Raw genomic sequence first — 71,565 nt, 5'->3', positions numbered from 1 at the left:
AAGAAAACAGCATGTGCTTTTACTAGCGTTTTTGAAAATCCATCGTGCATTTGGGAAATCAAACACCGATATATGAGGTACCGTTAGCGACCGCTTAGTGAGCAAATGTCCAACGGTGGGATGATAGATTTTAATCTGCGATCATCTGTACACTGCAGACGCCACTTTCTCGACAGAAATGATCATCAAGTAGAAAATTATCACCAAGGTCGGGTGATGAAATACCTAAATATCATTGATTCCTTCAGTCTATCACCTCGCCCTCCGTTGTGAATGTAAAGGAAAGACTCACTGCTCAACGGAAATGGCCATCTTACATCAGGGCCAACAAACACAAAGTTCTGGAGGATACTAATCCTACATTCAAGTGCTTAGTGTAACCTCTTTTCTTTCTTTCCAACAATTCAGTGATCAAGCGCAAACGACGAGTTCTCTTGTTGCTATAGTTCGACATTCAGGACATTTATTTTATACCAATTCAATCGGAAACTACCAACTGAATTAAAAACTAGGAAAGACTCGCTAGTGGTGGAACGGAACCATGAGAGATCAGAACATCTTTGCGACAACCGCAATATTCAGCGAAGTTGCCGTAAGAATACTGCATATTGCCGTGGGGAAAAAAGGGAGAGTGATTACCTCTTAAGAGAGATGAGTCACCCACTCCTTGGACCACGCTGCGATCGTAGGAATGAAATCATCAGAAGAAATCAGTTCTAAAAATATACGGAGACACGCGGTCCAGAAGGGGATTAATTCGCGAAGTAGTATAAAATGTGGTCGAAAAAAGTCTGTTAGTTGAGTTCCTGTTTCTCTAGAGGTCTTCAGAGCATTTTCCGTGTTTGGTACCACACAACACACTGACGTCTTTTAAAGGATATTTATTCATCCTAACGGCACTATCAAGATTTATTTATTCTGTCCTAAAATCCTACAATGACGACTTAAAGAAGATTTTAGCAGGTGTTGATGACCAGCAAAAACTGCTCTAATACACGGATTTTTATGGTCACCAAAGCTCTCATTTTGGCGTTCACTAGGACGACTTTTTGCTTTATAAAAAAATTATAAAAATGTTATTCTGCCATTGGACTCGAAAACGGGTCTCCGAAAACGGGTCTCCCACATGACAGTAGAGTAGTTTACGATATACGCAACATTTATTCTTACAAAATAATTTTTTTGACTTTATACAGGGAAATAATTTTGGCTTCCATAATTAAGAAATGAATTTTTGAATAAAATTTAGCATGTAATAAATCGACACTTTGCGCTCTTTGACCAAAATACCACAAGAGTAAAATAATTGTTTCCATCCTTTGACTCCGGCATCAAAGACTGAGCTTCTTCTTCTTAGTCAATTACTAAGTATTGAAAAAAGCAATTATAGATTACTATTTGATGTGGTGTATGTAATTCTTACATAGTTGAAACCCAACACTACACTGTTAATTGTGGCAACGTGGCTTTTAAAGAAATAGATCAAAATAAGACGTCTTCTGAGGGACGTGATTTATTTTAAAAAAGGACCGTGGCTTAAGCTCGTTCTTATAACCTCCTTTGGCTGTCCAGTACTGCACGTCCTAGTAAAACAGATTTAGGATAAGTTATTGCATTAAATTGTTATGTGGGGTAAACTTTATCCTCTTTTGTCTTAATTTTGGACATTATTTTGTTAAGCCACCAATCGTTGTATTATTTCTCTGTTTGCTCATTAAAATACAACATCTGTGTGTCAATATTAAACAATTTGCTGTTTCAGGATGCCACTGGGCGCTATGAATCAATTAGATGTAGGTCTCATAGCAAGTGTTACAAATTTTATTTATTTATTTTTTTTGGTTTTTTGTCTGTTTGTTTTGTGAATTTCGCAGCAGTTAAGCAGAACGTTAAAAAGGCGAACGTTTACAGATCCGGATGCCGGATCCTTTGACTCCGGCATCAAAGACTGAGCTTCTTCTTCTTAGTCAATTACTAAGTATTGAAAAAAGCAATTATAGATTACTATTTGATGTGGTGTATGTAATTCTTACAAAGTTGAAACCCAACACTACACTGTTAATTGTGGCAACGTGGCTTTTAAAGAAATAGATCAAAATAAGACGTCTTCTGAGGGACGTGATTTATTTTAAAAAAGGACCGTGGCTTAAGCTCGTCCTTATAACCTCCTTTGGCTGTCCAGTACTGCAAGTCCTAGTAAGACAGATTTAGGATAAGTTATTGCATTAAATTGTTATGTGGGGTAGACTTTATCCTCTTTTGTCTTAATTTTGGACATTATTTTGTTAAGCCACCAATCGTTGTATTATTTCTCTGTTTGCTCATTAAAATACAACATCTGTGTGTCAATATTAAACAATTTGCTGTTTCAGGATGCCACTGGGCGCTATGAATCAATTAGATGTAGGTCTCATAGCAAGTGTTACAAATTTTATTTATTTATTTTTTTGGTTTTTTGTCTGTTTGTTTTGTGATTTTCGCAGCAGTTAAGCAGAACGTTAAAAGGCGAACGTTTACAGATCTTTCAGCTGTATAGTAAACTTTAGTTTTATTGTTATGTTTGTCTTCTGTAATCCTTCTGCTATCCACCGTTTAAGCACCAACCCTTGGTGTGGTGGCTTTTTTTTCCTGTATAAACCGAAAAAACTTTTATGCAATTTTTATAGAATAGAATTTTTATTTACTTCAACTTAAAAATCTTGTTAAGTTTAAAAGTTATACAGAATTAAATTGCCATCCAACTATTTCCAATTCATGTAAACAAAAAAGATGGCAAAGGCTTTTTAGTTAAATGCCTCATAGGTCACAAGACAAAGCCAAAATTTAATAAAAAAGGCGAAATTGAACTTCTGACTATTTCCAACAATTCTGGCTACAATGCCAAGAGGCACATAAGAGTAAGTTGTTTTCTATCGTACTCATCCATTCTGAAAAAATTATAATTTTTGTTCGTTCTAGACAGTACACCCTACACACCTAACAGAATTTAACTCTGCTTGGCAAATAAGAAACCAAGAACCAAGCGAAGAAAGACAGTCATATAATCCTGTTCAGGCTAGACTCTCTACTACGAGAAAAGTAAAAAAGGCTAATAAGCATTCTATAAAGAATCATTGGGATAGTTCTTGGAAGTATAAGCAGATTAGAACACAGGAAGATTTTGGAAAGCTATCCTGGTGAGTTTTTCTTTACATTAGTCCTAGTCTTATCTCATCTCATCTCATCCCCAACTAAGTAAAATTATTCTTAGTTAGTCTTTACTCTTTCTATTTAACTTTTAAACTTAACAAGATTTTTAAGTTAAAGTAAATAAAAATTCTATTCTTTAAAAAAGTTTTAACTAAAATTCAAAAATGTGAAGTACTACATGTATTCAATTATAATACACGTTTTAAATGGAATATGAATATAAGAAACAGAAATTTTTAGTGAACGTCCAGTAACAAAATTATGAAGAGCGGAAAAAGAGCTTTTGCGAGCGGCTCGCGCTCTTTTTTTCAAATGATGAGCTGAGAGCGCGAGCCGCTCGTTTTACTGGTGTGAGCGGATAGCTCTGAGCGCGCTCCAAAATCGGTGAGCTTCTTTCAAATCTGGTGACCGGGCAGGTGGTATTTTTGTGAATGATCTTATTCAGTGAAAAAGTTAATTTTTTCAAGTAAATTCTAACTTTTAAAATGTAATGAGAATAGAAATGGCCCGTCAGGCACAACGTATCAAATTTTCGTATCAGCACAGTTGTTTCGTTTACTAAGGACAATTTTTTTTCTGTTTCCATTTGTTAGATAAATTGTTATTAAATTTTAAAAAAGTAACATTTCAAAGTTTAGTAATGAAAAACTCAGTAATGACAAAAAGTCAAAAAAGCACTTCGCACCGATAGTGTATCATCAGATTACTCTGTTCGGTTATTAAGTGATCGTTAAAATGATTTGATCGGAAATCAAATGTTTTTTTTACCGTCTGCTCAAATCATTTTGAAATCATTTGATTTCCAATCAAAATTTTTATCGTGATTTTAATTTAAATCAAAATTTAATTTCGATCACGGAAACTTTGCAATTAATAATAAATAAATTTACGCTCAAGCAAACAAATATTTTTTTGCTTGCTCGAGTTTTTTTTAATCAAAAGTCCAAGATTTTCCGATTATTTTTCATTGTTTATTGGGTTTTGTTCAAACAATTTTTAAGAATAAAACAAATTTGAATTCACAAAATGGAAAACTGCTTTCCATGAGGTCAAGAATAGCGCAACATATTTTTAAGTTACAGTCACCAGTCTAACTACCAACCAGGATTCAGGCAATAGTGTGTTTCTGCTTATCCTTGATTCCTCGGGTAAGCCTATATGTAAAAAGTTCGAGCAAACGCTCCTGAGGTAACGATTGCTGATGGTGAAGTTAATAATGGGACCTCCAATGCTGAGAATTTCGTACTTGATTCTAATGGCTAAATGGTAATGGTTCATTCCAACCATCAACAGCCAGTACAACCAGCAACGGCTAAGAACGCGGCAAGTCAACAAAAATCGTGGGTATGGGACGTTTTTAAGATGGAAATAGATCGAAAAGACAAGAATGAGAAAGCTAGATGTCTCCTCTGCAAAATCATCAAAAATTTCAGACACCAAAGTCACTCACTCACGTTCACCAAAAAACGTATCCCGAAGTTCAGTCCACTTCTTCTTTGCCAAATGTAGTGTAAAGCACCATGGCCAATTTCACGAAAGCTGTCTCCAAAGAAAACATTGCCTTCATAACACGAGCAATTGCTTATTTCATAGCTTGGGATTTGTATCCCGTGAATTTTGTCCTCGGTCTAGGATGAAGCTTCTTGAGCCTCACTACATCATTTCCCACTGCACAACGTTTATAAGGACGCAAGTTCCAGTCGCCTATAAAGAAATGCGAGCAAAAATTGGGGCTTAATTGAAAATTGGATTCAGGGTCTGTCTTACAACAGATACGTGGACGGACGATTACAAACACTGCTCCTATATGGCAGTAACGGCCCATTTTGTTAGCAATGAGTGGATATTTGAATCTCTTCGTCTTTTGTCTCCACTAAACTGTTTACCGAAAAGCAAACGGCTGCTAACCTTGCTGAATCTTTGTCAAACGTCGCTGCAGAGTCCCTCATAACAATTTAATGCAATAACTCATCCTAAATCTGTCTTACTAGGACGTGCTGTACTGGTCGAGAGAGAACCGCAAAAACGGCGTTTTTGCATAAGGTTCTCTCATGCTTCCAAAGAGTTCTGGTAGGTAATGTATGTATATATTTTTTTTTTATGTCGATTATCGCTTACTACTTGGGAATTAATTAAATATGAGTAAAAGATTGGAGGGGAAAACATTGTATGAATGATCAAGGGAAGAATAAGGGTGTTTGTACAGTATCCTGCACAAAAAGGTGAACACCGACTTATTTTGAAAAAGCCATCTGTGGGTAGAAAATATTAATAGTTTACCTTTTTAAGGAGAGGTAGGGCGGTTTTGGCGCAAAATCCTCGTCCAGACACTTTTTTTTTGCCCTTGGTATTAAATGTCTGGAAAAAGTGTAGACTGTATTATCGGTAGACTCCCCTACCCCCCGGCTAAGTAGAACCATTTTTGCAATACAAAACAGAGTCTTTCCATTACTCGTTATTGTCATTATCGGGTCGGGTAATCGGGTAGCATATGGAAAAACCAAATTATTTTTATCAGTATGCTAGCTATCTGTTAGTAAATTATTAGTGGCTTATTGGATGCGTTTCCGTCGGCGACTCGGGAGATCCGCGTTCTAGACTTGGTTGACATAAATGTTTATATAATTTTTCAGGTCATGAAAATATTGAATTGTTAATAGATTAAATAATTGAAAAATTGTTCGAGTAAGCGCGAAGCGCAAACGAAGAACAATTAGAAAATTGCTCGAGATCGCGTAGCGATCGATGAGCAGTTGAAATTGTACTGAAGAGGGGTCCAGTTTGCGCAAAGAGAAGTATTTGATACCTTTCGGCTTGCGTTGGTTTTTTCAGAAATTCAATAAGGCGAACTTCACGACTGGACCCGAGAAAACCAAGGACTCCGAGTCAATTGCCGCAATTTCAGAAATTCTGAATAAGGAAGTCAGGGCTAACAGAATGACGAGTTTCTGCGACAGGGAGGTGAGGCTTAGATCAATATCTGATCCCAATGACTCTATATGGCGCAAAACTATCCCCACGTCCCAAAACCCGGTATATTTTGGCTTTGGCGGAGTAGAATTAAATATACCCTGCATTAATTTGAGAACTAACGGATGTTTGCCTACATCGTAGCCTTCCATCTTCTCCAGGGTTCCCGATAGCATCGAACGATACACGTTGATCGATCTATAAGCCAGTCCTTTTCCGTGGAGGTCAGACAAAAATTCTAAGACTGTACCTAGAGCAGGAGACACGGGATCTTGAACCCGTTCTGTACACCAACTGATCCAACCGTTCCAGCAGCTTTGGTAGGCAGTTGATGTGGTTTCACGATTTCCTGCCAGGAGTAGGTGGACCACTTTGCTCGAAAGGCCTTTCTTTTCCAATCTTTGCCTGATAAGGCCCAGGCGGCCATCAGCATCGACCCACGAGCCAACAACGGATGAGGGTTCCCTTCCGAATCCATAAGTAGGTTCGCCGCTGGTTTCAGGATACGGGGCGGTTGGTATGTCAACTCCATTATCGTTGAACACCACGGTTGTGCTGGCCAGACCGGCGTCAGCAGAAGCGCATCCGCTCGATCCTTCCAGATCTTTAACAAGCATCTGTGGATGAAATTGAAAGGCGGGAACGCATAGCCCCTCAATGTTCCCCAATCCAGCGTGAATGCATCCACTGCCATCGCGTCAGGTTGAGGTTGCCAACTGACAAACCTGTCTAGCTGTCGGTTCCAAGCTGCCGCAAATAAATATATTTGCGGGTTCCACTGAGATTATATGCGTTGGAAATAATCTGGCCGCAGCTTCCAATCGCCGGCCACCAGATTCAGCCTGGACTGGTGATCTGCAACCACATTCAAAATACCTGGTACGTGTACCGCCTGGATAGAAAACTGTCTACTTTCGCACCAAAATACAATAGCCGACATGATTGCGTTCAGATTGGCCGACCTTGTTCCACCTGACTTGTTTACGTAATGAACCGCCGTGAAATTATCCATCATAAGACGGACGGAAATTCCGCGTAAATTTACCGTAAAGGCTTTCAATGAAAAAAGAGCCGCCAATAATTCGAGTTCATTGATATGTCGATCCCTATTGTCCTCCGTCCAAGGGCCTCTTGTTGTAACTCCATTTTGGACTCCCCTCCATCCTGTTTTTGACGCGTCCGAGTATATAGTAATATCGGGTTCTACTGCTGTCATTGCTCGGCCGTTCAGAGACTCAATGTTATCCACCCACCAGGTTAAATTGTCACGCGATCCTTTGTCTAGCGTCACGGTAGTGTTGAGGAATCCGTTGGATCTGGAGTTTTCCGTTATATGAAAACTTTGTAGCGCTCTATAATGCGCCTGGGCGAAAGGAATGCATTTGATCGCCCAAGCTAGGTTACCTAGTACCCTCGCTATCTCCCGGAGCGAAGCTGTCTTACGCTTCAATAGTTCACCACACAATTCTAAAATTTCGACAACTTTCTCTTGGCGAAGAGAAAGAGAAAGAAGGAGGGAATTAACGACTAATCCCAGGTACTCGATGATCTGCGTTGGCTTGTCGACGGATTTCTTTACGTTTATAAAAAAACCGCAGTTTTCCAAAACCTCTCTTGCTAATAAAAAATCTTTCCTCGCCCCTTCCTTGCAGCTGTTAAGCAGAAGCATGTCGTCAAGGTAAATTATAAGTCGGACCCCTTTTTTCCTCAGGCAAGTTATGGCTGGCTTCAAGATTTTTGTAAAAAGCCAGGCTGCGGACGACAAACCAAACGCCAGGGTTCTAAACTGGTAGAAAACCTCCCCCCATTTGATCTGTACAAATTTCCGATCCTCCTTGCGTAAGGGAAGGGTGAGGTATGCATCCTCAAGGTCAATTTTAGTTAAAAAATCACCTGGGTGGATCAGCTCCTGAAGGAGGGGAATACCTTACATTTTAAAGTGAACGGGTTTCACAAAACTATTAAGGGCTTTTAAATTTACTATGAGCCTGAATCCTCCCCTACGTTTCGGGATCACAAACAGGCCACTGACAAAACCCCTTCCCGGCTCGATTGGCTCAATGGCCCTCTTTTCCAGGAGAGATTTAATTTCCTGCTCACATATTTCTAACTGATCCTTGCCCATCAGCATGTTACTCTGATAATGTGATTGAAACGGGGGCGATACAAAATCGATTTTAACGCCTTCACTTAAACTCTGAATGATCCATGGATCGTTTGAGATCGAGTGCCAGAAGTGTACAAAAAAACGTAACCTACCCCCAATAGGGGAAGAACATGCGGCTTGTTTAGGTGCCGAAAAAACTGGCACATACCTTTGGCTCGATTTCTGCTTGTTGTTCCTAAAAACTTCGGTCGAATTGCGGCCTCCACTGAAGTTTCCGCCTCGGTTGCCGCCATTGTAGCCACTACGATGATAGCCGCTTGCCGATGTTGGGTTATAGCTGGGACCTGGGTAGCGACTTTTGAAGCTCGATGGTTGGCCCACTGGGCGCCCGATGCTCCTCAATTTCTGATCGTTAGTCGCCTCTTTGACCATTTCTTTAATGAAGTGACTGCCGAATAGGGCTCCGCACTGTTTGGTCTTAAAGCGTTCTGGCTCCTTCAGCAAGGAGACGAACTTTGGGTCCGACACCTTCAATAAATTTTCGCGGTGGCTGGCCGTGATTCCATAGAAAGTATGGCCCCACAAACGCAGAGCGACGTCAACAGCCTCAGCCGTGGGTGAGTTCTGAAGTTCTCCTTCGGCCATCTGCTCTTTTAGATAGAGGAGCGGACGGGCGACGTCTAGGACTTTGTATTGTTCAGCTTTCAACGACTTTTCGGTAGCCTCTGCCTTTGACATTTCGGGACACTTGAGATCCTTAAAACGCCGGGCCAGAGAGAAATTCACCTGAGGGCATTTCAAATCAAAATCTGTGTCAGTAAAGCTTGGCAAAAACCTCTCTCGAAGCTGCTTGGCTTCCGAAGGACTCAGTGTGGAAGTCATCCAGTCTCTGACGACCCGCATGCGCCTTTTTGGTACCGCAAATTTGCGCTGTGGCGGGATCTCTCCAGTGGGCTCATCAGAGTCGTCGTTACGGTCTCCCTCTTGTCGACGATCTCCTCGCCTCTGTCGGTCTCTCTCTTGCTGCTACCGCTCTCGATGGGCCTCTAGCCTGCGCTCTTGTAGCTCTTGTTCACGCGCCTGGTCTAAGATTAATCTTTCTCGGCTGAGATTTGCCCGATCCCGATTGCGGTTGCTTCGATGAGATTACCCTGACGAGACTGAACTGGAACTAGAACTAGAACTTGGATTAGAATCCGCCATGACTGCGTTGCGTCAAAGCCGAAAAGCGTCTGCGGTAGAAAGGGGCGTTATCACCTGAAGAAGGAAACCCGTTTTTCTTTTGTTTTTTGTGTTGCGTCAAATGGCTAAATACATCGTATCCACACCCAGTTAAGGTGGAGCTAATTGAGTACAATTGTAATTGTTTAAGAAATAAAGGAGTGAAGACTTGAACTAATGTGTCGACCAAATGTATTAGCTCTTTATAGCTCCGGGGAAAAAAGGGGAGTTGAAGAGGTTCGGTCACTTCTCAATATCCTTCAGACCTTTTCGGGAAAGGAAAAAGAAAGAATTTCTGTTTTTTCCTTTTTTTTTTTTTTTGTTTGTTTTTTTGGTTTTTTTTAAATTGGGCGGTCGACCATATATCTTAAAGAGCGCCTCTAAACGTGCTTCCCCCATCTCGTTGATGACTGAATCTACAAAAAGGAAATAGGAAAAAACATAAGACCACAAACAATCAATAGAAATGCACATAAGATAGGAGGGGGGAGGAGGTAAAGACTGTTCAAGTCTTCACTCCTTTATTTCTTAAACAATTACAATTGTTCTTCGTATGCGCTTCGCGCTCACTCGAACAATTTTTCAATTGTCTTCGAAAAATTCGTTCGACTTGAACTTAATGTGATTTTAAAGCTAGAAAATTTACCGATAACTAAAATTCACGTTTCCCCAGACAAACAAAACACGGTTTCCGCTACCGTAGGGAGGGTTTCCACTTCGCGACAATAATACTTAGTAAAAATTGATTGTGATGCCCAGTGTGCTGCATTCAAAATCGACTGGATAGGATGGCCCGCCGCTGCCGCTTTCGAGGTCGCTGCTCCTCGAGTGGAGTGAGCGGAGAATTTGGACACGTTTATTCCCGCTTCCGACAGTTGTTTTATAATCCATCCGGATATGGTGGAGCCTCCAACGGGTTTGTGAGGCTTAACGGAACCCACAAACAACTTACTACTATTTGAATTATTACGCATAGGAGCCGTCACGCTTATATAGTGGTTCAGGCATGCCACTGGGTCGATGGAGATATCTGGAAGCCTTTTAACGGAGATCACGTTCAAAGCGCCGTCATGTTGTGCTTTCCTGGGCTTAGATAAGAAAAAAGAAACGGAAGCGTCGGTAAACTTGATCGAGTCCTTTGCGATGGATGCCAGCTCTGAAACTCTTAATAGCGTTGCTAGCGCTAGCAATGTTGCCAATCTGCGAGAGAGGGGTCCCAGTTTAAGTCCGATATTCTGGGAAGATTTAAGGTGGTTAAGGACAACCTCCACCTCCCACGTTTCGGAGTTCTTCGGTGTAGGTGGTTTCACGTTATAGATACCCCTCATCAGAGCAATTACGTAGGGGTGTTTCCCAACTGCATGCCCTTCTATAGGCTGAAGAGTGACGGACAACATGGATCGATAAATGTTTATAGTACTAAATGCTTTACCTGCTTCCAATGCTTCGGTAAAAAATAGCAAGATATTGCATATATTGTTAAGCTCGGGATTATGACCGAATTTAACACACCAATTTTTCCAATGGATCCAGGCTGACTGATAGGCTGCAAGAGTGGTTGGTCGAGATCCAGATAAGACCAGTGGAATAACCCGTTCTGGAATCACCTGCTTTCTGAGGCGTCCCCTGATAATTTCCAGGCGGTCAGCCGGAATGACTTCGTCTGGCATAGCGGATGAGGCTCTCCCTGATGGGAAACTAATAGGAGTGGTTGGGGATTGAACACCAGCGAAATGTCGCACGCCATCTCTAGTAACGACGGATACCACACCTGGCTCGGCCAATAGGGGCCAACTAGAACCAGTTCCGCTTTCTCCTGCCTGACTTTCGATAGGCAGTCTTTGATCAGGGAGAAGGGGGGAAAGCATAGCCCTTGAGCCCTTTCCAAGTCAGGTTGAAGGCGTTCGTCGCCCAAGCTCCCGGCTGTGGAAGCCAGCTCACGAAGGCAGGCAGCTGGGCGTTCCATGAGGCTGCGAATAGGTCTACTTGCAGGATCCATCTCTGAGCTATCTTTAAGAACATTTCCGGTGATAATTTCCAATCGCCTCACTCTGGTTTCCTTCTCGACTCGCGATCTGCAACTACATTAAGAATGCCCGGCAAGTGAGACGTGACTAACGTGATGCTACGCTCCTCACACCATTTTACTATTGATAAAACTATACTATTCAAGGACTTCGATCTTGAACCCCCCAGTCTGTTGACGTAACACACTGCTGTTGAGTTGTCCAACTTTAGCGCTATCGTGCAGTCGCGATTGAATTCCGTGAAGCAGCGCAAAGCAAAAAAGGCGGCCTTTAACTCTAAGTCATTGATGTGTTTCCCCTGGTTGATTGGAGTCCATGGCCCTCCTGTACTAATCCCATTGCATTCTGCTCCCCATCCAGAAAGGGAAGCGTCGGAATAAATAACGAGAATAGGGGATGGGTCGTAAATCGCCCTACATTTGGCCGCCAAGAGATTAGACACCCACCACTGTAGATCGTTTCTGGTTTCTTCATTCAGTTCTAGCTTGGATTTCATAATCCCTTTTAAGAACTTGAACTTTGAAATATAAAGGGATTGCACGCCGCGGTAATGGGACTGAGCATATGGTACTGATGACGAGGACCAGCTAAAGTTGCCTAATAGGGGAGCTAGATCTCTGAGCAAAACCAGTTTACTAGACAATAATTTCTCACACAAGGCTATTAAAAAATGACGCTTCAATATTGGGAGGGAAAAGGTCATCTCTTTTGTGTCTACCAGGAGTCCCAGAAATTCTATTAATTGTGTTGGTGCCGTCCGAGATTTTTCCTCATTAATTACAAACCCTAAAAGTTCAAAAAGGTTTTTAACCCTATCGCTATGTTCTACTAATTTTTCCCTGTCTGAATTTAGAATAATAATGTCGTCTAGATAGACGATTAGCCTAATTCCTTGTTGACGTAGGAGGGTTACTACTGGTTTGAGAATTTTCGTGAATGCCCAAGGGGCGGAAGATAAACCGAACGCTAGACAATTAAATTGATAAATAAGCCCCTCCCAAATAAATTGGAGAAAACGACGACAATGTTTGTGAACGGGCACCGTAAGATATTCATCTTTTAGGTTCAGCTTCCCCCTCCAATCATTTTGTGAGACTAAGTGTTTCAGATTACTAAACCCCTCCATTTTAAAGTGCCTCTACACCACAAAGGTATTTCATTGCTTTAAATTGATGATTGGTCTGAACCCTCCCGTTTTCTTAGGGATAACAAACAGACTGCTGATAAACCCCTTAATGGTCGAGAAATTGCGCCTTTTTTAATTAAATCTGATACTTTGTTGTTGCAAATGTCAAACTGTGGACCATTTAGCTGCATATTGGGGGGCTCAAATGCTTGTGTTGGTTCAGATACAAAATCTATTCTAAAACCCAAGCCGACCACATTTAAAACCCATGGGTCCTTTGAAATCCCTTCACATTCCTTCATAAACAAACTCAACCTTCCCCCAATTTTGAAAAGAACAGGCTTAATAGAAGAAAAGGATTCAGATGAGACATACCCGTTGCGGTTATTAGCGCCTCCAAATCCGTTAGCTGGGAGAAATTCCGGATGCCGGCCATGTCGACTGCTGTTTGCTCCTCCTCGGCCACCATATCCTGAACTGTGGCCTCCATGGCCATGAAGATTATGGTCTCCTTGACCATTTCCACTGCCACTAACTTGGTTGCTAAAGTAACTCTCTTTTGAGCGAAAATTGCCGCCATTGCGGAAAGAATGCCCCTCACGGCTGAAGTGCCCTCCTCGGCTAAGATTTCCCAGTTTGGCTTGGGTGTCCGCCGACCGGACCATAGAACGGACGAAAGTGCACCCGAGAAGAGACTCACTCTCTTTGACATCAAAATTTGATTGATCTCTTAATAGATATAAGAAGAATGGGCTGGTTTGACGCAAAATATTGTTCCGGCGTTGTTAGGTAATCTCGTGGAAGGACTGCAATTAAATCCAATGTGTCCCTAATGGCCTCGTGATGCTCTTCCTGTTGCATGTCTTCACCGAGTAAAAAGGTGAGTGGGCGAGTGGAATCTAGTACTTTTTGTTGCAAGTTGTAAAGTGAGGTCTCGACCCTATCTATGGAACTTTTTGAAGCGGTTGAGCCTTTAATCTGCATTAGGCGTTGGTAAAGCGAATCATCAAGTGAAGGGACTTGAAGTTTAAACGAACGATGACAATTAGGGACGTAGCGTGCTTTGACATTCTTCGCCTCGCTATTACCTATACCCCTCCCTAGAAGTTTTACCAGTTTCTTACCCCTCCCTTCCGATAGATCAAATTTAAATACACCCTCTTTTCTCACTCACTTACTTGGGGGCTCTTCCTCTAAATCTCCGTGTGTGCGATGCTTACTCTTCCTTAGGTCTATCATCGGGTCGTCTGGCAAAGTGATATCCGTCTCTACTACTTCTCTTTCAGTTTCTCCATCCACTTCATTTCCTGTCTTATCTGCGACTGGCATCCCATCACGTTGTTGCTGGGTACCCACACGTTCGTTACGGTTTTTCCTATGACGAGATCTAGATGAAGAAACACTCGATTCTGAACTCTCGCTGTCGTAGCTTGTGACTGGCATGACTGAACTATACAAGAGCTAGAAAAGGTCTGTAGGATATTGAGAAGCGACCCTACCTCTTCAACTCCTCTTTTCTCCCCGGAGCTATAAAGAGCTAATACATTTGGTCGACACATTCAGTTAAAGTCGAACGAATTTTTCGAAAACAATCATTTATGATATACAAATACATTTTTAAAAATTTTAAATATAATATATCTCATCAAAGATTTATTTAATTATATTCATTAGCTAGATTTGCTTTGAAAACTATTAACGCAAACAAGCTTTGAACGCGGATCTCCCGCGTCGACGACAGAAACGTATCCAATAATCCACTTACAATTTATAAACAGATTGATAGCATACTGAAAAAAATAATTTGGTATATGCTACTCGATTACCCGACCCGATAATGACAAAAACGAGTAATGGAAAGACTCTGTTTTGTATTGCAAAAATGGTTCTACTTAGCCGGGGGGTAGGGGAGTCTACCGATAATACAGTCTACACTTTTTCCAGACATTTAATACCTAGGGCAAAAAAAAGTGTTTGGACTGACATTACCCAACCCCCCTTATGAGGATTTTGCGCCAAAACCGCCCTACCTCTCCTTAAAAAGGTAAACTATTAATATTTTCTACCCACAGATGGCTTTTTAAAAATAAATTGGTGTTCACCTTTTTGTGCAGGATACTGTACATAAAGTGGAGTTTGTGTAAAATCTTGGTAGTTAAAATAACCGCTAGATGGGATATGCGTGTTGTTTTGGGAGAAAATCGGGACAAATTTAGTTCCATTTTATTTCTTTATTTTAATTGTAATTTATGGTTTTTCTTGAGGATGAAATTTTTTTGAAAATATGTTTATTTTCTTTGAGAATGGTTTGATGTATTTTGTCGGTAAAAATTATTAATTAAGAGAGAGAATGGAGGAAATAAAACATTAGTTTGGCAACGTTGGAGCTGTAAACGTCTGTTTTTGCTTGGCTTCTATTTGGCATGAAGATTTCTACGTTTTATGTTGATAGTAAAAAGAATGTCGTGAGTGTGAGGGAATTGTTCTAGTTATAGTTTGTGAAAGTGTTCTCTTTTGATTTTTCTTTTATTTATTATTTTACTTTTATTTATTGAGAGTGTGAGTGTCTAAGATGTATTGGAATGTTCATGTGAAAAACGGTGGTGTCCGTTTGGTTTACGTTTGTTAAATTTTACTGTTATATAGATATTTTTTAGTTTATTTTAATTGTTTATTTCTTTTCTTCAATTTTAGTGTTTGTATTTAACGGTTGAATTATTGGTTGAAAAGACACCTGTGCCACCCGAAGACATATTATACATCAGCCGACTAACACGGGAGCACCCTCGTCTAGACGAAAACCTCCAGAACATCTTCCTACCGGTTTTTAATCTAGAATATTCTTTCACCTGCACCACACGCGCCAGAATATCAAAACCCCACTTAGTTTAAGATCACAATGCATAAATAACCCTTAGATTTAGAAATATTTTCACTAATTATTCACTTAAACTCTAGTGAAGTGACCTGTCCGAACTTTCACCACTATTCGGGTCTGGCTTCAACACAGGACTATTAAATACCAATTTATACCTCAAACTCACGCTTTTTTCCGTAAATCATACGGCCAAAAACGATCATTCTTCTCTCCATCCCGGGACTCATTCTAGTGGATGGGTACCCTTTAACCTCCCTAATATTCGACTTAAATGAGTTGACAGAACTGTCAATTCAAGTCGAGGGTGGCTTTTGCACGGAGCCTTACTGTTTTCCTTATTAGGGTCATGGCCGCATCTTTCCCATATAAAAGGGCCGTGAAATCCCTCTCCCAGAGACAGTTTTTTTTTAGGTTCCATTCCGGTTCCATCTCTTTTCTTTTCGAGCTCTGTGAGCTGACAGCTCTGTTTATAGTACCAGCTTAGTTCAGTTGACTTGTGTTGACATTTGCATTGTGGATCAGCCGCCTCAGTTATTTAATTTAACCGCTTTTAATTTATTTACTCCGTATAGGGAAGAATGAAAATACTCATTATCCCTTTACATTATCATGAATGTTTTGTTAATTCGACTAGATTGTCCCAATCGTTAGGCTACGGATTTAAGTTTCGGTCTCTGATATAGATATAGATATGCGAACTCGACACTCACATCTAGTGATCAAATGTAGACTATCGCATAAACATTGTATGATTGATAAAAGAATTGATTTCGGTATTACAGCTGTTAGGCTACTGGATCTGTATAAAATCACGCCCTTCGTTACAGGCCAAAGAGCGGGGGTAACCTCAGTCGGGGTATTCAGGGGGAACCCCCATAGCACCAGCTCCCTATAAATTACACGGCATCCCGCCTGAATAACAACTTACATCTCGTTAAACTTCTTTTAATATTTCTTTGATAGCCTGGACTATTACACATGTAAAGGCTGCGCGCATTTACAAGAGCAGTTCAGTTAAGTATCTGATTGGAACCCGGACCTCTCTTGGAGCCATCAACCGTCTCGCTGCGCCCGCGGTCTACAGCTGCATTTGGTATGACACTTTAATTTACTTCCCATTTACTAGGGGCCCTCACTCCGTTCAGGAAGATCCCGATAGGGACGGGTAGTTTGAATCGGTTGTGGGTGGTGGTTTTGTGTTTTCCATGTGTCGTGCTGCTTGATGGTTTGGTTTAGCTATTGTAAGGCGGACGGTTTTTTCGGTGGCAGGAATGTCGATTTTAGGTGATGGGTGTCTATGTTCTGTATGGCAAGTTTTTCGTGGCAGTTCGAAAGTCAAGCAAATATGGTTTAAATGTGGTGGAAGCTTGAAATTATCATTTTCCCCTCATTCTGCAGCATTCGTTGTATACGATTTTTTTTTCATTGCTACGTTTGAGTATTTCACAGATAATTTGAAAATCCTCCTTCACTAAAACAGTTGAATAAATTTGAGAATTATTTTCAATTTCAAACAATAATAATGAAATAACATTCAAAATTCCCTATTATCTTACATTTTTTGTTTCATTGTATAATTGCTTTTTTCGCAGTGAGCCTTTAATGAACTAACATTTGCAAAAGTATCGTGACGCTTTAGTTTCGTTACGTCCCAACGGACTACCCAGATAACACACACCTGAGACAAAGACGTCCCATAGATGTCATGTTGGTACGCTTGCGACGTCACATGGACTCCCTGTTATTTAACGTTCTTGTGTTTGGGACTTGTTTTGAATGTGGCAATGTCCGCCTTGCCAGCATCCAATTCCTGTTCCTAGTACAGCCCATGGGACGACTCTTGGACGGGGGATGTACGAACTTTACACCAGTTTTTAAATCTTGGTATGCATATGGGATATGCAGAATATAAATGATTTTCCTAAATAAATTTCAGTAATGTGACTATATATTTTTGGCTTATTTTTTTATCTTTAGTGAGACAGTAATAACTATAACAAAATGATATTTGTAAACAAATCAATTTTGTATATTTTCCCGAAATCTCAAATAAACAAACTTCTTGTTTTGAGATCAGTTTCAAGTTAAATGACAAAAAGGTTTGACTTAACAGAGAAAAGGCTTCTTCTTTTGCCAATAATTTGATTAACACGGGACAACAAAATTTACAGCACAGTTAAAAAAAACATCACTATCATCTTGAAATTCACAATCATAAAAGATGTCTGTTACTTCGACATTTTCTTACACATAGAATTCTCCGTCGCTTTCACTCAAAGGATCAAAATCACTTCCATTAATTCCACTTTCTCTTTCTGATTTGCCAGAGTTTATGTCAATATTTGAATAGTCACTAAAGTCACTCTCGGGAACCACATCTCCATTTTCCAACACATTAACAAGAGAAATAGAGTTGTTTTCAACAAATACGTCGTTATCATACAACCCTCTAGTTGAAGCCAGATGATTCTGGAGTTTTCTTCTTTTTTGCCGTCCAGTTAAACCTATAGCAGTCATAACGATCATAAGTCAAGGAGATGACGTAAAATAATCAAATTGTTTCGTCGACGACTCCATAAGCTTTACATTGCTCACATGAGGTTGCAAGCAGACTACAACTGAAGTGGAACAGTAAAGAGGAGAAGCGTTTCCATATCATAGCTTTCTATGACCAATGAAATTAAAATATTTAAAAAAATTATGCGTATAGACCTATACCGTCTCTGATTATAAATTTTGAATATGGAGAAATTTAAAGAACGACGTTGACGAAAATTTTAATAGATAAGTTGTGTAAAAACTATTGAATTATGAAGCTGAAGCCATCTAGTGAGCATGACGTCAAAAACGATGGGTATGAAAAATTTACCCGCGTAAAAACAAAGGACTCGATTGGTGTAAACATTTCCTGTAAGTGTTTTGTTGGAGCCAAAATTTAATAAATGGTACGGATAAGGTACAGTATCCTGCACAAAAATCCGAACACCGATTTAATTTTTTAAAGCCATCTATTGGCGGGGTAAAGGGTTTTTTGTTTGTTTTTCTTTAAGAGGGAGGGTAGACGGGGTGATGGACACATAGGGCAGGGTTGGGTAAGTCTAGACATTTTTTTTATGCCTTAAGGTATTACGCTTTACGGCAAGTAACAGGTCGGGACATTTTTGCAACCCCTAGGGTGGTGTGTTTTTTTTTAAACGACAGTTGGAAATGTTGGACTTAGGCTGTGTAATACTCCTTACCCAAATAAATTATAAAGCTGCCTGTGCACAATTATTTCGATACCGATGGCATATGTGTAGAGCCTCTGATTGCGACGCCGTTGATCAGTGTTCGAATCCTAACAAGGATTTGCAAAATATATGGTATCATTATAATATTCTTTATTCGAATTTGCTGGGAATATTAATTTCTCTAGAACGAAGGATATTATTATTTTTAAAATTATTTAATAAACAAAAAAAGGATATATTGCTCGATGAAAATTTATTTTATATGTGAACGAAATTTTCTCGTAAGTCAACAATATTAACTCATCACCTCATCTGGAATCGAACACCGATCTCCAGCACCACATTCAGAAACGCTACACCTACGCCATTGACAGCGACGTAAACATTTACAGGCAGCTGGAACATGAGCTTAATTGTTTCGGTAAGCAACATTACCATGCCCAAGCCCTAAATTTCCAACTGTCGTTTTAAAAAACACACCACCCTGGGGGTTGCAAAAATGTCCCGAACTGTAACTTGCCTTAAAGCGTAATACCTTAAGGCATTTAAAAAATGTCTAGACTTACCCAACCCTACCCTGTCGTGTCCATCACCCCGTCTACCCTCCCCCTTAAAGAAAAACAAAAAAAAAGCCCATTACCCCGCCAATAGGTGGCTTTAAAAAATTAAATCGGTGTTCGGATTTTTGTGCAGGATACTGTACATCCACAAGGGACTGTGAGAATTTATCGCGTAACGATGCAAATGACTTTATTTTTGTTTTAGAATGGACCGCTTTGAGATGTCTTATACTTGAGCCTGTCTCAGACGTCCCGTTGGTACGTCTTTGGGACTCGATTGGGACAAAAATTCCTATCTGGGTACACACTTTCCATTACATGGCGGTTTTTTTTTTCTCGCAATTCCCCTGAACTACAGGATGGAGTCATTCGTGAAGCCTACGATGCAAAAACGCTTCCATATATCTGTGAAAAGCTGAATCCTTTACACCTCCTTATTTATTTAATGAAGTATTGCTGTCGAATGCCATTGGATACTGCTTTCATCGATCCGTATGTAGGACGTGTACATATCCGTGTTTCAATCATAATGTGTAGTATGTTGCTAGAACTTTTTAAGCATGCCTATTACAGGAGCGTCCCAATTTTGTTTTCATTTATACTATTGTACTTTCGACAGAATCTCACCAATATATTTATCTACCACGATGACATCTATTCAGCGTATCATCGTCGTCGCTCTTGCAATCTCTACGAATTGTTGCGAATTGTACATTTCAGAAGACGGCGTTTTATTCGAGATGACCGAGTCCATATCAACCGTTATCACAGTATTTCCGTCGAATCCTTTTTTCCAAGACAAGGACAGTGTAATCCTTGCCATCGTCCACGTCTTCACAATTACTATTTTGGCTGCATAATACGAATAATAAAATAAGTCGGCAGAAACTGGAATATTTTAAGTATTTTAACTTAATATGTGTTCAGTTATCACAGTATCGTGACCATCAATAATAATGCAAATGAGTCAAGCAACTGTAGTAACAGTTAAGTAATGGCATAATCCTTGAGAAATAAACTGAAATAAATAATAAATTAATAGTCTGCAGATAAGAATATTTAATGTATCATCTCTTACATGTGTTAAGGTATTGTAGTCTACTGACCAACAATAATTATGCAAATGATGTCAAGCAACTGTATAGTTGCTCACTGGCAACAAAATCCTTGTGAAATGTGTAACAAAAAGAAAAAAAACTATTCTCAGCAAATTTTAATATTAAGTATTGGCACTTACATGTTTTCAGTTATCGTAGACTGGTGACCAACAATAATGATGCAAATGATGTCAACAGAGATAAGGAGATGGCTCACTCCACGTAAAGCCCAGCAGTCGACATTTTCCCTCCTCCCCCTCTCTAGCAGACGAATTCGACTGCGCTGCTCCTTTCGGCCAGCTCCGGAATCATGGCTGTACTTGGCGGTAAGGATTTCCCAGTGGCGCTCCCCCTTCACGTTTTAAACCATACCGTCCTTACCGCCAAGTACAGCCACGATTCCGGAGCTGGCCGAAAGGAGCAGCGCAGTCGAATTCGTCTGCTAGAGAGGGGGAGGAGGGAAAATGTCGACTGCTGGGCTTTACGTGGAGTGAGCCATCTCCTTATCTCTGGATGTCAAGCAACTGTACAGTTGCTAGCTGGCAACAAAATCATTAGGAAATTCACTGTAACAATAACAAGAAGAAAAGACTACAGTCAGCAGATTGAAATATACATAAAGTATTACCACTTACATGTTTTAAGATATCGTAAACTGGTGACCACACATGATGACGCAAAATGATGTCAAGCAACCGTACTCGTAGCTAATCGGCAGCATCTTTGGGAAGTGCTCTAGGATAAAAGGTAAATTAATAGCCAGCAGATTGAAATATATTTAGTGTTAACACTTACATGTGTTCAGTTATTGAAGACTGGTGACCAACAATAATGATGGATGTCAAGCAACTGCAGTTTAGAGAATTAATTTTTTTTTTTCGTGGTAAAACGGATTGCCATATTTTTACGTAATCGACTACATATACATTATAGGGCTTTTTTAGAAAGTGAAAATCCGACTTTCAGAAATCTGGCAACGCATGCGTTTTGTAGTCGTTTTCCATTTACATGGTAAAGGCCATAAGAAATTTAAGTGTTTGTAACAAAATATACGAACTCGTTCAATTCGCAATATTTCTTCACAAGAATTCCACAGTGCTCTAGGTAAGATATCGGTCGTTAATTTCATGTATAGTTTACTCGGACTAAAAAATTATTAAGGGCTGAAAATTTAAATACAAAACTTTGTTTTGGTTTTTTGCAGAGAAATGGCTGTCTGCTGTGTAGTTGGATGTGGACGCAAGTATAAAAGAAACGATAAAGACAATAATCCGAAGTTCTATTCAATCCCAATCGTTAATCCCTACGACCCATTAACCCAATTGAGAAGGAATGAATGGCTGAAACGATTGAATCTTTCAGAAAGTAGTGTGACACCTAAAATAAAAGTTTGTTGTGCACATTTTGAGTCAGGCAAGACATATTTTCAGTTTTAATAGTTAGATAACAATCTCTAAATATATTCACTATTGATTAACAGGAGGTCCAAGTTATCACCTGATGAAAAAGGATGTCGATTGGGCTCCTAACAAGAATCTTGAGCCACAATCGAAAGGAGAGGCAGTGGCTCAGTGAGCCAAACGCTTCATTAAAATCTCTAACCTGCCAAAGCCTGAAAAAAGGAAGAGAGAAACAAGTATATTAAAGGTTATACACAACTTGAAATAGTTAGCAAACAATATTAACAGTTGTAATTTTAGATTTGTCAAATACACCAGCTACCAGCTTAGCTGTGCCAGTTGACACACGCTTGGAAGTTTTGGCAGATGATGCACAAGCTGTGGAGACACCAGCCCACTCAGAAGGTATAAAGCCTAATTTTTTTGTTAGAGCAAGTCTGATAAATACGTATCATACTTGGTTTTATTATAGGAACTGATGGTCAAGAAGTTGATCTCATGAAGCATGCAATGTTTCAATGCTGAAGCAAGAAGTCGCATCCCTTTCAGCTCGTGTAGCTTTTCTGGAATCACAGAAACGTGACCTCGAATTGGCCAATCAAGATTTATCTGAACGATTGGCTGACTTGGAACGAACCTCGGGGCGAACTGATATGTGCCACCGTGAGTTGCAAAAAGATTTTGTTGAGCTGAGAGACAAGCTTTTTAAGGCGTACGATGAGAAGAACAATTCTTTTGTTAAGTCAGTTTTGGCGAGCGGATTCAAAATGATGTTTCATACAAGATTTTCCAAACTATCATTTGAAGCACTCTATCAAGTTTTACTGCCAATCGACCGCTACAATAGCGAAAAGCTTTGCATGCGCAAACAGCTGCTGTTACCGTTGATCAAACTGGTTCACGATTTCCCCCATCAAGATTTAGCTTTCCGATTTGGAATAAGCCCAGCCACGTCATCTCTAATCTTCAGATCCTGGGTTTCAATTTTTAACGACCGTTTGTACAAGAGAATTGTAAGATCGCCTAACCGTGATTGCAACAAGGCTACTCTTCCTATGCTCTACAGAGAACATTTTTCCGATCTTACAGAGATCATTGATTGCTACGAAACGCAAGTTCAGAAGCCTCATTCTTTGAAGGATCAAGTCGCTTTATATTCATCTTACAAAGGTCGAGACACAGTCAAGGGTCTAGCTGCAGCAACTGGACACGGAGTTCTCACTTTTATGTCACCCTTATTCTGTGGCCGAAAGAGTGACAAACATATTGTTCTCCAAAGTGGATATTTAGACCACATTCAACGTGGAGACTTGGTCCTTGCAGATCGTGGTTTTCTCATCGAGGAGGAAATGGCCATTCGAGGCGCGAAGCTCGTAACTCCCGCTTTCATGAAGAACCAGAAGCAGTTTCATGCGAAGACAACCGATGCGACTCGAAGAACCGCTAATTCGCGCATTCACATCGAGCGATTCATTGGCTCGTTGCGGAACCGATTCAAAGTAATGAAAGGGCCAATCCCCATAAAATATCTTTACTGCTACGACGATTCTGGCTTGACTTTGTATGACAAAATTGTCCGTGTTTACAGCATTCTGAACAACCTTTCCCCGAGTATTGTATCTTCTGATTAATTATTTTCTATTCCGCTCCATGAATTTCTAACAAGAAGCAAACTTTTCGTATGATTGTTCTATGTTTATTTGGTACACAGTAGTAATACAAAACAGTATCAAATGATACTGTAACAAAACAAGTTGATGCATTTGGTTCTAGTGATGAGATGATGATGAGGTGATGAGACGTTAATTGATTGCAGCAAGTGGTTTACGTTTCTTTGACTTTTTGACACACATATCACATCTCCACTTCACAGTAACTCGTTTCCCTTCCAAGTTCAAACAACTACGGTGAAACTTTTTACCGTAGCATTCTTTGTCAGCACATGAGATCATTTCATTATCAACACTTAATTGTCCGTTGCAAATACAAGGAAAATGCGAGTTGGAATCATTATCAGGAGTTCGGTCGTTTCTAATCACCAGGTGATTTTCTTGGTCTACTTCCATGCTCACGACCTCTTCAGCGGTGAGTTGAGGGAGTCGGTATCGTCCAACAGTCCAATACTTGGACAACAGCTCAGGGATTACAACATTTAGAGCAAACTTAAAACTTAAACTTTGGAATGTTTATCTCAACCCAATGTTGATCGGCAAAAACGGGGACACAGACGAAATCTTTGGGGGTCCACACACCAAATAATAATCTATTTGCACCACATACATACATTTGGACTTGGCACTGATCATAGTACAGTATCCTGCACAAAAATCCGAACACCGATTTTTGTGGCAAAAGCCATCTATTGGCGGGTGATGTCAATGAATGGAGTTTTTCCCATGCAGGGCTTAGGGCTGGGAAGGTGCAGGGAAGGTGGGCTATGAAATGCATGTTTTGTTTTTGTAAATTTACAGTGCAATAAACAACTTGATGTTAATTTTGAAAATAATTGAAAAATATAAATAAGATTTTTTTAGACATCGATTTTCTATGCTTTTTTTAGATATTATTTTGCAAAATAAAAAGATTTCAATGAAAACCGAAAAAAAAAAGTTATTGCTGAAGCGTGATTCGAACCCGGAATTCCGGAGTGGTAGACCGTTGCCTTAACCCTTTAGCTATACCGACCACGTTGTTAGAACATATTGGCCATAACATATATATCGTCGCTTGACATTATTTTGTTTGAAAAAATTAGGAAATAACTATAACAATTAAATTAATTGTTTTCGCGCATAAATATTTCATAAATCTAAATGATTTGCATACAAATATCTCTGCAAATGCCTTTCACCGATCGGGGATTTAAACCCCGTTCTCCCGCATCCCTGACAAGCACGCTACAGATACGCCTATCATGCCTTATGATATGCCAGTATTCTGAATAAGTCTACAAGCGAAAATTTATTTGCGTAGAAATATTACGTGTGTTTTTCTTGCGCCATAGGCATTACACAGGTCTGATGCTGTTTTTTCTGTCAAGAAAAGCTCCCCAAAAATGTGGAAAAAAGCCGAAGGCAAAAATCGACTTACTTACCGCCTTGGCCACGCTAAGCGCACCTTTGCTTTACATATGTTTTTTTGGGAGCATTTTTGCTTCCATCCCATAGGTTCAATAATTAACTTATACTTTATTAGGTCACACTGGACATAATAGTTTATAAGACGTGCGTGCTAGGTCAAATAGAAAAACAAAAACGAAAAATCACAAACACCTATTTGTTTTCGTTTCAAACACCTTTTTGTTTTCGTTTCGTGACCCTTACCACTTCTATTTGTTTTACTTTTCACCCATTTTCGGAAAAAATAATCATCTTTCTTTAGTTTTCATTATTCGCTAGCGGTGCAACAATGTTTCGCGCAGATCGTGGTCTGAAAAAGCTTATTCCTAAAGAGCGCGCTTCAATAATTGCGCTTGCGGAAGCGGAAAAATCAGTGCGTTATATTAGTGCTAAATTAGATATTTCAGTGTCAACAGTAGTTTATTGGAAGAGAAGATTCGAAGAGACAGGGGATGTTGAAAGGCAACCGGGTTCAGGGAAAAAAAAATTAACGGAAGCAAATGAAGAGGATATTGTTTCCGCCGCGCAATCTAAGCCCATAACTACCGCGCAGGAAATAGCAGGTGAACTGTGAACCAATTTTTTATTCATCATTATTTAATGTTATGTCTATATTAATTCAGACGTCGTTGGTGTTGGTGTTACCCCTTCCACAATAATACGTGTCTTGAAAAAGTGAAATATTCATCCGCGTCGGGCTGCGCGGAAGTTTTTTTTAACTCCTGCGCATGCGGAACAGCGACTGCATTTTGCTGGCACGTTCGTGAATATGCCGGAGGCATGGTGGGAAGACGTAATTTTTTGCGACGAAAAATCTTTTGGGTATACGTTAATTTATTTTGTTAACCTCTCTTTTAAATTATCAATTATTTATTAAGGTCGGACGAATGCGGGCGGGTATTTGCTTACAGAGTAAATGGCACTCGTTTCGACAGAGAACACGTCCAAATTAAGGACGGAAGCGGCAGGAAAACTGTGCCCGTCTGGGCATGGTTTTCAGCTAACGGGGCCGGGGATTTCGTTCGGATTGAAGGGAAGCTAAATACCGAAAAATATCTGCAAATTCTCGGGGACATCCTACTGCCTGCGATTCATGAAAAATTCCCCGGAAGGCGAATAAAATTTATCCAAGATAAGTCCCCGATCCATCAAGCACACCTAATCAAGCAGTGGTTTGAAGATAACCGAGAAGTCATAGAATTACTGCCTTGGCCGCCGAAAGGGGCGGACATGAACCCCATCGAAAACGTCTGGGGGGACATCGTAAAGGATTCCGAATTTTTTCGACCACGTTCCGCGGATGAAGTATTCGATAAGGCTAATGCTATTTGGGAAGGGTATAAGGGGAGGCCAACTTATTGGCGTAAGTTAGCTAATTCCATGGTAAACAGGTTGCAAATGGTTATTGAAAACGATGGTTATTGGACTAAATATTAATACATTTTAGAAAAAAGTAACACATATTTCTTTTTTTATTTCGCGTTCATTTTTTCAGACTTTATTATTATATGGCAACGTCTTTTAAGGGGGATAAAAAGGTTGTATTTCCCGCCCTGTATTATCAAATAATATGCATCATGTCATGTAAATACAACGTCGATTGCTGGCGTATCTGTAGCGTGCTTGATTGTTATAGTTATTTTCTAATTTTTTCAAACGAAATAATGTCAAGCGACGATATATATGTTATGGCCAATGTGTTCTACCAATGTGGTCGGTATAGCTAAAGGGTTAAGGCAACGGTCTACCACTCCGGAATTCCGGGTTCGAATCACGCTTCAGCAATAACTTTTTTTTTCGGTTTTCATTGAAATCTTTTTATTTTGCAAAATAATATCTAAAAAAAGCATAGAAAATCGATGTCTAAAAAAATCTTATTTATATTTTTCAATTATTTTCAAAATTAACATCAAGTTGTTTATTGCACTGTAAATTTACAAAAACAAAACATGCATTTCATAGCCCACCTTCCCTGCACCTTCCCAGCCCTAAGCCCTGCATGGGAAAAACTCCATTCATTGACATCACCCGCCAATAGATGGCTTTTGCCACAAAAATCGGTGTTCGGATTTTTATGCAGGATACTGTACAGTATCCTGCACAAAAATCCGAACACCGATTTAATTTTTTAAAGCCACCTATTGGCGGGGTAAAGGGTTTTTGGTTTTTTTTCTTTAAGAGGGAGGGTAGACGGGGTGACGGACACATAAGGCAGGGTTGGGTAAGTCTAGAATTTTTTTTTATGACTTAAGCTATTACGCTTTAAGGCAAGTAACAGGTCGGGACATTTTGCAACCCCCAGGGTGATGTGTTTTTTTTAAACGACAGTTGGAAAGGTTGGATTTAGGCTCTGTAATATTCTTTACCCAAAATAAATTACACAGCTGCCTGTGCACAATTTTGTCGATACCGATGGCATATGTGTAGAGCCTCTAATTGCGACCGCGGAATTTAGTGTTCGATTCCCGATAAAGAATTGCAATATAATTGGTATCTTTATAATATTCTTCATTCGCATATGCTGGGAATATTATTTTTCTTAGAACGAAGTAAATTATTATTTTTTTAAGTTATTTAATAAACAAAAAAAAAGCACATATAGCTCAATGAAAGTTTGTTTTATATATGAACGAGAATTGCTCGTAAAATAACCACAATAATTCATCACCTCATCTGGAATCGAACACCGATCTCCAGCATCACATTCAGAAACGCTACACCTACGCCATTGACACCGACGTAAACATTCACAGGCAGCTGGAAGATAAGCTAAATTGTTTCGGTAAGCAACATTACCAAGCCCAAGCCCAAAATTTCCAACTGTCGTTTAAAAAAACACACCACCCTGGGGGTTGCAAAAATGTCCTGACCTGTAACTTGCCTTAAAGCGTAATACCTTAAGGCATTTTTTTTTAAATGTCTAGACTTACCCAACCCTGCCCTGTCGTGTCCAACACCCCGTCTACCCTCCCCCTTAAAAAAAACAAAAAACCCGCTACGCCGCCAATAGGTGGCTCAAAAAAATTAAATCGGTGTTCGGATTTTTGTGCAGGATACTGTACATGTGAGAACATTTCAACATAAAATTATTTTCTTTGACTTCTTCGAGACAAAATGATTTATCAGCTAGAATAGCATCGCGTATGGTGTGATCTCGATGAGAATACGGACGTTTAACTTCGATGAGAGATAGACCATGGCATTCGCACAGCACTTTGCTGTCGGGTGTTGCGCCTAGGAAGGGCTGCTGTTGGCAAATGAACAATCCACACGGAAGCAGAACGGCATCGGGCAAACAAGTCTTCTTAATATGCTCCGTTACTGACTTTAGGGCTTTCTTTTCGTTGACTCGGCCCCATCTCAATAAATGAAATGCAAAACGTTAGTTTATGCGACACAAAATCAGAACACTGATCAAATCTTACTTAGTAGAAGTAGAATCAAACGCGGCTCTGTCTGGATAGCACATCTTCTGAACGATAGTCTTTGAGGGATTTGTCCAATCGGTGTGAAGAACAGCATGAGCGTTACTGGCGGTTATTCTCCCTTCTCGATGTTTACCCCACAAAATGGATTTGAACTGGTTTCTGGTGAGGAGCTCCAGTAAGATGCGCTGATCTTCAGTAAAGTGAAAGTTACTAAGAAAATCTTCTGCCATACTGATCAACTCTTCAATACTGTGGCTTTCATTACGTGAGTCGAAAATTGATGACATTGGCTTTGGAAGGGGAGTCTTCATTTGTAAAGGAATGAAGTTAGCGTAGGTGCTTTCTTCGACTCAAAGTTGGACACACGGTTTCTTTTCAAGTGCCAGTTGATCAAACATCTGCTGCACCTTCTCTTCACTGGCTGGCTGAATACCTCTAGCCTTTTTGGTGTTGAACTTTTAGCTTGTTTACAAACTGCTAGGTCTGAAATTTTGTCAGCCAAATTCTGTAACAGAGAAAGAATAATATAATTATACTCATACAAGAAGAACTGATTAGTATTCAATTAAATGTATATACCAAGTCTTTGTGGTTTGTCGTATGATGGCCCCATTCTTGACGATGGCTAGTGCAAGCCTCCTTCTTTATGGCCACCAAGCAGAACAACAAACAGCCAATATGTGAACATGTTTCGTTCAATCTGTGAATGAAGGATGGGAAACTGTAGAAATATAATGTGATTTGAACAGCAGATAAAGATAAACTTCTTACCCAGCTGGACAGTTGCAATGGGCTGTTATTACACCTCCTTTTTTATCAAGCAATACCCACAGCTGTCTGGGTGCTTTACTAATAGACATGGAACGCATCACCTAGATTTAAAAAAGATGCACATATATATCAATAAGCAGATGTAAAAATAATGTAGAGAATAAGGATATAGCAGACCATACTTTGCCCAAAACGATTCCCTTGCCATCCTTCAGTTTATGCAAGGCCTTGTACACAACATATCCATCTTAAAACTTCTTGTAGCTTAGCATACTCTTCAAATTCTCAGTTCTGTTGCCATCATGTCGACTTTTTGTTACATAAAGGTAATCAATTAGGTCGTATTTGTTGGGTAAACTTCTTTGTAGTTGGCGAAGATCTTGATCACCAACAATAAAGTATTTCTCGTCAATGCCCCATGGACAGTCATTCACGCCATTCCGTTGAAGCTTTGAGGCGTAACTTTTCTTTTGATCAGCAGTTTGGTCTAATGAAAAAGCAGAAAACTTAAAAGGAACTTGGTCTAGGCTATCGTCCAACTCGGCCATGCCGAGAATCGCCTGCAGAAAACAAAAACAAAGTTTTGTATTTAAATTTTCAGCCCTTAATAATTTTTTAGTCCGAGTAAACTATACATGAAATTAACGACCGATATCTTACCTAGAGCACTGTGGAATTTTTGTGAAGAAATATTGCGAATTGAACGAGTTACGTATATTTTGTTAAAGACACTTAAATTTCTTATGGCCTTTGCAATGTAAATGGAAAACGACTACAAAACGCATGCGTTGCCAGATTTCTGAAAGTCGGATTTTCGCTTTCTAAAAAAGCCCTATACAACTAAATGTATACATATACAACTAAATTTATACAGAAGATCAACATATACTTGATACTTACTGATTTCAGATAATTGGCCAACTAAGATTCCAACTCAACTGCTCCATGCTAGCTGCTAAAGTTGAAATCGAAGTTGCCGCTTTTATCTAGACGACCATGATGGAAACAATGGAGCTCACAGCCTCACACGGCCTGTGGAAAAACCAGTCCGTTGCCGGGAGACGCACATAGACCCCCCTTGAAAAATAACTTCGCGGCCTGATTTTTCCCTATCTTCATGACCGACGCGCCATCTCTCTGAAAACAAATTTCCCAAAACTTCTAGTCGCTCTTAGATTGCTCCGCATTCCTTTATCGTTGAGCCGATAATTAAAGCGACCCCTTCGTTAATCTTCGCGTTATCTCCTCTACAAGACGGCGTCAAGTTTTGCGACACAGCGTCTAAAATAAGAAAACGTATAAAGGATACGTACGAGACCCTAAAATCGACTCGAGTTGGCCGACGAAACTGCTCCACACTCCTTCGTCGTTCAACCGATAAAAACGGGGACTCGACCGGGAGCTGCTGCGTTATTTCCTCTACAAATAGAGACCAATCTCAGCGGCACAGCATCTAAAATAAAAAAACGAACGAAAGATTAGTGCCGACACCCCTGAAATCACCGCGCCATCAGCGCCATCTCTGGGGTAAACTCTCAGAAAAAGTGTCGGTTGATCCACCGGTCGTTGTAGAAGGGTAAGGGTTCCTGATAAGGGGGTTGGGAAATGCGAGTTTTGATAGAATCCCTATCGGGAAACTTTCGCTTGTCTTATTTCTTGCACCGATCAATACACGACGTTTTGGGTAAAGCTTCGCTTTTATCAATTGTATTTTACATAGAGAAGAGGATGCGTGTACGAGTTACTCTACATTTGGTGGCAGCGGTTATTGAACTCAACGATATTGTCGATGTATACGGGTGCTAGAAATAAAACCTTAGTAAAGTGCAAAAAAATACTGCATAGTGAAAGCGATATCGCTTTTTTACAACCATCTTGGCCTACTGCCAATTCTCTTGCACTTCCATTGGTTCTTTCTAAGACTCAAGAGACCTACCCATTCTACCGTTAGCTACAAATTTCTTAAGCTTTCTGATCTTGTGGAGAAAAACCTTGTTTTCGAAAGCAAGCAGAAACCCTCTTACTGGCAAAATTTTAAGGAAATTGTGTCAAGCAGTACTTTAGTTCTTGCGTGAATCATCGACTTGATAAAAGTATCGCCACCTTCCACAGATAACGGCCATACGGACGTCGATTCAAAAACACCTGACGGTGAAGATAGGAAGCCACCTTTACTACCGACCAAACAAGGGGAAACAAATAACCCTTCCATTGCCCTTGCCGTAATACTATCGAAGAACCTACTAGTACCCTTTCGGACTCCCCCAAGAGCTGTAACGCTACCATGGTCCAAAATGAACCAACAAGCAGTGATCAACCAAATAAACGAAGTGCGGTTTCATTTGAACATTCAATGTGTAGAGTAACAATTAACACAACAAGAGAAAAGCAAGCTACCACCGGCTGAGATACCCAGACAGCACAAAAGTTCCCTTGAACTTCCAGTAGCCTTCCCGTCGTACAAAAAAGTTAGAGATTGTTTTGGGACATCCATGGGAAGGTTATACGGGAGCTTAAAAGGGAACACTTCTTCCCCATGCCCGCCGAAAAACATCCAGCTTTCAATGAATATTAAACATGGTTTTTGGACTTGTTTGGAGCCTTATAGGTAGTCCACATAATAATGCGTTGTCTGTCGTAGTAATTATTACAAATAAATATAGATACCTCTGTCTATAACTGGAGAATTCACATAACTTTGTTGAGTAGACAACATTTAACATGCCTATCTCAAGAGACTACCGAAGACTCAGTGAACGCATAGACAGAGTGGACAAAACCAGAAAAGGAAATTCGTGACTACCAAGAAAACATAGGAAGGAGAGAAGAGGGAATTTCCCAAACACTCGCCAGTATCATGATTGGTTTACGCAACCAACATAGTTTGTATACACATTTCAACAGTAATGAGTCTGAATTTTTCCCCCAGACTAAAATAAATAAATGGCAACGACGTTTTTGTAACAGGCAACGTCTAAGCCAAGTGTACTTTTATTTCAAAAACGTCAGAGTCTTCTTTGTCTTCGTCTTTTTAAGTCGCCATTTCTGATTCAGTGAGATTTTTTTCCCCCGGAAAATCCATTTGTTCTTGTTTAGGTTTACCAGGAGATCTTCCTTGCAATTGGTAAACTGCAGCCACCAGCAGGTAAATTTATAATTAATAAGATTAAATAACATAATTTACAGTTTCAATTGTGCTGTAGGTATAGCATACAACCCCTGTGCTGCTTTGGACTTCGAACAACATTGTCCACTGGGTTCGTCACTCCATCTTCGCAGTTCGTGAAGTTCAGCTAAAGTTAGTTACTCACCTATATAAATTGGACTAGTGAAATAATGATTTAAATGGTTCTATAGTCATAGCAGCCACTGTGCTACTTTGGACTTCGAATAACATTGTCCACTGGGTTCATCACTTCTTCTTCGTAGTTGGTGAAGTTCAGCTACCGGTTAGTTATTCACTTATATAAGATGGATAAGTGAAATAATATTTTTAATTGTGCTATAGGTATAGCAGCCATCGGTGCTACTTTGGACTTCGAACATCATTGTCCTCCAACAATCTAATCATTCAAAGAAAGGTACAGTTTTGTGAATTATTGTTTAGTTGTAAGAAACAATATGATGGGTAGAGTAAGCCGAGGGGTTTAAAGTGTCAGGAATCAGAAGGTAGGGGTAGTAAACAAAAATTTTTTTGCCAAAGTAGTAGGGCGGTTAAACATTTAGATTTATTGGTTTGGGAAACGAACTTTTACAAGTTAGGGAATGTCAAGATTCCGAATTTTTTGAAGCAAATGTTCGTAGGTCACGTCGGACCAATTTTATAACCAATCCAATTCTATAACGTACTCATGAATATAATTTGTTTTTGGCCTAAGTTTATTTTAAAAATTTCATTTCTTATAGGATTCTTATATGGCGTTGGCGTACTTTTGAACAATCGCAGCCTACATTTTTCTTTTCGTAAAAAATAAAGAGAGGAAGCCACATCAGGAGAAAAATCTTTTTAAATGCGTATGTTTTATGTATTTTTATTTTCAAATAAGGGTATACAACTTGCTGGGAAAGAAGTATAAAAAAGGGCAGATACAATGGGATGCACCAAGGCGGTTATAAGGTAGTCTTTAAAAGGCGGGAGATCCGTTGGAGCTTGTGAGGAGTGACACTGGGAAGTTCAGGAGATTCATTTTGGAAGGCTTATAGGCATTCCCTAGGATGTCCTATCCCTCCCACAAAATACTCCGTAGGAGTTCCTTAGGCATGTTTTGTGCCGTCTGGGTTACAGCAAGCTCTTTAAGAATTACTGTACGGATCATAATGCTTATAATCACGACCCCCTGAATAAGAGTCATTAAAGTGCCAAGCGGAGTTAATTATTGTTTCACTGTTACTGCAGGAAGTGACGTCCATACCCCAGGCTGTTCTCCGATTCTACCTGTCAATAAAGTTGAATTTTCTTCTACAGCTGCCTTTATACAACCCATGCTATTTAATATAGCTTTTTGCCAACGGATCCAAGACGTGATCGGTCCTTTATTTGCTAATGCAGAGTTTTTAAGATTTTAAAAGACCTAATACTGACCCTTTCTTTTCTGGCAGAAGTAAATCAGTGCATTGCGTTAATAACAACCCGTACACCGGAAAACAATTTTCTCAGTGCGTTCCACAAACCATCATTCAAGCAAACCCTTCACGGAGTCCTCTTCCGACTGTAAGGATAACTAACAATAAATATATACCATTACCGTTTTATTTAAATAAATTAAATATATACTAGGAAAAAACCTTTACAAAAAATTTCTCTCAACAGGTGACCTTTCTAAACAATCTGAGAAACAGTAATTGGCCTACCGGAAGAGATCAAGCAATTATCTATTCCTCTGCTAACATCATTGCATAAAGCGAACAATATACAGAGGACAATTTGAATATAACTAAACTTTTGCAATAAACCCATACAATATAGCGGAAACTTTCCTGAAAATTTTCAAGCGTTTCAACAAAATAATGCTCAAAACTATAACCAACTGCACCGAAACCACCCCACTAGCCCTGGGTCAGCACAATATGTCTCCACTAAACATATGGCCCCTAACCCGAGACCGTCACAGCCCGGCATCATATGTTACTTTTGCGGCTACAAAGATCACTCACTAAAAGATTGCGGAAAAACTTAAGCAAAAAATATATGGAAAAAGAGATAGCCAATTGGAAATTTTGGGCAATTGAGACTATACACAGGAATGTATCATGCTGGATCAAGAAAGAGTCAAGTAAAAAGGTTAACAAAGGAACGCACGTACACAAAATCCCCTTAGGCAGATTACCGCTCATGAAAGTGAAAATGATTGCAAACTCCACCCCTTTTACCTTCAAACTCCCGTATAAAAAGTGCATGTTTTTTACAATGTGTTCAGAGTAATCTCAGTGTTCTGAGAAGACTTCCAACTGATCATGCATGATCACGGACACAGCCTATAGTCCCGAAGAAGTTATAGAACAGCCATTCACAAGAATGACTAGAACTGCACCCCTAACCACGAAGAGACATCCAGAAATGCACGAAGCCCAACCTAGTGCCCCAAAACAACGCAGCATCTACCATACAGGGGAAGGGAATTGGGAATCGGGACAACAACGCACTTTCAAGGAAAACCCACCACGTGCACTTTGTGGGATACGGCATGGTATAGGAAGATCTTTGCAAATGCTCGTCAAAAGTGGAGACAAAACAAAACTAAGAGGGAAAACCTAAAAAACTAACTTTAAAAAAATTTTAAATTTTGGTAAAGGAAGTAGATGATGATGTTAGTCACGGAGATTATCAAAAATTGGGCAAATGTTTCGTCCAAATTCTTTCACGGAAATTCTAACTTCGCTTGTAGCGGACAAACTACCCCAAGTTGGTTGTGAAGAACACAGGATAGTCTTCATGACTTGAAATCATCATCGATTTCATGTGCACTAGAATAAAATGCATTGCTAAAGAAAAAAAAACTCCAAATAACAGAAAAAAAGAGGGTGAAAGAAAAGTCAACGTGGAAAGCAAAAAACTTTCATTAATTAACTAATCATTAATATAACATTTGATTTTAAATATTGCGTATTATCCAAGAAATAATAACATACTACAGTGAAAAAAATTTCTGTTATTTTATTGCATTTTCATGTCCTTTTTCCCATTTATTCGCTTTGTTTCCCATACACCCTACTGAAAAACTTCCTCTCTACCTCATTGTGCTGCCAACTGGTGGCGACTTCCACTCCCCGGTTAGCTGTGGGTTACATTGCGGGATAGAACTGCTTTCTCCTCTATAATCCTCCCTGGGATACAAGTGAGATGCAGCATTCCGAAGAAATTACGATGAGTAAAGAAAAACAAATAGTAACAAAAGGAAGAAAGAACACATGAAAATACACATGAAATAACGAGGCTTAAAGTTCAGCAAAAATTCAGAATTCCATTTTGTTATACATGTATCCCAAGCAACAAGTAGTTGGTGAAAGAAAAACATTTTATATTTCAACTATTCTTATCCCGGAAGCAAAAAAGTAGTCGGGAGAAACAAGAAAAAACTCAAATTGGTGGACCAGTTTCTTCTTTCCAAAGGGGGGGGGGAGAAATGAAACATGCTGGCTCAAAAATAGACAAGTAGAAAGATTAAAAGAGGAGGAAATTCCCTCAAGCAGATTACTGGCCACGAAAGTGAAAGTAAACCCCTCCCCTTTTACCTTCAAACTGACAAACTCCCATATAAAAAGTGCATGTTTTTGACAATGTATTCAAAGTTTTCTCATTGTTCTGAGAAGACTCCCATCTATACTGAAATACCTGGAACCTGGACCTTTATAGGAAGAATGCAAAAATTTCAGTATAAAATTCCAGAAGAAGAAAACCCACCCATCTGCTACAACTGACGTGCCATCGGCCATAAATCAAACAACTGCCTGGCTAAACCATAGGATAGGCCAAATCTACCTTGTCAAAGCCAGTTAGACGCCTAGGTACCAACTGCTTCGTTAGGTCAGTTGGTAGAGTACCCTTTGGAAATATTAAATCCCGGAAAAATTGCACACATCACGTTATTGAATAAAACCACGAAAATATCACTCTCCATAGGAAAAATTCCATTTCAAGCCCTGTTCGACCCAGACATTCCTGCCTGGTCTGCAGAAGCCTTCTAAACAAAAAATGTACAGATCCTTACAGTCGGAAATGCAACTGGTCAGTGTGGAAATCGACATGGATTTATTTGACGTGCACAACAAGAAGCTCCAAACCTAGATAAAATTTCACTACAAATAGACTATGGAACTTGCAGCCTGTAGCAAGAATTCATCATTATACAAGCGGAATCTCAGAGACCTGCATCTTAGGAGTTGACGCCGCATTCAAGCACGAGTTCATACTGTGTGGATGAATGTAAACAATATTTTTATCAGGAGATCAACCTGGAAAAGTTTGCACCTACATGTTGATGACATTAGCTAAACAGATGACTACGCTCTCTTTGAATTGTACGGTTTTCAAAGCAAAAATATGTCGATGTCACTACAATCTACTTCCAGGATTTCCATTCATTTTTACACCGGACATAGGACTGCCGATAAATATTACAATTGATCAATTTTTTGGTAAAATGTTGGTTTTTACTATACTTGATTTAGACTCAGGATGTTTGCAGATTGAACTAGAAGAATATTTAAAAGTCAGAATTTATTCGAGAAGACAATTTCTACTATTCAAACGGATGCCATTCGGATTATGTAACACGCCGGCATCAGTATAGAGAACAAAAAATTACATCCTGAGGAAAGAAAGCATTAGTCTACCTTGACAACGTTACAATTTTTTCTAAAACTTAAAAAAAAAAACATCTGGAAGATCCGAGAAGTATTCAGCTTAATCAAAAAAGCATACTCAAGTTAAAATTTAAAAGGTGTCAGTTTGCGAAAGAAAGCGTTAACTACCATGGGAATATTATCTCTAGTGACCGAATTTCCTCGAACCGCAGCAAAATTCGAAAAACTATCCAGTGGCAAAATCAGGGGACGAAGTGAGATCATTTTTGGATTAGCTGGATGCTACAGAAGATTTATCAAAGGATTCGGTGCTATAGCCCAAATATTGACAAAGAAGACTAATAAAAATGCCATTAAAGAGCTCTTTGTGCGGACAAAAGAAGAAGAAGTAGCTTTTACAACCCTACGTACGTTCCTCAAAACAGAGCCCATATCATCGTATCCTGAATTTTTCCGACAATTTTTATTCTTCACAGATGCCTGCAATTATGGAATTGGCGCCATTTTATCACAAATTCACCACAAAGATGAAGTAATAATTGCATACGCCAGCCGGCAAATAAAGAAAGTGAAAATGAATTATGTGACAACGGAAAGGTGCTATCCATTACTCAAAAAATTATTAAAAAATATTCATAAACAAAAAATTTGAAAAAGAATGACATTTTTTCCTTACATCTATTAGGTCCAGTATGTCTATAGAGCGCAAAAACTGCAAAAAAATCTTGACTTTAACTTTTATGTTTGTGAATATTTTTTCATATCTTTTTCAGAAATAATAGCTTTCACCGAGAGCTATCTATTTCTGTAAAATTTATTGATTTCGGGCATAAAGTTTCCCCGATAATAAATATTTTAATTTCATATATGACTGGGAGGAAGGGATTACCCGCTATGTTTCGAGATACAGAAAAACAGCTCTTTTTAGTTCGAGAATATGTATTTTGCCCGACACCAACACCATGGTCTATAAACTAGAGTTCTACGAACTGTCGTCTGTGAGACCTGATTTTGACGATTCGTCTGCTAATTTTTTAAACTAAAATCCGGGCATCCACTAGAGGCGCTGACTACCCGGATCAGTCATAACATTACATTGCTAAGCCGCGAAAAGTAAGTTATTTTGCTTAAAATTTTTCATTTCAACTGAATCTTTGTATTACAACTGTATACATTTCACTGTATACATCGATACACTGTATTGCAAATTGAAAACATATTACACAACCAATTTGGACATTTTTTGGTGTTTGTTTTTTGCTTATCTTTCAATTTTTGCTGAGCCTCATTTTTGACGCGCTTGGATTTGATGTGATAGCGGAATGCAACGTATTCATAGATCAGAAAAGATACAACTTCAGCTCGATGTTCCTCGCAACATATGGAAAGAATGCTGAGGCCGTCACGAACAATTGTCTTGATAACTAGCTCAAAAGAATCCCTGATGTAGGCTTCCTCTGATTTTATGTGCTTTTGAAGAATACTCTCCAACTTGGCGATGGTTTAATAAAAGCCGAGTGAAGCAAAACGGAGGAATCCTTTGCTCTTAAGGGTGTTATTATGTGCTAATTCACTGGGTAGCTCACTTTTTTCGGACGTAAGCGAAGCGAGGCACTTGTCACAATTGATCTCATCTTTTCTGGTAAATATAAGATACCCACAGTTGTAGTAGGTTGCATTAGATTGCACCAGATCAAGATCATCTCCCAGAGAAACCAATTCTGGTCGGAGGTTCACACTAGTCGATGCATCGAATACGCTTTTTTTAGTAAGCCTATCGAAACTAGTTTGTTGGAACAAAAAAAAAAGGTTTATATTCCGGTTTTGCCACAATAGAAAATATCTTGTTTAAATCAAGAATGCTTTTTAAAACTAAAGAGGCGAGTGCCAGTCGGCTCGATAGAGTCAAAGGAACAACGAGAACTGAGGAAAATTAGAGAAATCAAGGAAGAAGAGAGAAGAATGACAGCGGGAAAAGTACAATACTTTGTCTCTATGACGTTGCCAAATGTAACAGAAATTAAGCGTCTGGAACCTAGCCGGTCCTGTTTCCGGTTCCGAAAACATCCGATCTGTCTTCTTCCAAGAGACGAAGCTTGTGAACGGGGCGAGTGTAGATATGAGTGGTACAGTTGAGATCAGTCGGTCCGTTGCCTTTTTTGGTTGAAAGTGGGAGAGCACGGACGACTTTAACGTCAGCTGAACGGATGAATCCGTCTGGACCTTGGTGAACGTTGACCACTCGACCTATTGGCCAATATCCTCGAGGAAAGTTTGCAGTGACGACAATGACAAGATCTCCAACAGCTAGATTTCGACGCTCATGGAGCCAAATCCGGAGCTCGATCTGATTGGGAACATATTCGCGTAGCCAGCGATTCCAAAAGTGCGTTATAAGCTGTTGGGCGTGTTGATGTCGCTTGTGACTGGATGGCTGGGCACCCGGAGGAAAATCCAAATTGAACCCGGGATGAGCGCGAAGTAACTGATTGGGTGTAAGAGCCTCCGTATCATCGGGGTTAACATTCACGTGTCTTAAGGGACGGGAATTGAGGAGCGCTTCTGCTGCCACAATCGCTGTCAGAAGGACGTCATCGTTGACAGACCGCTCGTTCAGGATGCCCCGTAGAGCGGTTTTCACAGATTTTATTAAACGCTTCCACGAGCCTCCAAAATGCGGAGCTGCTGGGGGGCTGAAACGCCATTCAACGGGTTGGTTTTTAAATTTTTTTATTTTTTGCACCAGTTCTTGCGGCTTCCAACGTGACAGTGCTATGTTGATTTCTTGTTCCCCTGCTACCAGATTAGTGCCATTGTCACTGTAGCACAACTTGGGCAAACCACGGTGATCGGCGAAGCAAGAGATTGCGTTGACGATTGATTCCAAGTTAAGCGAATCTGCGATCTCGAGATGAACCGTACGGCAGTCCAAGCAGGTAAACATGACGACGAATAAAGGTAAACAAAAAACAATTCCGACATTGGTAAAAGGCGGATGGTGAGACTTCGGACGAATCGCTGGAAGGGGGCCCATCAGAGGGGGATCTGGTTGGCTTGTTTTGAGCTTGCACGGAAAACCATGGCAAATGACTTTGTTGATGGTGGCTCTCGGGTGAAGAAAATGGTACTGGGCGCGTAGATGGTGTAGAGTTGGTTCAGTAGCAGAAAGAATATTGAGTTTATGAATGTCACTGATTACCATTATGGCCAGTTCACTGTCTGATAATAAAACGATCCGATGTTTGACATCTTCTGGAAGCGACGAATTTTGAATCCTGCTTCCAACTCGAATGATGCCGAAGGTATCTAACACTAGTGTGAGTGTGGCTAGCTGAGAGGCAGTAGGCACAGGCTTTTTAAGTTTTAAGCATCGTATCTCCTCGTCGAAAAAATGGCGCTGGTGCACGCGAATGATAAATCGTAAAGCTTCTCGAAGCTCCGGCGCCTTTAAAAACGGAGAGACGTTGCGGGAGTCGGGTTTAAGAGACTGGTTGTTGACAAAGCGAAGTAGCCAGGCTACATATCTTTTCAACTTATGTAGATTTGACGAAGTTTGAATAAGCCTGAAGAAAGGGTGGTCGTATGCCACTTGTACATAGCCGACGCACTTTACTGGTGAAATTTCTGGGTCATCGGCAGAGGGTTCGGCGATTGTGATGCTTGCTGGCCAGGAGCTCTGAGGCAGAGAAAGAAAATCAGGCCCACGAAACCATCGATGTTGGGTTGATAAATGAGTGGCTGGAATCCCTCGATAACAATCATCAGCGGGATTCAACTCTCCCGGAATGTGCCTCCACTGGGTGGCGCTGCTGCTGTCCAATATTTCTGTGACGCGATGGTCCACGAAGGCGTGGTATTTACAAGACTTGGAATGAATCCATTGTAAAACCGTTTGTGAGTCACACCATTTTAAAATCTTCGCTGCGATTGGACCAAGCTCTTTACTGCCCGCGACAGAGTAGAACTCAGATGCGTCCATACAGACATGGATTTCATATGAAATAGGTTTTTCGTTTAATGGGAAACACCTCGGAATTTTGATTGAAGTGATGGCTTGGAGTTCGGTCGCCCATGAAATCCAAACGGATAAAAGACGTTGCGGAAGCGGGTCGTCCCAATCACATCCAGATCTCCAAATGTCTTGGAGTAGAATTTTTGCGCTCCTGACAATCGGGGCCACAAAACCCACAAGGTCAAAAACCGAAGCAACTTGCTGGAGCACTTGCCGTTTTGTTTTAGCTGTGAATTGGATGGATGATTTGAAATTGAATGAATCGTCCTGGCAGTTCCATAGCAGACCCAGCGTGCGTTCGATCGGTAGTTGATCGGATTTGTTGAGGGTTGCCAACACTGCACGGGAAGAGGAAAGCCACTGTGCCATCTTAAAACCGCCACATTTCAGCAAGACGGACACATTTTTCACGACTTCGGCAGCCTCTTCTTCCGTCTCAGTTGAATCCAAATAGTGGTCGACATATATATTTGTCAGTGCCCGATCGGCTGCTGATGGATAGCGGGAACCAAAGTTTTCTGCCGTTTTTCTTAAGGCATAAATGCAGCTTGTGGGAGAAGATACAGCGCCGAATACATGCACGGTCATCTGGAATGTTTTTGGTGATCCCATGTCGTCTGGATTTTTCCAAATGAACCGAAAGAAAGATTGTTGTTGGGACGGAACTAACACGTGGTGGTACAATTTTTCGATGTCACCAGAAATTGGAACCGGAAAACGCCTAAATCGAAGGAGGATGCCAATCAAACTGGTTAAAAGGTCGGGGCCTTTATAGAGCTGGTCGTTGTGTGAAGTTCCTCGATGGCGGGCTGACGGGTTAAAAACAACTCGCACTTTTTCTGGTTTGTGAGGATTGCCCACTCCATGATGAGGCAAATACCAGATGGCACCTGGAGAGGCTGGTTTCGCGTCGTCTACTTCTTTGGCGTGGCCCAACGAAATGTATCCCGTCATGACTTTGGCATAACGCCCTGCAAATGCTGGATCACGCTTGAATCGTTTTTCCAATGAATTAAAATGAAGGATGGCCACTTATCGGTTGTCAGGAAGACAGGTTTGTGGGTTGCGAAGCATAAGCCCCACCTCGTATCGCTCGCCATTATGATGTGTAGTTTTTTGGAGAATCTTCAGATCAATTTTGTCTTCATGCGAGAGGAGTGGAGTCGACAGAGGACGAACGCCAAAGGTTTTTGTCAATCAAAATTGAATTACAAAGTCTTGAAGAGGTTGGTCGGAAAAGCGGTGAGTTGAGATTGCATTTACGGACGGGTTCAGCATGACTGAAGGAACTGGACCAGTAATACACCAGCAAAAATGTGTTTTGATTCCGTCAGGGGCATCATCTTCTTCGGATGGATATCGAGAATCGAGGGCGTCATGAACTCGCATCACATCGCAACCTAATAAAACTTCTAATTGCGCCAAGTTTGCATTGATCGGCTCAATATTGGTGAGGTGATCCCATTGATGTTTAAATGCCGTCGAGTCGACTTTTGCCGTATGGATTTCCAGCCGTGGCACCGTGTAAGCGGCTTTGACATTAAACGATTTGCTGGCGTCGCTTGTTAAGACGTTGAAGGCTACTTTTCCTACTTTATTTTTAAGATCATCGCCATGGAACGTGCTGAGTGGTGATGACTCGATTGGTCCTTCCAGTTTAAGATTTTTTGCGAGTTTGTCGACGATCAAACAGGCTTGGATTCCAGGGTCTAAGAGGCCAACTGATTTTTTCTGAATGCCGTTGGCTTCGACTACGATTGGCACCGTAAGAAGAAGCGTCGTGATTGAATTTTCTTGAATCAAATGCGTGCCGACATTTTTCTTGATGGCTGGCTTATTTGCTGTTGCTGATTTATTTGGTTCTTTTGACTGAGGTGGTAGGAAGATCCGAGTTGCATCGCGTAGCAGAGGATGGTGCAGTAAAGAGCATTCGTCAACGTTGCATTTCTTTCTGCTGATGCACTCGCGCATAATATGACCTTTACTTAAGCAGCGCAGGCAACAACCCCATCGCTCAATCATGTTGGCTCTTTCTTCTAGCGACAGCGAAATGAATTGCTTGCACTGGGCTAGGCGGTGGTCTTCTCGGCATAATAGGCACGTTAGCGTTTTCGATGTGTTGATCTCTTGAAATTTTACAGATTTCTGGGCGGGAGCTTTCTGGGCAGGAGCGGAAGGTTTTTGATTAATAGAATTTATTGTCGCTGGATGTTTAGTTTTATTTTCCGGCTGCCGGTCATGCTTTTTTCCATGTTTATTCACTTGTTTAGGTGTCGTTGCTGTAGAAATTTGACAATGTTTTGCCATCATTTCAACTTTAGCGATCGTTTGAATCCATGGAGAAAAATCTTGCAAAGTGAGGCAGACTGGGTGGTTTTTCACGATCTTCTTCCCCCAACTGCTTTGTAGCTCCGCGGGGAGTTTGGCAAGATTGATTTCAAGAATTCCAGACGACTTCAATTCGTGCTCGTAACCTCCGTTCTTTAATGAAGATACAGCACCAGTGAGAGCTTGAAAATTTTCAGCAAGGTCTTGTAATCATTGCTGGGAACTTTTGGGAGCTCAATCAAAGACTGAATATAAGCTCTGGAAACTATTTGCGGATGTCCGTACGTAGTTTCTAGTTCTGCTAAAGCTTCATAATACAAAGACGGACTGCTGAGTGAATCACCCAGGCCACTCCTGATTTCATCGGACAGAGATCGAAATGAACTAAATCCCAAAAAATCTTTATGAAATCTTGCCATTTCTTGGGATCTCCATCATATGGCTTTAAATCCATTTTGGGAAGATGGAACACTGATCTCGGGTTCCGACTGAGGTCGCCAAAATCTACTGTCTTTGTTAACTGAACATCATCATTTTTGGCGGTCCACTGCTGAAAGTTGATCTTGTTCGACGTTTATTCACCTTTTTTTACTCGGCATTAGGTTGATCATTTGTCTGCTTCGCTTGTTGTTGAAAAAATGCGATTTTCTTTCTTAGTTATGGTTCAACTTTTTGTCGCTCATCTTGTTCTAGGAGTAGCAGACGCTGCTTTTCCTTAGCTTCGTCATGACCCATTTGCAACTTTTTTCTTTCAGCCAGTAGCTCGCTTCGGAACTTCTCATTTTCGTCTGCAAGTTGTTTGGCGGCTAGCTGGACTTTTTTCACTTGGTCGCTGTGGAGTCTATTGTAGTCTGCGGCCATTAAAATTCGTTCGGCTTCTACTGCCCTTTTAATTTTTTCTTTTTCTTGAAGTTGCAACTGTAAAAGTTGTTTTTCGACTTCAACGCGGTGCTTTCGTTCTTCGAGGGCGCTTGTGAAATCAGGCGAAGGTATGGCTATATACGAGCTAGATGATTTGGGATTAGACGAGCGATGACTTGACGCGTGACTGGTGACCGAAAGTCGCAATGGAGTGACTGGGGTGGCAACTGATGGTGGTCGGGACGTGTTGATAATATAATTATCGATGTTGTCGAAAATGCGTTTTGTGTTAATGTTTGCTTCTTCGACCCATCGTTTGTCTTCGTCGTCGATCAATCGTTTTGCTGGGCAATAATTGTTTTGTATTCCGTCATACATTGGCTTACTTGGGCGTAAAACTCTACTCGAAAGTTTTTGAGAATAGTCCGGCTTCTTTGGTCCAACATGTGTTTTGAAATCTTGCTAGCTAATTTGGTCAGACGAGACTTCTAAGTGGTTCTCTGTTGTTTGAGAGCGCGAACATTATTCAAAGGCGGGTATCTATCGGTATGGCCCGTCTGCACATCCATGGTGCGGCTTGAAGGCCGCGCAGGGTTGCCACTTCTATTGAGCTGATCATCACCGTCGCTGGCGTCCGTTGAAGTTTTTTCTCTTAAGTTTTTTCTCTCTTTTTTTTATAAATTATGAAACAAAATGATTGTATTTGATGAAGGCATGAATTATTACAGCGAGAGACCCAGATTAAGGACCATAATGTCTGTACAATAATGAACAAAAAAAAATTTGATTACACAGCAAGCCCAACTAGAAGCTGGTCCAATGAACCTTTGCAGGTTTAGGACCGTGCTCTTAGGCATATGACTGCACTGGACCCAATAACAGACGGACCAACAAGCCTAGAGAGACTTTGGACCGGTCGCTAGGACCACGTGCTCGATTTCGTCTTGGCTTTCTTCTTGAATTTGGAGTACGTCATCATCGTCTATCTCTTCTTCTTGAACCGCAGCTAGTTGTTGGGTTTTGGCTGCTTCTTTCGACGCTCGGTCTGCTAAGATTTGTTTTCGGATTTTTTCAGCTTCTCGGATGGCTTGACTGATACATTCTTGTCTTGATTTCTGATCTTACTTGTGTACTGCTTCTTTTCTTCTTCGCTCAGCTACTTTTTCTTCGCGTTGACGAATTCGTCTCTATTCGTGTTGAGCGGCGTAAAAGGCGCGGCTCAATGGGCTGTTCCTATGGCGAGGCAGTTTTGACAGAGTAGACGGGCTACTGGTGGCCACGTGAAAGGCGCAAAAATGAAAAAGGGGACTGGAATTCAGCGCGCTAGATAACAAAGTGGGAGGATAGGAACGCAACGACAGATGAAATGGACCAAAAAAGAAACTGATAAACAATAGCGAAGGCAAATGAATTTTAGCGCAAACCGCGTTCAAATGAACAATGAGAGGGAACTCATACTTCAAATCCTACCCTCAGGGAACCGCGTGGCGAGAACACAATGACTAGTACACGCTTTGAATAGACAAACTAGCAGCGCTCACGGAACGTGAATTTAGAATGAAATGATTTTACGGGAGGGAATCAAGAAAAATATACTCAAGAATTACAAATGAAGACAACAACAAAAAATAAATTTTACGCGAAAACGAAAATATTTTTTCTCGGTAGTTTAGTTTGAACTGTAAAGTGAATTAATGCATAGCTACCCTTTTTTCCCTCAAAGATGGTCGAGATACAAAGAGATAACTAAACTGAAACTGTGACGCTGAACGCGTTACGGACTTGTCGACTACTTTTTCACTGAAACAATCAAAGGGATACGAAAGATTTTTTCTCGGGAACGCAAAGAAATGCCGATACACCAAGGTTTTTTTTACGGGATCTGACTGGAACGACTCCCTAAAATTCAAGATTGAGTTTTTTAGGGGTTCGCTACGCAAGGTCGATGCACCAAATTGTTACGTATCTGTGTGTATTTCTCGGTTTAGCCACTCTCAGTTGTTGTACACGCCGTTACTCCACACTCACTGACTTCCTCAGCCCCCCACTCTACTAGCGTGGGCAGGCTCTAGCGGTCAACATAGAAGACCAAGATCTAACAACTCTTCCCGAGCCGTTACATATAAATAAAACAAACACATATGTGACGGCCGAAAACCACAAAAATCTAAATTATATGTAAAGGCTACTATGAGCTGAGATAACTGCCGTCCGGCGACACACATAATGGAGTGATACAGAGAAATGGTAAATCGGAAAATCAGGTAATATTGGAAAAGAGAACAACACAGCGTGGGAAAATAATTACGCCGATAAAGGGAGAAATGATGAATTGATAGTGTGATAATAATTGCTGACGGAACCAAATGTTTTAGAATAAAGGGATGAATGGATTGGCTCATGTTGCGTACGGAATATAAACATTTAGGGATTAACAATTGAACATGACCCTCTTTTTCCGGATGCGATCCCTACGGTGAACTTGTGGCAGATGTATCCTCCCTTCCATCGCTCTGTTTCCGAGTGTCACCGTGAAGTGATGCTGTTCGGTCGCCACTTGATACGGCGACGTCGCTGCTGCCGCCGTCAGGAATATCGCCATCGAGAGAACCAGCTCCACCATTGGCGTCGCTAGTGGAACCAACATCACCGTCGTCGTTATTAAAGATGGGCCGAAGAAATCGTCGATTTCTCCATAGAACGCTACCGCTGGCGAATTTAATGCGGCAGTCGCGATAACGTCCGAGTCCCACTACTACGCCTACATGGCTCCATTTCTTGCTTACGAATTCCTTTCGATGAGCCGGGATAATCGGACGAGTTTGATGGCCGAAAACCATCTCGGCCGGAGATACTCCGTTTGCTCGCGGGGTGTTGCGGAATTCAAGAACGCCTTTTAGGAACTCCTCGGAAGATAGGTCGCCAGATGGGGAAATTTTTTCGACCAACGCCTTCATTGCGCTGACCGCGGCCTCCGCATGGCCGTTGCTTTGTGGGTAGTATGGGGTGGAATTACTCCACAGAACGGCCCATCTTTTGAGCGCTGATTGGAAAACTCCGGAATCAAATTGCGGTCCGCCATCGTACCGTAGACGCACAGGGACGCCCAGATCCACAAAATTTTCGATGACGGCCTGAACGACCTCGCGTGCCGATGGATCGTGTCTCGAGCGGTGTATGACTGGCCACCCGACAGCCGGTCTGCATACACTAACACGTGGAGCTGGCCTGATTGGAATAAGTCCGTAGACACGTCTTCAAACACGCCAGTCGGAAGGGGATCTCTCATCAGGGGTTCCTGAGGCTGGCTGGATAAACGTTTCTGGCAGCTTCGGCAGCTCTCGATGAGGGCCACGATCTCGTTCGTGATCCCAGGCCAGAACACGGTCTGTTGGGCGCTTCGCTTCGTGCGGACCATGCCCTGATGGGTGGCGTGCAATTTTTGCAAAATCAAGCGTCGCGCCGCCTGTGATACAAGAATTCGGTAGCCGAACAATACGATGCCCTCGTCCACGGATAGATTGTAACGGATATTCCAGAATTGACGAATGTGGGCCGGGGTGCATTCCCGACTTTTTGGGAATCCAGATTCGATAGCCTTGATTAGATCCCGGTATTCGATGTCTGCAGCTGCAGCTTCACGTATGTCCTCGAGTTCCGGATCCTGGAGGTGGTCCAGCGGTGTGTCGTCAACGTCGTCGTCAGTCTCGCCCGTCACCCTGCAGATGGCTTTCATTCGGCTGATCAGATGATAATGGGTGGATGATAATAGATCTCCGGCGGATGCCTCGTCGTCTACTTTGGGATCTGCCACCGGTGACCAGGATAGCGCGTCCGGGATCGCGTGCTCCTTGCCCTTTCGCCATACGGTTTTGAAGACGTAGGGCGATAAACGTTCTTTTAGCCTTTGGAGTTTGGGGTTATCGATGGCGTCCAACGTATAAACATCGAGGATGGACACGAGCGCCTGAATAATCAGAAGGGTGAACGACGCCAGGCCTAATAAATACGATTTGCATTTGCGGATGGCCCACTCCGCCGCCGCCAGCTTCAGCTCTACTATTGCGTAGCGCGATTCTGTTGGGGTGCACCACCTGGAGTTGGCGTCTATCAACTTCCAATGGTCATCGTGTTTCTGTAGTAAGGCATATCCCATACCTTTTGTTCGGGATGCATCGACTTGAATTATGGTCTCACGGCCGGGATCAAAATGGGCCAATACGGGGGGCGACAAAAGCACTGTTTCCCCCTCCTCTAACGAACGTTCGTGATCTTCCGTCCATTCATAAGCGTTTCGGGCGCTCAAAAGTGGGCGGGGGTCCTTTTGTAGTCGCAATTTCCTTTGAAAAACCCGCCAACTGCTCCACCAATCCTAAAAAGGATCGGAGCTCCGTGATATTGGTGGGGCGTGGGAATTGATATATGGCCTGTAGTTTGCTGGGGTCAACTGTCACGCTTCCATGTTGTATTTCATAGCCGGCCCATACCAGATTCTTCTGAGCAAACTTAAACTTGTCCACGTTGAGGGTGATTTTTGCTGCGCGAGCGGCCTGTAAAATCGCGCACACGCCCTCGACATGCGACGGGAATGAACGATCGAAACGCAGGATGTCGTCCACCACTCTTACCGTGTTTTGTAGTGTACCAAAAGCGGCATCCATCCGCCGATTACATTCGTCATCCGACGAACATAGGCCCATTGAAGCGCGCAGGAACTTATAACGCCCCCAAGGCGTCAGGAACGTGGTTAGATGCTGGCTCGCTGCGTGGAGGGGAATTTAGAAATATCCATTAGTGGCGTCAAAACTGCTATAGAAAACGGCTTCGCCGTCGATCTCCGCCACTGCGTCCCTTGGTGAGCGGGTTGGGTGGGTGGGACGAGCAACAGGTCTATTAAGCTTGGTGTGATCGATGCAAATGCGGAGCCTGCCGTTCGGTTTTCCGAGCACCACCTACGGTGCCACTCAATCTGTGACCTCCGTTACGGGTGCTATAATGCCAGCGGCTTCCATGCCATCGAGTGTTTGCTTCACTTCGGCCCGGTCTGCAAATGCTATCGGGCGTGCACCATTCACATTATATGGAATGGCGTCCGCCTTCAGCTGGATAATCATCTCCGGGCCCTCCTTGCACCGTAACCCTTCCGATTGATCGAACACATCGGTTAAATGGTTAGTGATGGCCGATTTGATTGACGCGCATTGTTCCTCACTGGGGTCGTTCGGGATATACACACCACGTAGGAAGTCACACACCGAGGACGTTACCGGTGGTTCGTGATGATCCGTAGTGAGCTGCGATACGTGCGGTCGGGAGTGGGAGATAGGTTGCGGATATTGCTCGTGCAATATATCGAGGGCGATACAGTCGAGCCAGCTTACTTACATGCCCGCAATTTCGGGACATATGACCACCGTTACGGTGGCGATGCGGGAGTCGTATCGCAAGGCGACATTCAGTTTGCCAATGGATAAGAGGGGTGTGAACTTGTTGGCCATTACCAAGTTGAACGACAAAGACGACAAATCCGACTCTGTCAGACCAAGGGCCAACAATACGTCGGAGCCACCGACCGTAACCTCCGCACCGGGATCGGGCGTAACATCGGCGATGGTGGTGAGAACTTGGCGGTTGGCGTTCAAAATGTCCACTGAGATCGTAGGGGTTCGTCGGTCTCGGAAGAGCGACTGCACGCTGCCGATAGTGGTGCGGGCCATTTTCGTTTTGCCCCCGGACCCGGATGAGCCACTGCCACCAAAGCCACCGCCACTGGAGTTGCCGGGCTTAAATTTGTCCCGTTTCGGGAATCACGGGGTTTGTTTTGTTTTACCTACAAGGTTTGTTGACTGGCATGCTAGTCAACAAATATCCGAACCCCGCTTTCTACCTATGGGGTGCCAAATGACACTGTAGCATGTTTTATTAATTTTTTCTTTAAAACAAATAAATATTTTCTAGTCCCCAAAATTATAGGGTTAAATAAAAATATATTCATTCGGCTATTTTCTCTTATCTGTAATTATACTTTAAATTCAATTCTTTGGGAAAGGGAGTTTTTTTAAGTGAAGAGAGTGCTATGATTTTTCCCGTCAAACATAGTTTACCTCGTTTCCACTTTAGGCACTGGATTCTTTTTTTCTTTTTTTATGAGGGACACTCATTTGCATGTTTTTTTCAAAATTAAAAAATAAAAAATCGCCTTTCGCCTTCCGAGGCGCGAATCTAGTGCGCCACCACTACCGAAATTTAGCTGTGTTTAAAGAAAAAAAATCTAAGCACTTGAAATTGATCCCAGTGCCCCTGGTGGCGCAAGCACAAATCTTAATTTTCTCTGTAAAACATTTGAGTGTAACAACTTTGGGGTATAGGGAAGCACTTTTTTAGTTCAAATAATTCAAAAACATGCACTATATTCTAATAGAGTAAAGAAAAACGCGTCGTTCGGCATAAAAAAATAATAATTTAAGGATGTTTTGAAGTATTTTATTTATATTTTTGGAAATGCCGGTATTAACATTGTGTTTATGGGGAGAAAAGTGGTGTACCTAATCATGTGAACGATACTTTAGCACCCTGGGTGTAACTCCTACAATTTTTTCATGTTAAGATAACTTTTACAGCACTTTCTCTTCTGATAGAGGGAAAAAGAAAACAAAATTTTGTCCTTACCAGTAAAAAGATATTTAAGTTTTCCTGAGACCCGTAGCGCCATAAGAATGCACTAAAAAAACGGGGGTGTACCTAATCGTTTGGTGGGTACTGTATGTGTTGGCTAGATCGTGAAGTATTGAATCGTTTAAAGACCGGAAAAAAATCGATTCTTTGGAATTAGGAAGGCCCTATTCTTTAGCATTGGCGTATTTATCGTCTGCACGTTAAGACGCCGTCTCAGAGATCTTGTTGCAATTTTTTATCTTGATCGGGATCGCGATCAATTTTTGATTGCGATCGGGGCAAGTCTGATTACGGCCTCTTCGTTTCGGTTGTTTCTGTTTCCGGAATCCACCAGGCAACTTACGGCTTTTCTTTTCCGTGCTACCGCCAGCTAAAATTGCGTATTTGCGTTAGTAAAATACCTTGGTCCTTACAGGATTCAATAAATTTCTTTTATTTCGCATCTTTGAGCAAACAGATTGTCATAACGTACACTGTATTACACATTCGTCAATTCCCCTTAAATAATAATTGTAAAAAATATTCCATGATGTCACACTCATTTGTTTAGACATCAAATGCGCTAAGAATACATTGGAAGTCAACTTAGAAAAATAGGTAAAGGAAAGCATAAAACAAATACAAATGCCAGATACAAACGACCTTTTTAGAGTGATGATGTACAGTTAGGAGTGAGCTGGTTAATTTACTTCCTGCAGCTAACGTCCCGTCTTACTTCCGAATAAGTTAAAAAATAATTTAGATATAAATAAATCGCAACCAATGCAGGCCAAAGTATATGAGCAGTCGAGCACATCATCTGTTATTATTTTTAATTTTTTTTTTTTTTTTTTTTACTTCTCTCACAAACACTATTTCACTAAATTAAGACGGAAATTGCTTTAGGACTGCTTCCCAGATGTGTGTGTAGTGGTGACGCATGTACATACCGAACACATGCACACACATAGAATAAATTATGTACGCTGAAGAGTGGTTCGATTTCCTCGGAGAAATCAACGAGGAAGTAAAAACTTGCATACCGCACAAGAAATAAATTGAACTGCACCGTACTGAACTAATCCATACACGGCTATGCGAAGGTAAACAAAGCCTTAACAACCTTTCTTGATTGTCGCAGTACAGAAATGATGCGCTCGACTTGCCTCCGACTGTCAAGGACATTAGATGAAAGCAAGGTTCATGTTGCGCAAAATATTTCTTGGCACAAAAACTCAGACAGCTACATTCGCGCTTTAGTAAACACACGCACAGTTCGGTCATACCCAGATTCAAATCCTTGCACTTAGGTGGCAAAAGAGACGATGCACACTTTCTCGATCTACATCAGCATCGCATAGAAGAGCAGTAGCACAGTGAACGAGTAAATCGGAGCGCCTGATTCACCATTCAGTCAAAATCAACGGCACACTCCCACGAACACATCTTCGAGCAGGAGCAAAAGCTATATATAAGGTTGTTAATTACGTTCATATGGGTTCGACCGCGACCATTGACGTCCTCCCCCACTTGACTTTTAGCAAAATTTAAAAAGACCTAGAGAATCAAACAACAAAAATGATATTTAATTAGGATATCTCGAAAGTTTGATGAACGTTGTAATCACAAGGAAAGCTACGGAAAGAAATTTACTTGTTCAAGGGTAGTTTGGCCGACGGAATAATCCTCAATTTGATACTTGTTTTTGGCGCTTTCCATCAAACCGAATATACGGGCCCATGACTGACCTGCTTCAGGTAAATGATAATGTACCAGTCCTTGATGGTAATCTTTTAGCTGGGCACCTAAAACGGAAGAAATTGGCACAAATTCGAAATGATAATCCCCATTCTAGTGGTATTTCGTTGGCAAAGCGGAATAAAACTTCGACTATTGTTCAAACAGCTTACCAGGAAAACTAGTCTGGATGAAATCCATGATGGGTCCCATATCAGGTATAGCCCGTAAAGGATTCTGAGCAGAGACGATATTACTGTTGATCGTCTTTGCACTCCCAGATCGAAAACGAATGGATCGTCCTCCTCGACTGGAATCTTCTTGGTCTATCGATGAATGTGTTGAAGAGGCACCGTTGGGAAGCGTGGCCTCCGGTGACGCGCGCACCTTTGCTATCAGCGTATAGCCCTGGCCGAATTTGCTCTTCAAATGTTGAGAGGAACCAAGGCACTTGAACTGGCCATTGACCATAATGGCGATCCGCGTGCACAAGGCTTCACATTCTTCCATGCTAAAGGGCATTCAATCATAAAATCAACGTTGTAAGCGCCTCTCGTTTGTTTCCGAAGCCAAAAATGTTCTAGCATGTCTTTATTTTTACCAGCGTAACTACACAATAGCTGGATCGTTATTAAACAATTTTGCTGGTGTAAATGTGTTCGACAGGTGAGCAAACATTTGATTTCTTATGTGCCTTCAGGGTAAATAACTACGATTTTACCTGTGTGACGTCAAAACGATGGCCTGCCCGCTGTCTCGAACCCGGGCAATCGTGTCCCAGAGCTGTCTTCTCGCTACTGGATCCATACCAGTGGTAGGCTCGTCTAAGAAAACAATTGGCGGATCGCCAATAAGAGCAACGGCAGTACTCAATTTGCGTTTGTTGCCACCGCTAAAAAGTTTAGCCGAAAACAAAAAAATAAACCAGCTATAAATCAAATTGAAATTTACGTTAAAGGAGTCTATCGGCGAACCTCAGTTCCTTGACTTTTTTCTCAATATGTTCTCGAAGGAGAAGCTTGTCAGTCAGGTCTTCCACCACCGCCTCAATACTACGCTCTGGGACGCCTCTCAGGTTTGCGAACATCCGGAGAGTTTCTCTCCCTGTCATCTCGTCAATCGTCGCGTCGAACTGAGGACAGTAACCTAGACGCCGCTGAACCTAAACAACAAGGCAAAAGCAGGGAAACACAAGTTGGTTTATAAGCGAGGAAAGAAGGTTCCGTTACTCATTAGCTATAACAAGATTTGAACCATTAAAACATCTAGTGGATGACCGTTGCTAAAAAACAAAAGAAAAAAATCTATACCGCTTTCATGTTCTTGCAAACGCTGAATCCATCGAGATAGGCATCACCGTTTGATACTCCGATGTCTCCGGTGAGCATTTTGAAGGTAGTCGTTTTGCCGGCGCCGTTAATGCCAAGTAAGCCGAAGCATTCCCCTCGCCGCACGCCTAAACACAAACGATCCACTGCTCGGAATCCTTGATCGTAGTATTTAACCAAATCCCTAGTAAAACAATAAATAGATAATTACCATTCCTTGTGCCTAGAACAACCTGTACACAAAGTAACCATTGGTTCGGGCTGTTAAAAATCGAAATACGAAGTATAAAGCAACGTTTTTCTACGTTTTGGGTAAACAAATTTGCGTTTAGACCAGAAAAGTGGGAAACGGCTCAATCTTAGTCAACATTGAAAGGTTTAAAATTGGCGGATTGGCATTACTTGATAACAAGATTGTTTTCCTTCTGCAAAACGGTAACAGGTTTACTTTGAATCAGCTCACGCTCTCTCGCCACATCATCGTCTTCGGCAGGAACAACTACTCCATGCTCGGGATTGGCTAAGCCTAGGAACATTCGCTATTAGCAACGCCTCAGTAAGAAAGAAAGAACTAATTTGCAATCAATCCTTACCAAGTTCATCGCTAGAAGCCGGGTAGAGTGTACAGCAGAAATCGCAAAATCTCTGCCATAAGCGGAGTTCGATCAGTATTAGGACGGCTACAAATAAGAGACCATCCACTGCAAGGAAGGTTATCATCCGTCCGATTCCCAGGCCTTCCCAACCTAGAGGATCCTCGTTGTATTGTATGCAAGCCGACGTGCCGCAGTTTCCAGTATCTAGAGATAAAGCAGCGTTAGGCATCTGTGTACTATTCTTACTTAGAGTGATCTATACTTTTGCAGCAAGGATTAGGCCGGAGACCGGTTTTGCATGCGAAGACAACGATTGGCCGTGTGCAGTATTCAACAGCCCGCGAATTAGTGTAGAGATTGTTGAATGCCATGCCAAGGCTGTAGTTAGGCAGCGTCATGAAAATCCAATCTAAGACACCGGCAACTTCAACCAGTTGCAACTCTGGAATTTGCAAGATCACAACCGTGATTAGCGTGGCCATACCTGCAAAAAGGAAGGTTTCAACGTGGTTAAACGACATCGACATTACAATTATTAAATGAGTGCTACCGGTAAAGATGTTGAACATTGTTGTGCGGGTAAATCCAGTGGCCGGGATGGAGAAGAGAAACGAAAGGAGATACATCAGCGGTAGCATGGCCCATCCGTACAGGACAAAAACCAATACGAGGCGACCTTGCTGTTCGAACGATATGAAACCGTCTTCTTTGAAGCATAAGAACGTGATGAGGATGCCAGCGCAAGGCACCAAGAAATTGATGAAATCCCAAGTCATGTTGGCCAGCCAAAATGTGACAAAGTTAACGCCCGAAACGAATTGCAGATGTTTTGCTTTCGTCACACGTTCTTTCACTGTCCATACGCAATCATGCCGATGCAATAAAATAGTTTAAAATTCAATTGTTTGCTGCAGAAGCAGTTTGTTGCCATAGTGGCAGCAATAATGAAATACGACGTGTTACCTAAAAAGATGACAAAGCTGGCGGCGAGGAAAGCCATCCCGAATGAAATGTTGAACCCAACCTGGAAGCCAAGTGAGCTGCTGGAAGCGTCGTTATTGAGTTTGCTAAAGTCGTCGAACGGAAGCGGATGATTGGTAACAGTCAGTCGATACTCTGAATCACCGGTGCGATGGATCAGCAATGCATTGTGAATGAGGTTGAGGGTGAGCGGAGGAACGTGATAGGGTTGGTTGTTAAACCAGGCGGTAGCCAGCACTTTTTCCGTTTGCCGTCTGCGCGTAGGCAGCGTGCGGAAGGTGACACCCGTTAACAGATGGAGATTCACACCCGGAAGGTCACTGCTAGCTCGGTCCGTATAACACTCCAGCATGCTCTGGTTGAGCAGATCAACGCGCTCGTACTTGTTGTTGCCGGCTGTATCGAACTGGTCTGCGTAGATCTCCGTCAAATTTCGGGCAAGGATGTTGTCGGGAGTGGCCAGCTCGACCAGCGTGCTAGTCGACAAGTAGTTCTCTAAGCGGATGGGCAGAGACTTGGAGTTGGTGACGCCTGGAACTGTTTGTACCACGACTAAACTAATGGCCAGGAAAACCACGGGTATCAAGAGCTGCGCGGTGAAAAGTAGCCAATTTCGAACGGTGTACACCAATTTCTTGTTCAGCATGGCTCGAAACTGCTGCAAGAACAAATTGAAGCCCTTGTTACGAAGATCGCCGTTGGCACCCTCTTGCAGCAGACTTTGCGTGGACGAGGCCGAGTTGAGGTTGACTAACGTGTCCTCCCGGTTGGCATTCTGTCGTTCGATTTCGTGATGTCCGGCGTTGATTTCACCGACGCGGATGAATACCTCTTCCATTGTGGTGACACTTGCTCCGTAGCTAGAGATTCCCAAACATCGTCGGTTTTGCTCAAGTTCTTCGAATATTTGCTGGAAGAGATGTGACTTGTCGCTAGGTAGTAGGTAGGTCAATTCTGCACCGACATTCTGGTTGACGGATACTTCAGCGATGGATTTACGGATGAGTTCAGTTATGCGCTGAACGTCGCACCCATTTTCTTTAACAATCACCAAGTGATAACCGGCACCATATTTCTTCTTCAGAAATAAGGATGAACCTGTTTAAAGGTCAATGTTATCCATGAATAATAAACGCCGTTTTGTACACAATACGAATACTAAGTTCCGCCAATCGACGTACCGCAACATTGAATCTGTCCGCTAGCCATTATAGCTATCCGATCGCCTAGCAGGTCAGCTTCTTCCATAAAATGGGTGGTGAGCAGGATGGTCCTGCCTACCTTTTCCGATTGCAAAAGATCCCACGTTGATCGACGTGCGGATGGGTCCATACCGGAAGTCGGCTCATCTAACATGACAACCTAATAACAAGTAAACAGAGCACAACCATTGCTGTAGATGACTGACGACGGGACTGACTAACTTGCACAGCATAACTTGCGTACACGTACCTTAGATTCGCCACAGAGAGCGATGCCAACTGAGAGTTTGCGTTTCATGCCTCCCGAAAGAGTTGAAGACATTGCCCGACGTTTGTTCTCCAGTTGCAAGGCTTTCACCATGCGATCGGTCTCGGCCCTGACCAGATGAGACGGATATCCTTTGAGTTTACAGAAAAAATCCAAGTGCTCTTCAACAGTCAACTCATCGAAGAGAATGTCGTGTTGAGGGCACAAGCCTAGGCTACCGCGAACGCCTTGAAAGCAGATGAAACACGGAGCAAACATGAATACCAATGGAAGGAATAACGAAAGAAAAATGCACGCACTTTGAATATCTTTGCGAATGTCGAAACCGTTGACCAGGGCAGTCCCCGTGGTAGGTGGGAAAAGGCCAGTCAGCATGGACATTGTCGTCGATTTTCCGGCACCATTGTGGCCCAGCAGAGCTGTTATTTGGCTCTCGTACATGTTCAGATGAATGTTATTGACAGCCAATTTCCCTTTATGATACTCTTTGGTGAGGCCTTTGATTTGAATGCCAGCTCTTAATCCGATTGGTTCTTCTTCTATATACTCGGCGTTACGAGACGTACGCTCAGCACCCGTTAATGTAATATCTTGAGCGGCAACGGAGCTACCGCACCAGTAATCTCTCTGTAATTTTCCGAGAGGAAATAACAAACAAGCAAAAAACAAACCATTCATTGCTAGAACATCACTTGATTGATGATATCAACTAAAATAGCAAGAAAATGGCCAATCAAATTACCGTAAATGGGAAGTACCAAGGTTGAGGGACGCCAAATTCACCAGGAAACACGGCTTCAATGTATAGCGCCAAAAGAAGATAGATAACCGCGTCGATGGTGAGCATGATGAGCACATCACCAAACGTGAAGTCGTCGTCAGGTGAAACGCCTCTGTTTATATTCTGCCATTGAATACCTTCGCCTGTTAGGAAATTTGATCAGACCCAAATGATGAGTTAAACACGAAATGGATTCGAGGTCGGTGTAAACTTACTGGAGCCTTCGAACATGGACATGAGTTGTGAAGCGAACGCCATCGCCGTGTTCGAGAACAGGCAGGAAATCAGCTTATCAGTTCGAGTCAGGGTAGCGTAGCGCAACTGCAAGAAGAAGAAGGGCGAATATGTGAAGAACCAGATGATACCGGCTCCAGTCGCAGCCGAATTAGCTTTAGGTGCACAAAAACAAAAACGTTAGGGCAAGCTTATTAAAAGTTTGTCGAAACGGAAAACACCTTTAGAGAAGAAGACGGTCATAAGGAAGCAAAATGAAATGCTTGTGATGGCGAAGATGAGCAGGAAAAAGAAGAACAGGGTTCCATCCGATTTCTCCAGGACTGCGAGTGTTGACCCTCCATACCAGCGAGCCTTTAGCGATGAAACCGCATGATACCAGAAAAACAAAGAAAAATCCGGAAATTAATCATACATTGACATTACTAATACATTTTAATCCTTCAAGTTAAAAATAAATAAATAAATAAATAGATATCCGTGGGGATTTTCAGACATACCTTTAGCAAGGCAGTAATCAGAATGATAGTAATGAGGATAAAGGCCAATGATTTGACAAACCAGGCTGTCCAATGCAACCAGTTGGGAAGCCCCATCATTTTCATCGATTCCTGTGAAACATTAATCAGCGTTAATGACTTGCAAATTGCTGTAACTTAATCGGCGAGTTCAGTGTCTATAAATAATACCTTGAGGCGTCTTTCCTTTTCATGGACAATGCTCTTGACAATGTTAAGTGCCGGATAGATGAAGCTGAGCATAATGATCAAGGGCAGCCAGCCTTGAAGTGCCACTAGGAATTTGTCGTCGGCGTAGATGGGATAAGGAAAGCGTCTCATCTCAATGTCGATGTCATTTGTGCTCTTTCCCGAGAGCATTTCAATTAGGACACGGCTGACGCCATCCTGAAGCGTCAGAAAACCCTCCTTGTAGTAACCAGGATTTCCGCCTTCAGTTCGATTCTTGAATCTAGGTCCAGGCAATTGAAAAATGGGAAACTGGTAGTCGGTCATCCACGTCTCGACCGGTGACCACGGGCTACGGTCGTTGTTCATCACCCTTGGCGAGCCTTTCATCCGAATTTTGAACTAGAAATAAATGATGTACTTAGTTTTTCCTTTTCTACTCGTATCGCTGCTGGTGACGAGTCAATTGCACCTCACGGAAGTATTACCTGAATATCTTTGGGGAAAGTGTCATCCTTCGGGAATGAATTGGTGAAGACTATTCCGCCGAGAAAGTCGATTGAAGATTTCACTCCTAAACCGGCGTTATAGTTCTTCATGATGTAATCTTCCATGTCTTCTTCGGTGGCAAACCCGTAATCACTGACACGCAGATTAGAACGTCTGGCCAATCGTTCCATAACGTTGCGAACGACTGTGTTGTTGGGCGCCCAGGCAACAGGCCACTTACGCGGTGGCAATAAGCCGAACGGGTCAAAGTTCAATGACGGATCAAAACTGAATGTCGACATCATGATTGAAGAGGGCGAACTCAGCGTTTCCAAGGCAGAGATGTTGTCCAAATTTATCTGAAGAAGTAACCAATGGAACAAATGATGGCCATTAGTAATGGACTAAGTAGCAAATCTACTTGGATCAATGAACGTGAAACGGAAGAAGAAAGTTGGGCTAAAGGAAAAAAAAAAAAAGGAAATCACGTCCTGGGAAAGAATCTAACTTGTTGGCTATAGCTCGTTCGTTTCAAGCTTTCATTCATTTTTCTGCAGAACGGATAAGGCGGCCACTGAACCCAATTTCTTTACACTTTCACTTCCGGGTATCATTTCGAAAGACTTCCCATGCCCAGGGAGTTCTTGGAATGCAGATGCCGTCAGTGACCCTACACCTACGCAACGTGCACTTCTGAACTGCAAGATATTACTGCACAGTAGAAAGCGTGCACGTGAGTTATCCTGGGTAACGGACACAAGCCAAAAATGGTACGTGCTTAATCGTATGGCTTTTTCTAGGATGCGTTCTTTCCTTCGTAAAATGTGCTTTTAGGTCAAGAAAGAATTAGGACAGAAAAAGAAATGACAACGAAAAATTCAAAAGCTACAAGTACCTTCGATCCAACAGTTGGTAACGGCATGTTGGCAATCGAACCCGATGGAATGTCGGGCAGATTTTGACTCAGACGATACGCCGGATAGATGGTAGCATTTTGGAAGACGTCGGCCGGGGCCAAATCGCGAATAATGACCAGCAGGGAGGCGAAGAAGACAGGTAAGGCAATTTCAACTAGAGTTTGAATTTTGTGTCGCTTCTGGATCACCCAGTTCTTCCACAAAAGAAGCTTAAATCGACTCCATCCGCTGGTCTCTTCAACGCCGGCATAATGGCCGCTGTTTCCACTGATTGTCGATGACCCGTGAGGTGGTAGTAAGGAGGCATTCGGCAAAATTCCTGTATCCATGAAGTCGCAAGACAGCCTCGATTTCAATGGCCTGGATAAACAAATGTTTGTTGTTTTTTAAATACAGACAGCAGAAGGGTGATTGGCACGTGATCTTGCAAGACATGGTGTGGAATAACTAGACGATCGGGAATACAGACATAACGTGCAACACATTTAACCATGTCCTCAATAATCAAATGGCGAACGGATGTTCATAGTGACGTGTGATGAGCAGCGGTCACACAACTCTTGGGGGACCAGCTGCCTTCACGCATAAAGACACCCATCAGTACTAGTTAGATTTCGCCGTCTGCTGATATAGCCAGCCAAATGTTAAAGAAAAAGAAAAGCGGGGTAGCCTTATTGAGGAACTAGACTGTGCAGGGCACACATAGTTTTCGACCACGCATGTGATAAACTAGCACAACCGAAAAAGTGAAAGAAGATGAGAAACCATTGGACAGCTGTTGTTCATTTGTTGTTCATGCGGCGTCTTCATAAAGCAAGACCTCGTAACTAGATTAAGCCATTTATTTCACGCGTGCGTTTGCGTCGCTGTTCTTAATTGACTTTCTGCATCCAAAGTTTAGATGAGCAACGATTTTTACTTGATTTCCGCTAATCGGGCATTGTAGCCAAAATCTTTCAACTTTCTACCGAAGATGTTGATTTCAAATATGTATAGACCTAGGCCTATCACATGCTCAACTGAAAAGAAAACAACAGAAAAATACAAACAATAGCACGTCGGACAATGGCGTGTACAAGTGGATCAAATTCATCTCGAGTCTCAGAAATAGCATTTCCAGGACTAAATAAAAACTCGCTGCGGGGTTTTATGATTCTAAAAACGGGTAGGGTTTACTAGCCCAATTTTTTCAGAAAAGAAACTTGATCTTGGATAATGATTATTAAATACGGTGGTGTTTTAGTGGTTGCCGGCACCACACGGAAAACAGGGGCAATTCGATTGCGAACTAGAACGCTATGAAGCCAAAAATAGTAAACCGCTTACCCTTTAGACGGTGGTATGTGAGGATGAGGGCTAATTTTGGTGCTAGTCTTGCCATTCTCTCCTATCACGTAGATAGGCGGCGTGCGTCCGTTAGGTACAATGTTGACGGGAACACTCTCTTGCAGGATTGGCGCAAAATCCTCTCGCTTGCTGGAATCCAGCAGGTCGCATGGAATGGACGGGAAATTCAGAAGGGCTCGTTTCATGTTTTCACAATGTCGTTGGAAGTGCCTTTGCTACGGCGGCGGTTTGCGACTGTTTCATGTAGAAAACTATCGCATCATTTCTGCTGGACAAGACAAATGAAACAAACAGATCAGACTTTTGTTAATAAATAGCGAACACATGAAAAGCAACCGTGTAGCATGTCACTGGTCGTGCTTGACATATCGTAGAATAATTTGACTTACTCATTATGAGTGAATACATAAACATTTCTACAGTTGCAAACGCGTATGTTCAAAAACACTTTTTTTTTCAGACACCAGCAGTTTGCTGTTTGGTCGACAACTAAACAATTCAACACATAGTGGCATTAAAAAAAACAAAAAAACAAAAAAACTGAAGGACCACTCGGTTAAATGGAAAAATTACCACACAAAAAACAAAAACAAAACCAAAAAAAAAGGAAAAAAAAAACACTGAAAAAAATCGTCGATTCTCAGCACCAAAATATAGCGGGCAAGCTAATTTTCCTGTTTCTAGTAATTCCAGTTCCTTATAGGCAGGCAGTTATATTTGTGCTATATGAATACAGAATAGTAAGTCATTCACGTGGTTTAAGCTAACATATAACGGCGCCCGGTTTCGTACACTTACATCGAGTCCTTATTTGGTCGAAAGTGGGCCACAGCACCAAATAAAAAAAAAAACTTAAGAAAAAAAAAAAAAAGAAAAAAACTGTTATGTGTCAATGGTAAAAACTGGTGGAGCGTTCGTCCTGTCCACATCTACCGGTTTGGGAGTGAGAAAGGCTACTGCAACGATTCAAAAACTCGTTCTATTTGCACAGAGAGGCTATGTGACTGTATAACAGTCACTTGCTGCACTCATATCGGTACCACTAGGTTTCATCTGTACACCTGCTGCTGCTCTTTCATTTGATTCTCTTTTTTATGTTCACACATTTCTGGCAGATCAGACCTCGACGCAGACGACACCTTGCAACCGTTTCGAATTCACGCTGAAGTGACGGGGCAGCAATTGAAAGCGGTGGATTGTATAGTTGAATGAAAAGCACGCACACGTACCGCCATACCAGAAAATGTGTTCAAAGACATAAAAAAAAAAAAAAAAAAAAAAGACGAAAGTAGGACATGAACACGAGAAGGACTAGAAATGGTCTGAAACATTCTTTGGTTACGTCAGGTTGGAGGTCATCGACCTGGTATTTGTGGTGTATGAGCGCCAGTGGTCGGCTGCCTAGGTAGGAAGGGATTGGAAGAGGGATTCGCGGTGACGGTTCTTGTTAGTAGGTCAACCAACGGAATGTTCCACGCCATGTCTTGGTTGCTTCCTCGCTGGAGGGCCACGAAAACCCAGTTAGGGGCGCACTCTCTAATGCTACATCTTTCCTAAGGCGGCATAACTCTTACAGACAGTTCCTTGTCTGCCTTCCCCACTTTTTTTTTCTCTATTTTTTTTTCTCTCTCTCTCCTTTTTTTTTGGGGGGATTTGCCTCTTTTCTTTTGACAGCACAGACTTGGAACTATTTTGTTGCTGAAATTGGGTGAGGGTATGGAAAGTGGATTGTCCCTACAGAAAACAAACGAACCAATGACGATCAAGAAAATCGGGTTCAACGTTTGCACTCAAAGACTTGGCTAGTTTGATTACCTTGTCTGAAAACATTCCATGTGGTTCTACCAATTGAAACTGCAGCGAAACAGCATGGCGTCATTCCATGCCGATCTCACTTCCTGATTGCGACTTATTCAGGCGACAGTCGAATCACCTAGAAATGGCTGACCGACTCTGATATTTGGAACGCCACCTTGTCTCGCAAGATAGCTTGCAGCTGGCCCGTAAGTTTTCCCTAATCCTACAGCCTCACATGTTGAAACTAGTCAACCATACTTTTAAATCTCCCAATTAGTAGCGAATAAAGATTCTGCTGGAATAAAACAACAAAAACTGGCGATGATTAGGTCTATGGGGAGTCTAAGCATACATATATAGGTGCGGAAAAGAGCCGAGGCGAAATGCATTTCACATGGAAAGAAGCAGGTCAGAGTCAAGGTCACGTGACAGGTAAGAACCGTTAAACGGAAACCGGTGTCTGCCGTGCTAGAGGAGTCGCAGGGCTAGTATAAAGCTCATCTCTTTCAATGGAGTTTGTTCCGCATCCAAGCGCCCAATACCTGGCCAAGCTGCGGAGGTCAAGGTCGTACCACTAACACAAATCCGCTGGAAAAACAACCAAACAGGAACGGCACATAAGACTTGTAATGCTCCTTGTAAAGGAATACCCCATAGGAGAGAGACAAACTGACACGAGAAGGAATACACCCAGCTCGTGCACCTTTGCAATGCGGAAGCGAAGAGATAGACAGATTGCGCCGCAAAACCCAATTCTGGTAAAACTGTTGAGAGATGATACGTATTTTCACTCCAAACGTGTTTGCCTTCATTTTTATCGATTTAAAAGGTAGCATGAAAATCATAGAGTTTGCTATGATGCAACTTTTTTGGTTTGTTTACGTGGTGCAGCCATTTTTTCCGCTTTCCCTACTCCATCCTCAAGAAGGATTTTTTTTACAAATGCAAGAGCAATACTGTTTCATCACGTCCCTGCTATAAAACAACTCAAGCAAAAGTTTCGCAAACGGGATATCACAAAAACAAATCAAATAGTTCCAAAAGTAGAGCCACGCATAGTGGAATACATTTTTCTTTGTTTCTTGGTCTTCCTTGATTAGCTTTTCTTCGTATCGCATCATTTAGCAGCGATAATCACCGCCGTTTGGAAGCGTACTAAACACTTCCTTTTAATTTGGCCAAATGGTTCGGAAAACCCACTTTTTGTTTGAAAAACGGACGCAAGGGATTTAGTACGAGTTTTAATTAAATCTGGATGAGTTAATCGATGTTGTCTTTTCTTTTTCTCCTAGCCGTGAGCAGTAAGACCCCGGTGAACGAGCTGCGGTTATCACAGTTATAGACTTACGGAAAGGTATGGGGAGCATACAGCTTAGTATGAAAAGAGATAAGAAAATAAAAAAATGGGGAGGGGGGGGAGGAGACAGAAGGAGAGATAAAGAGGGAGAGAAGGAGAGAGACAGAGAAAGAGAGAGAGAGAGAAAAAAATAAACTTTTTTGTGAGCCGTGCCACTGTGAAAAGCTGGTGTTGGCTATTTCTAACGGGACTCTGCCTTTCCTTTATCCGCAGGGCAAAATTCTAACCATTGCACACACGTTCCTGCACCAACCTGTTTTCCGAGCTTTTTTTTTTTTTTTTTTTTACGTTTGTATAAAATTCAGGTAAAACCCGATTTGTTTAGATTCTGCACAAATTAAATTCCGCCAACTTGACTAAACAACTATCGGTCGATAAAGCAAATCCGATCTGGAAGCCAATTCATATACTAGTTAGTTTGAACGAATTTCGAATGACAGATTTTCTGGGAAGCAGCGATTCCGCAAGCTAAAAACAGCACAATAAACATGGCGGATCCGTCAAAGGGTTCTTGACCTTAATAAAATGCGCTGGGATATAAGATGTCTAACCTACGAAAACCCTATTGGCTCTAGAAAGCAGAATTCGATATCTCTATCGATTCGCTTAATTATATAGTAAAACAAACACTTTACTAAAACAAAAACAAACAAACAAAAAATCTCTAGAAGCAAATAGGTTTTAAAACAGTGTTTTGTGAAAGGATAATAATGTCAAGTTTGCTGTGAAATAAATCCTAATATAGCTGCAAAATAAATCATGCCCGCCATTTACATTCACAAATCTTAAGCTTACAGACTTATTTAAAAAAAAGACTAAACTTCTAGGCTTCCAATTTAATTATTATAAAAAAAAATAATTAGCTTGATGATGTTGTATCTCTCTCAGCCAACGCATTTAACTAGAAATATTGAAAAAAAAACAAACAAAAGAAATCTTTTTTTTTCCCCCCTAAACGGTGAAACGCAACTGATCAACGGTACTGCGGTTGGTATGTTCGACGAGTCAAGTTTTAAAAAGGGAGTACGCCTCGCAGCATTGACGACTACCAATTTATTTACAGGTAGCCAGCATATGAAATCCCATTCCCGTTGGAAAACCAAAAGCAATCAAAGAATCGTACAGCCAAGTGCGATGTAGCCCCAATGCTTTGGATTTGAGCTTAAGAGTATTCGTGGACTACACACGCTTCCGTGCTGTGGGACTGCCATGCTAGCTCACCCTCGGTCCGTGGCCAGCTATGTACTAACGGTACTTCAGTTTTTTACAAAAACCGAGCGCATGTCCATATGACGCCAACCGACTGCCGTGCTAGCCATTTTTGTCTTCACCATATCACACAAACAAGCAAAATTGAACTCAATTGAATAAGAATGCATTGCGCACTTACCATACGTGTGCTACAGTAACTGATCCGCGAATAATTCTCAATATCTTCTAAGAAGCGCTGGTGAGTTGGGCAATACGATGAGCTTAAAATGCCACTAAGCCAAGGAAACCAATGAAGATAATGATTGACTGGGTCGCTTAACAGCGATCTGTTTGCATACGCGATGACAATCAGTTGTTCCCTAAGAATGGTAAGCTCACACACCAACAAGCGCACAAGGTGAGGTGGACAAGATGACTGAAGTTGTTTGTAGGTCAGCACATCCATGTCGTTGACGGTAAACCTGTGATTGCCGCCCACAGAAGGAGGAGCCCCGAATCAAAACGGTCCATCAGCCGCTTCGGGCAAAACACCGGCACCAGATCTTCCGGCAACTTTGACTTGGTTTTTTTGTCTATGTTTTTTTTTTGTTTTGTTTTTTGTTTTAAATGTATATTATACATATGTATATATATATGTATATTTTCTATTTATTCTTTTTTTTTCTTCTTTCTTTTCCAGTTCACCATTTTGACAATAGACAAAAATAAAAACTAAGACACTAAGCTAGAAGAGAAAACGCATGAGACTTGTGCGAGAAAGCGATTCCCAAAATGCGTAAGAATCCGTAAGATCTGGAAATTGGGAACGAGTATATAACAGAAAATATGCCTTCGCCGGACTATGTAGTATGTGCACCACAAGTCGACAACTAACCCGGAAATGAAGACGATACTCTAGTGGCTGCGACGCGGAACAAAACAATTGCTCTGCTTAATGCATGCTGCCCTCTGTATCAAACGTTGCTTCTCAGGTGCTAGTATCTGGTCGTCTTTTGTGCAACTGAATTCAAGTTACGTGCCAAAACAATTGCGAAGTTTACCGACGCCCAGTTTTCAAGCGCAAAAATATTCACGATATTTTTGACACGATTCCTATTCGGTCGTCCAGGATTTCTGGTCGCCAACATGTCCTAAAACGCACTAGAACGTTGGGTCTTACATAATTGCTGTTCTCTAGGCAAATTTCTGTTGTCTTTCTTAGTCTTTCAATTCATAAATTTCTGTAGTGATTATTCTAGTTGAAGATAGCACGAATTTCGACACCAATGGGCTTAATGTGGTTTTGTTTGCTGCTACTATCTTATTACGTATATTTTAGGAATCGCTCAATTTTCCTTTTCTTCTGCTGTTCCCTTTTAGAAGTAAGCCATGTTTTTTGTTGTTGTCTTGTAACCCTGTTTGGTTGAGTGACTGGGACAAGCAATATGGTAAAAAGCCCCAGCATCGACGGTTGTCCGAATGCAGGGCGATTCTAAGAAGACGCGAATTATTACCTCCTGTAGTATACAGAGAATACACTGTGCTCTTTATGGAAGTGAAATGGAATTTAAAAATCCCAAAACGTGGAACAGCGAGAATAACCGGCTGTTCGTAAATTCAAATGCCTCGGGCATCTCTTACTTCCTGGTTGGCTGTACTTACTTTGCGCATTTCCCCTCTTTTGAGATATTTCCTTAATGTTAATTCTGTCACTACATTTGACGGCATATGTACAGTATATCATATGTTTCTTTGATACTTCTATGGTAAATTACTTGAAAATATTGTTGAAAGCATCTAACACTAGGCCTATATATACAATGCAAATAAAAACGAAGCAAAACCTGGAAATTCTTTAATAATATAACTAACGTGCGGAAAAAATACAAAAGAACTCACCGGGTTAATGACACTTAAGTCCCTATATATTTGGGGGAAGGGGGATCAACTCAGTGAGTTTAAAATACGGTTCAATTTTTTGGTTCACACTGCCAACTAAGTAGGGTGCATAGATGAATTGATTGACAATAGGCTATAGTTAGAAAAAATTGTCTGAAGTCAAGTAATTCCTGACATTGGATTTACATATAATTCCTGGCAAATATACCATATATATTTTGTCAAGTCACAGATTTATTGGGGTAACACTATAACAAAGTAATTATTTATCATTGTCCAATTTGGTAAACTGGAATCCATTATGAACACAAAAAACAATTTACGGGAGCTTCTCTCAAATGCATTTTTATCGAACATTTCCAGTGTCCAGTGTAAAGTTCGATTCAGTAACTAAAACAACTTACAACACACCTGACCACGGCGTCCGCACGCTGGCCGTCTTCGGAGATCTGTGCTGGCAGCGGATGTCTCATACGGACATCAACCGGGAGAGAAAAAGGGGGTGGGGGTGCCAACGTAAAATTTCCGACTCTCGTTAACGGATAACGATGTCTTTGGTACAAATTTTTTAATTTTTTGTTATCAGTGGTTTCAATCAGCCCGCTGATAAACGAACATATGCTTCGCTGTCGTCTTTCAATTTCGGTACGTATAGCCTATACGTATAGGATAAAAAAGCATAGTGGGAAAAACGGATTCTCCAAACAATCATGACACTTAGTCCCTGCAAGCCGTTATTGCAACATCTGAGGCGCCGCACAAGCAATTGTATTCTGCTTATGGTAACTGTAACGAATAGAGTAGTAAACACAATTAATGTAGGTAAAAACTAATTACCTTATATCTATCGAAAAGCTACCAATGTATGTTCATCCTGAACTTGCAATGTACAGTATATTCCAAAAAAATCCAACCACCCTTTTCAAGGCTCGTCTCTTCTAACAGAAAAATTTCGCTTCCTGCAAGAAATTCGTCTGCTACAAAGGAATGAGCCACGGGCAAAATACAGCCACTCCCAAACAGTAATAAAATAAAAATAAACTAGATAGAAATGGGGTTAGAAAAAAAATTAGGAAATGAAGAAATGAATAACGTACCCACTGTAACAAAGAAAAGTGGGAAAATCTAAATTATAGTTACTAAAACTTATTTTTTAACGTGAAGGAGTTTGTTCTCCATAAAGGGGTGCAGCCACAACTAGGGCTCGGCCCCGATCACATTCTAATCGGGGACACCGCTAAGCCTCACCGATAAAAATGAATCGGGGAAGTTCGGTGTGGGGATGTCTTTTTTCGGTGCGGAACGGTGCTATAATCGGTTCTGCACCGATAGCACCGCTTCAGCCATAGGGGGTGAGTCTTACCAGTGGCAGTGACCTTGCGTTCTGATAGGCCAATGAGAATCACGTGACTAGGGTCACATTTTGTTCTTGCTGGCCGCAGGGCAACTACTAATTTAGATCACTATTCATTGATAATCGGGGAAGGCACCGATCACCGATATCACCGCACAAACCACCGAAATCACCGCACCGATAAGGATCATCCCCGCACCCAATCGACTAAAAAGTTCCCCGATTGGAGTGGGGCCGAGCGCTAACCACAGCTAGGGATCGGCCCCGACCCTAACCGGGGCGCATTTTTCCTATTTTTTTTTCGGGTTTGCAAAATTCGGGGCTCAGGGGCGGGGCGTTCGAGGTGAAAGTGTTTGAACCCCGATCTCAATCGGGGTTGTATCGGGGTGCCTAATCGGGGATGCAACTCCGATTGAATCAATCGATCGACGTAAAAACATAATCGATCGAGTCGAAATCGATTATTATGATGAAAATAGGGGAGTTCGCTTCGGTTGCCCCGATAAAAACCCGACCCAACTTCGTAGTTCGAATTCGGGCGCCATTTTTGCAAATGGCGTTGGAGCAGCGGGTTAACTTAGACTTTTGCCACGCCCCGCCCTGGATGACGAAGTGGTGCCCCGATTCAGCCCCGATTGCCCTTTTCCGGGGCGGGGTGGGGAGGTTAACCCGATTAGCCTAATCGGGGCCGATCGCTAGCCACAGCCAGGGGTATAGGGCTGTTCGACATCTTTTTCGCATTTGATTTAATCGTGCAACGCAGCATTCGATGGCCGATTCTGTCTGCTATAAGCCTATGACTGTATTTTTCAACCGCATAAGTAATAATAATCCATTGGTTTGTGTGGGCTCTCACTTATGGCTTGGGAAGATGAGACCTAACAATAAATGGATTATTATTATTTATGTGATTGGAAATGTAGTTTTACTTTAAGATACCTTGGCCTTCATCAATAGAACTTGGGTTGCGAGAGCAATGGCCATGAACTCTCTAACCCAGCCATCTCTAACAGCCTGCTGCGATTCAGAAAAAATGCCCTTGTATGCACCAAGGGCTCCAAGTGGTTTTGATAACTTTTGGTTTTGACCAAATAGAGTTGGCTAACGTCCGAAGTTGCCAGTTCGATTAAATGTGAAAAAAAAAATTGGACACAAACTAGTAACAGTTTTTGCATGGCGGCTTACGGAGTTTCGCCCGTTGTAGTTTTAGTTTTAATTTTTTCCATTGAAATTATCTTTCTTTCCATTCATAATTGGATCACGAAATTCCTTCGTTATCAGGTAATCTTGTAATTTTTATTTGACCTCGATATAGACTGTACTTTATTTATTATTAATTTTTTTGTAGACGTGTTTACTTTCTGTAGCAGACAAAAACTGGCGGGCTCCCTTATCAGCCCGCCAGTTTCCTCTACAACATCCATTTTTGTCTGCTACAGAAAGTAAACACGTCTACAAAAAAATTAATAATAAATAAAGTACAGTCTATATCGAGGTCAAATAAAAATTACAAGATTACCTGATAACGAAGGAATTTCGTGATCCAATTATGAATGGAAAGAAAGATAATTTCAATGGAAAAAATTAAAACTAAAACTACAACGGGCGAAACTCCGTAAGCCGCCATGCAAAAACTGTTACTAATTTGTGTCCAATTTTTTTTTCACAATTAATCGAACTGGCAACTTCGGACGTTAGCCAACTCTATAGATGAATATGTGTGGGGGAGAAATTTTAGGAACAATTGGGCAACAATCTAATCCATGTTTCCACATAGAATCGGGAATTGAATAGGGACACTCACTATTTAACAATTTTAACTTATCTAAGTAACGAGTTTTCGCATCACTTACGAGTCCATTTGCATAGTCGGAACACGACATAGTTTTACACTAACACAAAAAACAAAACGATGAATAACGTGAAACGAAACACTTCCTTTTTCAGCGAAACTTTTAAATTTATTCATATTTCGCACAATAACAAAATACAGTCATAGCAGACAAAATCGGCCGTCGAATACCCGCGCCCCTAGTTGCCGCATGTATAACTATTTTTCTGACGGGAAAAAAATCAGAAAATGACACATAGCCGGCCACGGAAAAATTAATTACCAAAAAGAGATTTAAGTTTAAGCATAACAAATGGCCGAAATGAGTAGATTACGTATTTGTACACATAAAAAGCCTAGTTAGTCTTTGTAGTTTTATATTTGGTACTAGTCACTTTGGGCCCGTCCAGGGCCGGGAGATAGGTGGCGCTAGCGTATTTTTAACGCTTTTTTCGCCATTTAATTCTGTCAAACTGTTCACGTTAAATTTTTGCCCGTCTACTCTTAAAGCTTTCTGCGTTCCCATTTTTCGCCCACATCCAACATATGACAGAAAACTTTTGAAAAAATGTGGTAGTCGTCTGCTACCGTTGAAAAACCTAGGGAACAACCACATCGGGCGAGCCAAATAAAAAGCGGCTGTTCACGGCACCCCTTCACACTGCAACGCGCCGCTAGGGGGTCGGCTTGACCCATACTTAGAGATACTAATAAGGTCTATAGATATTTAAAAAACTAATAATGAAGACACTTAGTGCCATAAGGAAGCAAGGCGGAAAAACTCGCGTT

At 41.5% G+C, this 71,565-nt stretch overlaps 2 protein-coding genes, 4 long non-coding RNA genes and 1 pseudogene across 8 annotated transcripts; 2 read left to right on the top strand and 5 right to left on the bottom strand.

Moving 5' to 3' along the window:
* Window positions 1-19,770: 19,770 nt before the first annotated feature.
* LOC116927811 lies at window positions 19,771-21,090 on the bottom strand. Its single transcript, XR_004396795.2, has 4 exons — window positions 20,546-21,090; window positions 20,387-20,474; window positions 20,221-20,326; window positions 19,771-20,160 (listed from the first exon to the last, which is right to left on the bottom strand). It is a non-coding gene; the product is annotated as an uncharacterized LOC116927811 (long non-coding RNA).
* A 326-nt stretch (window positions 21,091-21,416) lies between these two features.
* LOC116927733 lies at window positions 21,417-23,731 on the top strand. 2 transcript variants are annotated; one of them, XM_045175895.1, is made up of 4 exons: window positions 21,417-21,509; window positions 21,610-22,041; window positions 22,106-22,210; window positions 22,278-23,731. In XM_045175895.1, exon 4 carries the CDS (start codon window positions 22,324-22,326, stop codon window positions 23,434-23,436), a length of 1,113 nt encoding a protein of 370 aa, XP_045031830.1. In that variant the 5' UTR covers window positions 21,417-21,509; window positions 21,610-22,041; window positions 22,106-22,210; window positions 22,278-22,323; the 3' UTR covers window positions 23,437-23,731. The 2 variants fall into 2 exon arrangements, with proteins under 2 accessions (XP_045031830.1, XP_045031831.1); XM_045175896.1 differs by having other exon boundaries at window positions 21,610-22,210.
* Window positions 23,732-27,927: 4,196 nt separating this feature from the next.
* Window positions 27,928-29,885, bottom strand: LOC116927797. Its single transcript, XR_004396775.2, has 6 exons — window positions 29,784-29,885; window positions 29,306-29,683; window positions 29,124-29,224; window positions 28,932-29,052; window positions 28,350-28,857; window positions 27,928-28,283 (listed from the first exon to the last, which is right to left on the bottom strand). It is a non-coding gene; the product is annotated as an uncharacterized LOC116927797 (long non-coding RNA).
* A 2,272-nt stretch (window positions 29,886-32,157) lies between these two features.
* On the top strand, window positions 32,158-33,823 carry LOC116927801. The gene is made up of 5 exons (XR_004396780.2): window positions 32,158-32,268; window positions 32,327-32,421; window positions 32,481-32,572; window positions 32,632-32,704; window positions 33,520-33,823. It is a non-coding gene; the product is annotated as an uncharacterized LOC116927801 (long non-coding RNA).
* A 10,321-nt stretch (window positions 33,824-44,144) lies between these two features.
* On the bottom strand, window positions 44,145-47,084 carry LOC116927498 (annotated as a pseudogene).
* Window positions 47,085-51,219: 4,135 nt separating this feature from the next.
* On the bottom strand, window positions 51,220-66,135 carry LOC116931430 (phospholipid-transporting ATPase ABCA3). Of its 2 annotated transcripts, none has more exons than XM_032939022.2 (23): window positions 65,892-66,135; window positions 61,327-61,615; window positions 59,979-60,360; window positions 59,083-59,442; window positions 58,598-58,996; window positions 58,409-58,519; window positions 58,130-58,262; window positions 57,890-58,063; window positions 57,636-57,817; window positions 57,193-57,520; window positions 56,876-57,120; window positions 56,605-56,785; window positions 55,406-56,521; window positions 54,993-55,295; window positions 54,705-54,926; window positions 54,440-54,646; window positions 54,249-54,372; window positions 53,829-54,030; window positions 53,493-53,680; window positions 53,240-53,410; window positions 52,692-53,029; window positions 52,435-52,586; window positions 51,220-52,338 (listed from the first exon to the last, which is right to left on the bottom strand). In XM_032939022.2, exons 2-23 carry the CDS (start codon window positions 61,530-61,532, stop codon window positions 52,192-52,194), a joined length of 5,871 nt encoding a protein of 1,956 aa, XP_032794913.2. In that variant the 5' UTR covers window positions 61,533-61,615; window positions 65,892-66,135; the 3' UTR covers window positions 51,220-52,191. The 2 variants fall into 2 exon arrangements, with proteins under 2 accessions (XP_032794913.2, XP_032794912.2); XM_032939021.2 differs by having other exon boundaries at window positions 61,327-61,612.
* A 1,637-nt stretch (window positions 66,136-67,772) lies between these two features.
* On the bottom strand, window positions 67,773-68,901 carry LOC116931429. The gene is made up of 2 exons (XR_006648639.1): window positions 68,451-68,901; window positions 67,773-68,377 (listed from the first exon to the last, which is right to left on the bottom strand). It is a non-coding gene; the product is annotated as an uncharacterized LOC116931429 (long non-coding RNA).
* Between the last annotated feature and the right edge of the window lie 2,664 nt (window positions 68,902-71,565).

Source organism: Daphnia magna, linkage group LG7, assembly GCF_020631705.1.
Source record: "Daphnia magna isolate NIES linkage group LG7, ASM2063170v1.1, whole genome shotgun sequence".
Taxonomy (NCBI): domain Eukaryota; kingdom Metazoa; phylum Arthropoda; class Branchiopoda; order Diplostraca; family Daphniidae; genus Daphnia; species Daphnia magna.
The sequence above is the reverse complement of the archived record's forward strand: the minus strand, read 5'-3'. Positions and strand labels throughout refer to the sequence as shown.

Bases quoted from the DNA above. Each gene is read 5' to 3' on its own strand.
- LOC116927733 (XM_045175895.1), top strand. From the start codon at position 22,324: ATGCTGAAGCAAGAAGTCGCATCCCTTTCAGCTCGTGTAGCTTTTCTG.
- LOC116931430 (XM_032939022.2), bottom strand. From the start codon at position 61,532: ATGAAACGAGCCCTTCTGAATTTCCCGTCCATTCCATGCGACCTGCTG. The intron at 57,521-57,635 runs GTAATTTGATTG...GGAAAATTACAG, and splicing joins CTTGGTACTTCCCATTTACG to AGAGATTACTGGTGCGGTAG. The intron at 52,339-52,434 runs GTAAATTTCTTT...TTGATTCTCTAG, and splicing joins GCCAAACTACCCTTGAACAA to GTCTTTTTAAATTTTGCTAA.